At 38.7% G+C, this 66,912-nt stretch overlaps 1 protein-coding gene and 1 long non-coding RNA gene across 2 annotated transcripts; both read left to right on the forward strand.

The window, feature by feature from the left end:
- Positions 1-25,842: 25,842 nt before the first annotated feature.
- On the forward strand, positions 25,843-26,220 carry LOC114308720 (Cystatin/monellin superfamily protein). Its single transcript, XM_028254386.2, has one exon. It carries the CDS (start codon positions 25,843-25,845, stop codon positions 26,218-26,220), a length of 378 nt encoding a protein of 125 aa, XP_028110187.1.
- A 24,586-nt stretch (positions 26,221-50,806) lies between these two features.
- LOC145798944 (uncharacterized) lies at positions 50,807-53,921 on the forward strand. The gene is made up of 2 exons (XR_014340869.1): positions 50,807-51,837; positions 53,677-53,921. It is a non-coding gene; the product is annotated as an uncharacterized LOC145798944 (long non-coding RNA).
- The last annotated feature ends 12,991 nt before the right edge of the window (positions 53,922-66,912 follow it).

Below are 66,912 nucleotides of genomic sequence, written 5' to 3' on the forward strand. Positions count from 1 at the left end.
GCGTATATCATCTATACAGAAAATTAAATCGATCCAATAATCATAACATATTTAATTTATCTTGTTTGTTGTCCCAAAAATGGATAACAATTTTATTTTTAAAATAGACCATTCGTTTTTTTTCATATAACAAAAATAATTAATTAAATAAGTTATGATTATCAGATTAGTCTAGTTTTTCATATGGATGATATACCTGAAGTGTTCAAAAATATAAATGATTTGGATAATTAAAACATCACAGGTACGAACAGCAACCCGTCTAAATTATGTAAATAGATGAAATTCACCCCCTAATAATAAATAGTATTTCTCTTTTGGTTGGCCTTGGGACAATTTTTTTTTTAAGAGAAAGGTTGTTTTAACACCGGATTTATTTTACTATTTTATTTGAAATTTTATTTGTATTCATATAATAAAAATAATGTATTGAGACGACTATATTTAAAAATAATGAAACTTACTATGTGTGGGGACATATTTTTAGGATTGTCTACGTGGCTAAGATGATTGGCCAAGGTGTCACGTGAACGAGTCATGTTGTCGAGATTATTGTGATATTGTCAAGATATGGTACGATAATATCAGAATCTGAGATTGTCGAATAGAGGACAAAAGTCCTAGATAAGTTGAGGCGCTCAGTTTAGATAAAGATAAGGCTCTTAAGTGGGATTATTCTTATCTAATTGAGAGTTCGGAATAACTATTGTGCTTGAGTCCTATATTTTTAGGGGACAAGGGCACTAGTGACTATAAAAGTAAGGCACTTCTGTGGAATTAAGATATGTTTTTACTTATGCACTGTTACGTGAGCTGATAGTTTTGAGAGATAAGTTATTAACTTGATTGTCGGAGTGTCCTCGGATGAATGAGCTGCTGTGGTATTTCCCATTCTCTTGTGTGTAGGTATACGACTTAATTTCTTATGTCACGTGCTCTCTAACTAAGTTCCTTAAATCTCAGCAGAGAAATCTGATTCAATGTGAAGTCAAAAATTGGCACCCACACTATACCATTAAAAAAAAAAAAAAACTTGAACAGTAGGTGAAAATTTCGAACTTCCCATCTATAAATAAATTGTTGGTGAATATTATTGAAAATCACTAAAATAAAAATATATTAAAATTACAATGAATATAAAACTTTTGTAACAAACAAATCGAGATGTGGCCCAAAAATCTCACTTTTTTTTTTAAGGAGGTTCAAACTCTTTGGGGTTAGGGAAAGCCCACAAACTTTTGTAACAAACAAATCGAGATGTGGCCCAAAAATCTCACTTTTTTTTTAAGGAGGTTCAAACTCTTTGGGGTTAGGGAAAGCCCACAAACTAGTGGAGCAAAATTTAACATCTGACTTGTGTACTTTAGAATACGACAATCCAACTGTTCATCGTATGATTTACACCAATTCGGCACAAATCGTTGAGGCCCAACCTCCACCAAATAAAAACGCTTTTACTTCGGCCAAAATCTCGAGTGTCAAGTGTTGGAAGTAATATCGGGATGGATAAGGTAATATTCGATAGAGTTTTAGAACTATGAATTGAGAATTAAGGTTTTATTTTGAGTTTATGAATTCTGAAATTATAATTTGAGTGTGAAAAATTTATTTGGTTATAAGTTTTGAAAAGAGTTTTAAATTGAGTTTGAATTGAATGATGTGCTATATGATATTTGATACAAAAATTTACAACTCATAACCAAACATACAACTCAAAATTCTATTCAAAGCTCATAATACACACAAATAATAGCGGAGTCAGAAAATTAAGTTAGAGGAAACACTTATTAATTATAATTTTTTATTTAAAAAAAATCATGATCAACATTAAAATAATAATAATTTTATGAGTTAAATTTAAGTATAAGAAATTAAAAATCATTATTAATAGGAACAAATTAAAATTCTATAATAGTATGTAATAGTTTGGTGCGGGATGGCGATATAAGTTTGTAATTTTAGCACACAAAATTATGGATCAAAATTCTTAATTTTAGAAAATAAAAACAAATCATTTATAGCAATACCATCTTTGGCTAAGGATTTATTGTATTGTTCAATACGTGACAGAATAAGGGCAATATGAGAAAACAATTTAAATCTTCAATCGTAGTCGCACATATGGTAATTAGTATTGGTTATTGTAGATCTGTGTAGCATTAGATCAGCAAAGAGATGCAAGATGACGTGGCTTTAACGATTACTTATATATTTAAATTCAAAATCAGGAGGGAAGCCTAACTGCAGATATGGCATAGTGGAACTAACTGTGAGGAAACATGATCAGCGATCATGGAGGAATGGTTCGACGGTTAGAAATTCATTTCGACGGTTGTCATTGAGAAGTATAAATAGCAGAGAAGGCCCTAGAAAAAACCCCAAGCTCAGATCCAAAAAATCTGTTTTATCTACTTTATTTTCCTTCCAGTTTTTACATTTCTTGTTCTTTACATTTCTGCACTTCAAATTCATGCACTGCACTTCGTTCATAGGAGTAGTTTCAAGTAGTTTGTTGCTATAAACCTCTACGACGCTAATTTGGATCATTGTAAGTCTTTCATTTTACTTAATGAAATGCTACAATTATTATTCATTTAATCGTTGTTTGCTTAATTCTCCTAAACAAAGCCACCAGTAAAAGTCATCTTCATTGAGGCTGAAAGAACTAAAACACAATCGTCTGATAATTGGTTGGCAATTAATATTCTGTAAGGTCTGATTGATCCTTGCTGGCACGCTCAAAATTACAATAATAACCTTCGAAAGCCAAAAAAGCCAACATATATTTTTGGCACGCCCAGTGGGACTAATTAAAATGGCTAGACGTAAGAGACAAAGAGAAAATGAACGCTTGGAAGAAGGCGTAGAAGGAAAGGTAGAAATACCTAATCTAGAGGATAATATGATAACACATCCTGTGGAAATACCTGTTTTATCAGAACCTATGGTCGAACAGACCAGCACTTCGGAGCAAGTACCACATGTTCAAAATATTGAACGAAGCCAAGGAATTGGATCATCCACTGTTCCATCTACTCAGTCAATGAACCCATGGGGAGGCCTAGTAGATGCCATGGGACAGCAGTTAATGAACACAATGTAAAGATGGGCAACATCCTTTTTGGATCGAATGAATACTCATCAACCAACTAACGCAAGGCACATAGAGGAAATTTCAAATGTCCCTCAGCAAAGATTGGCTAGAGATAAACAGCCTATGTAGAGTAATGGACATACTAATGATCAAACTAGTAACCAAAACTATGAAAGACCATCACCTCAGTCTTGGTATGAGCCTCTTTCGAGGCCTGTGACAAATCAAAATGCCTCATTACTTAATAATGAAACCATGCAAATTGGTGGATCCGGGCCAACACAACAAAATTACATAAGGATGCTTCCAAATCCCATGTTTGAAGCCATACGTGGCAAAGGGGGTTCACTAATCCTATGTTCGAATTTGTAACCGGGAGGTTGGAAGGGTTTCCTACGACTGGAAGAGGGACAACACCTCTTCCAGCACCTTTCGTAGGTCCTCTCGCAGGACAGGCTCAAAGGGGTCATCCATACCCTCAATAGCAGCAGCACCACAGGGACAACCAGTCCCAAATATACCGCCATATGGACCAAGAGGACCTCAGGCACAAGGTTGTGCACCAAATCCTGTGTTTGTTCCTCCAGTAGTGGTTCAATAAGCACAAAATATGGTTCCTAAGGACCAAATTGCTAACATTGTTAGAGAGATATGTGGACCGATGGCTCGGGGGGTTCAAACTCCTAGGTACAGGAAACCATATCCAGAATGGGTAGATATGGTACATGAATACCCAAGAGGGTTTAGGATACCAGCCTTTGCTCTTTTTTATGGGAATGGAAACCAGTCAACAGTGGAGCGTATTGCCAGGTTCGCTGCTCAATGTGGCGAATCTAGTAATAATGATTACATGAAGTTAAGACTGCTCCCAAATTCTTTAATTGGGGCAGCCTTTGTATGGTATATTAACTTTACACCTGGCTCTATCCAAACTTGGCAACAAATGGAGGAGGCATTTCATGCCCAATTCTTCCAGACGGAGCTAGAAGTTTCCAAAGGCTTGATGAGAAGGCTACTCAATTTATTTCCAGATTCAAAAGAGCACAAAACAAATGTAGGATCATTCTACCAAAGCCTGAATTCGTGAGATTGGCTCAAAATGGTTTAGAGTTTAGGCTTCAAAAGAAGTTTGACTCAATTGAGTTTAAAGACTTAGTGTAACTAACCTATAAGGTATCTAGGTACGAAGCATTACTAGAGGAAGAACAAGATCGAAGTAATGCATCATACAAGACGTATTATAGAGATCCTAATTATGAGATTGATGTAACAGAGATTGTAGGGAAAGAACCTGTGATCTGTGAGGCATTAATTCATAAAGACGCAACAATTGACCAGCAGTTTAAAAAGAAAGACCTTCATAGGAAATACTCTTTCGATTTAACAAAGGCAGATAACATTTTTGATCATTTGTTTGCGGCAAACTTCCTGAAGTTACCAAAAGAAGTCAAAATTCCGTCTCCAGAGGAACTTAAAGGAAAAATGTATTGTAAATGGCATAATTCTTGGTTTCACTCAACTAAAAACTATATTATTTTTTGAGACAGGATCCGAGAGCAAATTCGAAAGGGGAGTTTAAAATTCTCAGCTAAAGCAGAAAAGGCCATGGGGATTGACACTAATCCATTCCCAGAAATTAGAGAAGTAGCTGCCAATGTCATTATGCCAGACTTCCAGAACTTATCCTTGAAATAATTAGAAGAGGTCAATGTAAAAATGCATGTTGCTGGCCAAACTACTGTCAAGAAAGATGCTAGAAGTTCACCAGTTGTTGGACAGGGCTTTGCAGACCAAAGAGGAGACTCTGATGAGGAGGCATTGGATGATGATTCTTTAGAGGCAGCAGTCATGCAAAGAATGTGTCCTAGGTACAGGTTGAGCTACAAGTGGTTGAAAGGGCTTCCGATTGATAAGAAGCAGCATTACAAGGATGTGCAGAGGCATCCTAAACCAGCCAGTGCCTATAACAAAAGGCCATATCCAACTAGCACTAGGCAGCAACCATTCATGGCTGAGCCAATAGCCAATAGAATGCACTCCAAGGGGAAGAGACCTCTACATGAATTCAGACCACCTAACTATTACAGAATAGAGGGCAATCATCCTGAGAGGAGACTTGAAGTGGGCTCAAGTCATGGGATCAAAGCCAGAAATTGGCCCCCTAGACCAGCCTCACACAAAAAGGAAAGTGGCCACCTCCATGGAAGGCCTGAATTCGGCCCAAAGTAGGGGATCAGGGCCAAGCAGTGGCCTTCACAGCCAGCTTCGAAACTGACTTCGAAGGAAGAAAGAGACAGTTCGACAACTGGGCTAGTGGGTTCATGGGTACCTGGAGTTCCAGATTGGTTTGTCATGCAGAGCAAACCTAGGGAAATGTCTACCCAAAGAAATATTGTTGGAGACCAAGGTAAGATGGTTAAACCTCGTTTGGTGGCTCCAAATAATTGGGTGTTACTAAAGCATCCAAAAACAAATGAATCAAATATGGTCCCAGTAATTTCTAGATCCCAAAGGAGCAAGATCCAGTGAAGGTACACTTAGTACCAGAGGGATCTGAAAGAAAGTGGAGAAAGCTCTTCATTGGTCCAGTCAAAGGGCCAGACAGAGGGAAAGAAAAGTCCAAAGTCAGGTCATAGTCCAAACTCCACTCCTCAAGACAAAATGAGTTACAGCAGAGAACAGTTGGCTAAAGTTCACTCCGAACTAAAAGCCAGAGAAAGATCCAGTTTAACAGGATTGGAAAGGGCTTTGATGGAAATTGATAGTGAGATAGAGGGAGAAGTTGGTCTAGGCCAAAGGAAGGAGATGGTTGAGAAGGAAATATTCGAAGCCTTGATGGCTGAACAGACATTTTTGGTCGAAAAACCAGCAGAAACAGACCATTCGAAGGAGGTTATTAGTAATGAAGTGCCAGAATGTAGCATGGAAGATGTTTTTGAAGTAATTGAACAAGTTGGCCAGGAAAATAAGCAGGTACAGCCAGTCGTCCAATTTGGCTCGTTTCCTCCTGTGTTAGTGAATATGGTGCATATACTACCACAGGAGTTTCAAGCTGAAAATGAAAACCAAGGTCAGGAGATTGACCCAATTCCAGTTTCTAGTGAAGACTCACAAGTAAGTATGGTGGAAAACGAATCCGAAGTTGCTACACCAATGGAAACTAGAGACGAGAGTGAGGAATAGGTTTTTTGAGTATCCCACAACATCCATGACACAACATGTCAAACCCTTGTATATCAAGACCTTCTTCGCTGGATACAGATGAACCGGGTATTGGTGGATAATGGGGCAGCAGTAAATCTGCTTCCGAAATCTTCTTTGAAGAAACTAGGAAAGAGGAACCCCAGATTAATCCCAACCAGCACAACCATTGCTGGTTTCCCTGGGGACAAATAGATGGCCTAGGGTATTTTGCCCATCAACTTGAGTGTAGGAACCAGGGACTGCATGACGACATTCTTTGTTATCGACAACAATGCTAAGTATAATGCTTTGCTTAGAAGGGATTGGATTCACACCAACAAATGTGTGCCTTCCTCTCTACATCAGAAGATCATGATGGCTTTCTGCAATAGAGAAACAGAGGAGATCAATGCAGACCCTCAACCCTTTATAGCTTGTGCAGATTTTGCAGAGGCCAAATTGTATATTGAAAGAGTGACACCACTCAGTATACTAAGAAAACTTGATGGATCAGTCGAAGTGACGGCTGATGAGGAATTAGCACACCTGAAGCACTTAGTCCAGGAAAGTGCTAATAAAGAGTTTGTCGCCAAGGATGACAATGATACCTGGTTGTAGGCAAAAAGATGGAACCCAGAAAGCTAGATCTTTGGCTTTAATTAAATTCTTGGTATTGGACATAAGATCAATAGTTCAGAAAGTGCAAGAGCAAGAGACAGAAGCCATGGTAATTGGCTGTAAGCAGGAGCAGCAGCAGGTCAGGTTTTTGGCCTTTTATAAATACTGTGCTTTGCACATTGAAACAAAAGTCCAAGAGATACAGGAAGAAGAAGCCTTATGGACAGACTTTGTCTATGAGGAGGAGGGTAAAGATGTTGAATCAAAGAAACTGGGAGCAGTACAAAGCAAGGTGATTGCTTCGAAGACAGAAGAAATCAAAAAAGAAGCATCAGTGAGTTCTCAGGTACAAGACCCTTTGGAAGAAATTAACTTAGGGGAAGGTTCTACACAGCAACCCACCTGCATTAGTGCTTGGTTAAGTGTTCTTAACAGGGACCAGTTGTTGGTAGTCTTGAAGAGATATAAAGATTATTTTGCATGGTCCTACAATGAACTACCAGGGTTGGACAGGTCATTAGTGGAACATAAGCTCCCCATGAAGCCTAATTTCAAGCCATACAAACAAAAACCAAGAAGAATGAGTCCTGAAGTGATTCAGAAGGTCAAAGAGGAAATTCTTAGGCTCCTTAAGACAGGCTTTATTAGGACAGCCAGATATGTTAAATGGCTATCCAATATTGTGCCTGTAATTAAGAAGAATGGTAAAATGAGAGTATGCATCGATTTCAGAAACCTGAATTTAGCAACTCCGAAAGATGAGTACACTATGTCCATAGTAGATTTGTTGGTGGATAGTTCAGCAAGGCACAAGATTTTATCAATGATGGATGGGCACTCTGGTTATAACCAAATCTGCATTGCAGAAGAGGATATCCACAAGACAGCATTCAGATGTCCTGGGAACATTGGTACCTTCGAATGGGTTAAAATGTCATTTGGTCTGAAGCATGCTGGGGCTACTATGACAACTCTCACCTTTGATTAAGTGTTAAACTGTGATTGAGCATGATAAGTAATTGATTAGAATGAAATCCTAATCTGTTTGTATGAGTGTGTTGCTTTAGTTGCATTTCTATCTGTTTGTCGTTAAATGATCTGTTCGTGTTTTAATTACGAATTACAAATTGAAGGCCTTATCGGCGACCGAATCAGAAATCGATTAGTGTTATATGCTAATTATGATTTATGTGATTTTATGGTAGATTTAATTAATATTCAATTTGGAATAATTAAATTAGAATTATTAATGTTAAATTAAGTGAGCCTAGTTAATTACAAGAGTGCCATTGAGTGGGCCACCTTTAGAGTCATTGTTTGGGGCTTAATTCTTATACTTGTTGCATCATCTTCTCATCCATCTTCCAAACCAAAATTGAGAGAGAGAGGGAGAGTAGGAAAAAACTTTTGATTCATCAAGATTTGGCTTGGAGAATTAAAGGAATTAAAGAAGGTTTGCAAAATTGAGCTAGCATACTTGGAATTCAAGACCTAAGGTAGGAAATAAACCCTCTTGAACATGAATTTAAGTTGTTTCTTGCATGGTTCATGAAAATATTGGAGATTAGAGTCAAGTTATAGCCTAAAGAGTTGAATTGAGTAGCAATGTGTGCATGCACGTACATATTCTTGAATTTTGAGATTGTTTTCATGAGAATTTCCATATGCATGTCCATATTTTGGTTGTAGTCCATGAATTCACCATGTTTTAGAGTTCAATCTTGCATTTGACCATATTTTGGAGCATTGGAATTCATAAGAACTCATGCATGTTATGATCTTCCATAGTTCATGAAAGTTTCTTTGAAATTGGTGTTCAATTGGTTTACCTTTGGGCTTGATTTTACAAAATGATCTTCAAAACATGTTGAAGTATGAGTTTCCAAGTGTTTTCCAGAAAATTGGTCCAAAAGGTTGAGTTTTGATAAGTTTAATTCTTGGTTTGAGCTTTGGAAGCAAATCTGGAAAACCCAGATTTTGGCTTCCACGCTCGAGCGAAGGATTCCACGCTCAAGTGACCACTTTTGCGTTCAGGGCTTCGCTCAAGCGACGGAATGCTTTCTTGAGCGTAGATTGCAAGTTGTCACGTTTTTGTGGACGCAGAAGCACGCTCGAGCGACGAGACCTGCGCTCGAGCGAAGGACTGTGTCTCACGCTCGAGCGAGCATCGAGCAGAGAATTTCAACAACCAGTACTTTTTGCATTTTTATAGACCGTTCAAGAAAAGGAGTCTACGCTCGAGCAACCCCTCTGTTTTTGTAAGCTCGCTTGAGCGAAGAAAGCCACGCTCGATCGAGACCCCTGTTTTTAGCAAATTTTGAAAAGTGTTTTAAAGCACATTTTTGCATCCTCATTCCATCCTAGGCATTCTTAGGCCAAGTTTAAGGCATCTTAATGAGGATAATGTTATAGAACCACACCGAGTCAAGTTAAGGGGCTAAGTTATTAATCCCAAGTGTGTAACTTAGTGTGTGTTCGTTCTGTAACTGTATAGGGTTGGCACCCGAGGACGTTAACTAGCCTGTCTTTAGCCCAGTGCTCTGTGAGTAACAATGTTGTAAAGATCGACTGTACCGCTTTCTAAAGTAACATCGTTTACTGAATGAATGTTTGTCCTGTTTTATGAACTGTACTCGTGGCATCCATAGCAACTTACTGTTACTGTTTCTGTTACAGAGATCTCTGTCAGTTCCAATGTTTAGAACTACTACTGTTTACTGTTATGATGGCCATCAACTGACTGTTCGGTCTATTAAGACCTACTGTACTGTTTTGCTATTGGACGTACCACGTATGACTGTTATGAATTCTAAATGACTGATATGGCATGAAATATAAGCCACTGATTGAATAACTGATTTACTGATACAAATGACTGTTTTAATTAATGAAAGGACATTCATTCTTAACCCCTTTACACATATGTTATTCACTGGGCTTTAGCTCACTGTTTATATTTATATGTAGGTGTCCAGGCACCGAACCGAAGCTAGGAGCATCAAGTTAAGCTCTTGTTTTGTCAAGCAAACCATCGCGCCTCATTTTAAGGTTCCGAGTCCGTTCAAGCTAAGGCTGTTTTGGGGTGTTTCAGATTCACCCTTTTGTCTCTGTTTTGTACCAACTGAATAAGTTTTGGCTATACAGTTATGGTGAAGAGACTTGGTCCCTAACCTGGATGTTTGTGTATATGATGTATGTACATATGTTTTGGTTATGAATGTGGCTTATTCATAAAAGTCTTTTTGTATTTAGATTTTCACAGCTCATTGGACATCTTTTTATTTACTGTTTGGCTTCCGCCAGCCCCTGTACTCTGTATTACTGTCTTTACTGTTAAGCAGGCCTTCGGTAATCACGGATTACTGGCCGGTTGCGATGCTAAACCCATAGGGCGGGTTTGGGTTTAGCATCGCAACCGGCTAGTAATCTGTGATTACCGAAGGCCTGCTTGACAGTAATGACAGTAATATAGAGTAAGGGTCTGACGGAAGCCAAAATAGTAATAAAAGATGTCCAATGAGCTGTGACAGTCTGTATGCCAAAAAGACTTTTCCGAACATATTCACATTCATAAGTAAAACATATATACATACAACATATACAGACATTCAGGTTAGGAACCAAATCCCTACCATGACAGTACAGTGCAAGTCTTAACATTTATTACAGAATAGAGGCAAAAGGGGAAATCTAAAACATCCCAAAACAGCCCTGACTTGGTAGCACTTGGGACCTCGTAGTGAGGCACATTGGTTGGCTAGACAAAGAGGGAGTTTAACCCAACGCTCCTAGCTCCAATCCGGTGCCTGGACACCTATATATATATATATATATATAAACAGTGAGCTAAAGCCTAGTGAATAACAGTTATGCAAAGAGGTTAAGAATGAATGTCATTTCAGTCAATAAGCAGTCATATCAGTTATGTAGAAACCATAGCAATTATATGTTGTACATCCAATAGCAAAACAGTACAGTAGGTCTTAATAGACCGAACAGTCAGTTGATGGCTATCATAACAGTAAACAGTAGTGGTTCCAAACATGGGAACCGACAGAGATCTCTGTGACAGTAGTAGTAACAGTACAGTAACGGTAAATTGCTATGGATGCCACGAATACAGTTCACAAATAGGACAAACGTTCATCGAGTAAGAAATATCATTTCAGAAAGCAGTACAGTTGATTATTCAGAAATTATTCATGATTGAACATATCTTTACAACATTGTTACTCACAGAGCACTGGGCTAATAGCTGCTAGTGAGCGTCCTCGGATGCCAACCGTACACAGTTACAGAATGAATACACACTAAGTTACACACTTGGGAATCAATGACTTAGTCCTTATCTTGACTCGGTGTGGTTCTACATCAATAACCTCATTAAGATGCCTTAAACATGGCCTAGGAATGCCTAGGGTGGAATGAGGATGCAAAGATGCACTTTAAAACACTTTTCAAAACTTGCTGAAACAGGGGTCCACGCTCGAACGTGACTTTCTACGCTCGAGCGGACATGCAGACAAAGGAGCTCTGCTCGAGCGTAAATTTCCCCGCTCGAGCGGACTGAAAACTCAAACAAAAGTACTGGATGCACAAAAATCACGCTCGATGGGCGCTCGACCTCCGCTCGAGCGTGAGACACAAGTCCTCACTCGAGCGTGCATTCTCTCGCTCGAGCGGATTGTAAAACACAAGAACTTCTGGGTGCACACTCGAGCGGAAGTGCACGTCTCAGAGGGTACGCTCGAGCATGAAGTCCTACGCTCGAGCGTGGGTCCAAAATCTAGAATTTTCAGATTGAACCTCTAAGCTCAAATTCAACATTTAAAGCATCAAATTCGATTCCTTTGGGCCAATTTTCTGGAAAACACTTTAAAACACATAATATGACATGTTTCAAAGATCAATTTGCAAAATCAAAACCCAAAGGTAGTTCAATTAAACACAAATCCAAACAAAACTTCATGAACATAATGTATATGTGACATGCAAGTGTTCAATTGAAATCAAGGCTTCAAATACTTGATCAAATGAGTCAATTCACTAAAAAACATGATGAATTCATGGACCATAGCTAGGATATAGACATGCATGTAAGAATCTCCATGAAAACAACCTCAAAACTCACCAATGTGTACATGCATACACGATTCAAGCTTCAATTCAACAATTTAAAACCAATTCTAGACTTAGATCACTAATGTTTCATGGACCATGCAAGATACAACTAGAATTCAAGTTCAAGAAGATGATTCTCCTACCTTAGGTCTTCAATTTCAAGTCTAGGAGCTCAAATATGCAATGAGTTCCTCAAATCTTCTAAGTCTCTAAGCCAAGTTCTTGATGAGCTAAGTTTTCTCCTACTCTCTCACTCTCTCTCCTACGGCTATGGCCAAGAAGATGGAGAATAATGTAACAAAATGATACAAATTCAAGTCTCAGGAGGTCTAATGACGTGGCCCACTAATGTGGCAAAAAGGTAAATAATGCAACTAATGTAATTTAACATTATTAATCTAATTTAATTGTTCCAAATCAAATTTTAATTAAACCAACCATAAAATCATATAAATTCTAATTAGCATGAAATACCAATCAATTTCTGATTCGGCCGCCGATAAGGCCTTCAATTTACAGTTTGAAACTTAAAAACATGAACAGATCATTCAATGACTAACAGATAGAAATGCACTAAAACAACATACACACACAATCAGTTCAGAATTTTAGTCTAACTAGTTACTTATTATGTTCAATCATAGTTTAGCAGTTATCAGTGGCGAGGGTTGTCACAGCTACATACCAAAGGGCTATAAACACTATCTTTCATGATCTCATTGGAAGATATTTAGAGTGTTACATCGATGACATTGTAGTGAAGTCCCAATCCATGGAGAACACATTCGTCTTACTTGGAAGCAACTTTTGAAAGAATGAGAAAGTTCAAGTTGAAACTTAATCCTCTCAAATGTGTTTTTGGCGTATCAGTTGGAAACTTCTTGGGCTATGTAGTACACAAGAAGGGAATACAGATTGATCAGAACAAAGCCAAAGCTATCATTGAAGTCAGACCTCCCTTAAGTAAGAAAGAATTACAAAAATTCCTTGAGCAGGTTAATTTTCTTCGAAGATTTATTTCTAATACTGCAGGGAAAACTAAAGTATTTTCTTCCTTATTAAGGTTGAGAGATGAAAAGGAATTTGTGTGGACAGCAGAGCATCAAACTGCTTTCGAAGGAATCAAAGCCTACTTGGCCAACCCTCCAGTGTTGATGTCACCAAAGGGTGATAAGCCCTTGAAATTGTATATAGCTGCAGCAGAAGATTCGCTGGGAGTTTTTTTAGCCCAAGACAATGAAGAAGGAAAAGAACAAGCAGTTTATTACCTTAGTTGGTTTCTAAATTCTTGTGAATGTAAATATTTAGCTGTGGAAAAGCTGTGCCTTGTATTGTATTTTGCTGCAATGAAATTAAGCTACTATCTTTTGCCTACAACTGTCTTGATAATTGCAACCACAGATTTGGTTAAACATATGCTATCTAGACCTATGTTGAGAGGAATAATTGGCAAATAGATACTAGCTTTATCAGAATTTCATCTAGAATATGTTCCCCAAAAGATAGTAAAAGAACAAGTTTTAGCTAATTTATTGGTAGACCATCCATGTCAAACAGAAAGCCAAGAGATAATGGAACTTGGTATGGTTAGTGTTAAACCATGGCAAATGTGGTTCGATGGATCAAAAGCCAATGGTCTAACTGGAATTGGTGTGGTGATTAAGTCACCACAAGGGGTAGAAACCACATATGGTTTCAGAATGGATGAAATTATTTGTTCCAATAATCAAGCTGAATATGAAGCTTTAATAATGGGACTGGAAATACTTATTGGATTAAAAGCTCATGCAGTTGATATATTTGGAGATTCTCAATTGGTGGTTAACTAGTGGCTCAAAAAGCTTCAAATTTCAAGAGAATGGATAACACTCAAAAGAACATAAGCCAAACAACATATCAAAAGATAATACTACCTTTGAATAGAAAGAATATGGTCTTAGAAGTCAATCATAATGACTTACAAGAACAAGATTGGGGGCATCCAATAATGTAGTATCTAGTTGGCCCATCTTCGAAAGCCAGAAAAAAAAATCAAATTGCAATCTATGCAATACATAATGTATGGTAATGCTCTCTACAAAAGGGGGGCAGATAGGTTATTATTGGAATGTTTAGGTCCAAAGGAAGCATTGACAGCCATGGCTGAGGTTCACGAAGGCATCTGTGGTGCTCATCAGCCTAGTGTAAAGATGAGATGGCTGTTTCAAAGACATTCTTACTATTGGCCAACCATCCTTAAATATTGCATAGAATATGCTAGAGCTGTCAGGCATGCCAAAAGCATGGCACAATAAGACATGTACCCATAACTGATCTGCATGCGGTTGTGAAACCTTGGCCGTTTAGAGGATGAGCTATGGATATAATAGGGAAAATACATCCACCCTCTTCGAAGCATCATTGTTTTATCTTAGTGGCCACAGATTACTTCACTAAGTGGGTCGAAGCTAAACCATATAAGGCTGTAGACCAGATCGAAGTTATTGGATTAATTAAAGATCTGATCCACATATTTGGCATCCCACAGACTATAACTGTTGATAATGGGACTATATATTATGAGAAAATGATTAAATCTTTTGTGGCAGAGTTTAGAATTAGTCTTGTTAATTCTACCCCCTATTATGCACAAGCCAATGGTAAGGCAGAATCATCCAATAAGTCTTTGAAGAAAGGAATACAGAAAGTTATGGAAGACAATCCCAGGGATTGACATAACTTGCTATTGGATGTATTATGGGCTTATAGGACTTTTCCAAGGTCAAGTATAGGAATCACACCTTATGCTTTAGTATATGGCCATGATGCAGTGCTACCTTTGGAAATTAATGTTAAGTCCTTGAGGGTGAGATGCCAGGATCAGTTAAATCTTGAGCAGTACCATCAGAGTATGTGCTTGGAATTAGAAAGTTTGGATGAAGCTAGAATTTTGGCATTAAATAACATTCTTTTCTAAAAAAAGAAAGCAGCCAAAAACTATAATAAGAAGGTCAAGCACATTAGCTTTGATGAAATTGATTTGGTATGGAAGACAATACTCCCAATAGAGATTAAAAGCCACAAGTTTGGCAAATGGTCACCTAACTGGGAAGGACCATATCAAGTTCATAGAGTATTGCCTTTGGGAGCATATCATTTGAAAAAATTGAATGGATATGTACATCCCAAGAAGATTAATAGCAGATATTTGAAGCCTTATTATCCAACCGTGTGGGAAAAACAAGGAATAAAATAAGTGCTAAATGAAAAGAACATGAAAACACTCAAACGATAAATTAGGATTTTGTTACCCAAAAAGATTAATAATACCCCAATAAAATTAACTACTAGTATAACAAATTATTAACAAACACAATGATGAACTTAGCAGTAAATGATCAAGCAAAATAACAATGAAGTATAACTAACATACAGGGTAAATCAAATGATTAACACATGAATATTAGATAGCTATAGCAGTAGTAGGAAAGTAAAGAGATTAGGGAAGAGGAGACAAACAAATTTATAGTGGTTCGGCTTCAACTAAGCCTACATCTACTCCTCAAGCTTCACTTGAGATTTTCCACTATCTTCTAGTTTCACAGGAGTGTTAGCAACCTCTTTACAAAATGGAGCAATCCTCCACGGATTTTACATAGACTTCACAAGCCCAAACCCTTGCAAATCTTAGGTGATTTACAATCACTCTCAAGATTTCAAGAACACAGTGTTTGCAACACTTTTACAAGATGAAATGATATTTTTACTTTCAAAGAAAGCTTACAATAAATGTCTCTCAAAGATAGATATATAAAATGAAGTTTTGACTTTTCTGTAAATCTCACATAGGAAAGATGAGCTTAATGCTATAAGGCTCAGAGTATAATTTTTGGAAATTGATGTGAGTGATTATAGATTAAAGAATATTTTCAAGTTTTTTTGTAACTTGTTTACATTAGAGGCTTTAGTATATATAATGAAAATTATAGTCGTTTATAGCCGTTGTATTCATTTGAATTTATAGCCGTTTATAGCCGTTGTAGTCATTTGAATTTATAGCCGTTTATAGCCGTTGTAGTCATTTGAATTTATAGCCGTTTATAGCCGTTGTACTTCCATCATTACCAATTTGAATATCTTCCACTCCATCATTACAAATTTGAATATCTTCCACTTGAACCTTTTGAACCTTTTGGCCTTTTGAACCTTTATAGCCATTGTACTTCCATCATTACTAATTTGAATATCTTCCATTTGAACCCTTTTGAACCTTTTGGCCTGCTGCTATGCTAGGCTATTTGAACCTTTGTTTTGGGCTGTTTGAACTCCTAATTTAATCAAATATTAAATACATTCTAACAACATTTAGGATATGGGTTTAAGTGAGAAATAATGGGACAAAATAAATTTTGATTCTATTTTTCTCTTTCAAATAAATCATCAAAATAAATTTTGATTATATTTTTCTCTTTCAAATAAATCATCAAAATAAATTTTGATTAAAATATAATTAAATAAATCATCAAAATAAATTTTGACTTCTATTTTTCTCTTTCAAATAAATTAAAACATAATTAAATAAATCATCAAAATAAACAAGTCAAACAGATTTTATTTCATAATGAGTTGAATACATGTAGCCATAGATTGGCCCAAAAGTCAGTACAATGTTTCAGTTGTTCTTTTACAATAGACTCTCTACTCGTAAAAGATGGGAACAATTGAATGACTGTAGCCATCTCCTGCTTTCGATCAGCCAGCTCTTGATTAGTGATTTGCAGCTTGGTGGCAGTTCGATCTAAAGCTTGGTTGACTGCTGATAACTCTTCTTCAAGCTGAGCTTTCTTCTCCAATAGTTGAGCTCGAAATTGGGAGACAGAAGAATGTTGCTCTTTCAGTTCTAACACTTCAGCATGTATTTTGGAAACAAAACTCTGGTCTCTTAGCAATTTCTCTTCTGCAGCCTTGGCAACATGGCAGATGTTGATATAAAAGTCAATGGTGGCTGCCGCTCGAGATAAATGACTTGAAATGGTCATGCTAGATTGCTCAACAACTTTGCAGCATTGGAGGAAGCCATTCTTGATGATAGGCCTTGTAAAGCTTCGAAGGGGATCCTCGAGAAGGATATTAGCAATTCCAAACAATTGTCCAAGTCCAATGAAGGCAAGAAAGTTCTACTGGAGGAGGAAGAGCTCTCAAAGATTTCTAAGAGAGAATCAACTAGGACTAATGGCTCAGTTTCATTGTTAGCTGTTGAAGTGGTGGAAGACACGTCAAAAAGGCTAGCTAGCCTAGCTTCAAAAATATCCACTTCTTTTGTTGACATGGTTGGCACAGAAAGGGTGCTGATATGAGGAAGAGATGGCTGCATAGGGATAGGATGAAAAGATGAAGTATCCCTACCTGTATTTATAGTCTTAGCTACCAGTAGGTCAAGAGAAGAGGGACTGGAGCTAGGTAGAGATAATGGACAAGGAATTGGTGAGCCACCAGTGTCTTCTCTACGGGAATCAGCTATCACTGGAGATGAAGTAATAACTGAAGTGATAGTTGGAATTTCCTCAGAAGAAGAAGGAACAACAAGGCTTAAAAGGAGAGCAAATTGAGTAGAGTTGAAATATAGGTGAAGAAAGTATGGAGTCAAGCCAAAGGATAGGGATGCAGGAATATTTTGCCTCAAGAAAGGTATGAAAAACATAGGACCAGGGAGTGGGAGTATTGTTTGAATTGGCTCCACATTTTGAGGTTGTTTAACTTCAGATGGAACTGAAAGAATCCTTATTGAAGGAGAAGGCAAAGTAGTTGTTGCTGCAAAAGAATAAATACAAAAAAAATGTTAAGTCTCAGTATCAAGAATTTGAGGTAGGAAAGTGGAGACACGAAAGGAAATTACTGGTTTCAGAGGTGATGGCAATGATAGGAGAACTACGAAGGGAATAATGCTCAGCAGTGTGTTGCCTTCTTGCAGTTTTTCTTTGGATTGTACCAGCAGCAGCTGTTTCATCCCTTAGTAGTTGCTGCTGTCGCTTTTTTTCAACCCTCTGGAAAACAATTATTTCTTTAGAGTGTTCCGTCTCTACTGCTTTGACACCTGCCTCATAAGCAAGATCTTCGACCAAGTCAGAAAGAGAGACGGTTATCTTCTTTCTCTTTTTTCTCTGCAGTGGTATTTCCAACTCTTTCTCTGTCTCTTTCTCTTCAATCTGGGACTCAGACTCCTCAAGAGTGAGTACTAGTTTTCTTTTCTTTTTCTACTGATGTTTATCCTTAAGAATAGCCAGGGCTTCAGCTCTCTTGGGAGATTCTTCTTGTGGAGACCCTACACCAAGTAGTATGAATATGAAGAAAACAAACAGAAAATACTGAAAGAAAAGAAACTTAAAAATACATACCCTTTTTCGAAGCAGCTTTAGTAACTCTGGAAGGAGGGAGTGAGACTGCAAGAGTAGTCTTGGTAGCTGTAGAAGGAGAGGGGATGGTCCTAGTTTCTTTTAGTTTAGTCTTAGAAGGCACACTTAGCCCTATTAGTAAATCATGAGGATGTATTGCTAGATACACCTCCATATTAACTGTCCACCAATTTTGAAATCTTTTTAAAGCTGAGCCAGAGGGGAAGAATGGAGTAAATTTAAACTCACTCAAGTTTTTCAACAGTTTAAATGTTGCCTCATCTAGTTTAGATTTGGACACTCTTAGGTCTCTGGCTGTGAGATGGATATTCGAGAGACTGCAGAGTGGAATGGGAATTCATTGGGTAAGCCCAAATTGCTTGGCAAATTGGGAGAGGCAGTATACCTCAGATATGCATTTATAAGCTCGAGGGTTTAAAGTACCAATAAAAAGTTTCCTCGGCAACAAAATAGAAGCCCACATATCTTTATGCGATGGGATGGAACACTCTCTATCAGCTAAGAATGTTTTTAGCCAAGTTGGTCCTTTATTGGCATCGAAGGGGTAAAAGAAAGTGGCAGCTGAGGAAACAGGAAGCTGATGAAAAAAGGTAAGATAGTAGGCAAAAGAAGCAGGATAAAGGGCAATTCTAGCATGCTTTTCTCCATAAGTGCTAGGGTCTTGAACTAAGAACTTCAAGCACTTAGGATGCAGATTAGTGAAGTATGCAAAGAGCCAGAGTTGAAGCACCCAGAGGGGACTCCTTGGTTGATATCAAGAGGTCTTTCACAAAATTGGGAGCAGGTTCTATAGATATGGCCTAAAAGATAAGGGGCCAAGGCTATTCGTTTCTTCAAAACAAGAGCCTTTGCAAGTGGGGCAAACTCAAACATGATTCGTTGAGACGATGTACAAAAGAAAAATTTACACAACCAATATAAAATAAAGGAGAAGAGTTCTCGATCACTCACAAGGCCCTCATTTTTATTTTTAGCCTTTACAAAGTCACTGAAAGAAGAATTCAAAGGTGGAAGAGAAAATTTAACCGAAAGGTTTGGATAGCTGAGTGTAAAAGGAGTATCGAGTGGTGAAAGCCCTGAGAGATGACAGATATCAAGAACGGTGGGGCCCATCACACCACACCGAAACTGAAAAAAGTTAAAGGCTATATTCTAGAAGCAAAGAGCAGCAGGAATCAAAAAAAGGTATTCAGGAATGATAAGCCTGGAAAGACGAAGGGCGTCGAGAATACAGAGCTCTTGTAGGTCCCATTCTTTTGCAAGCACGACCCTATCATACCATTCCTCCCACTCAGCCCTCAATGTTGGCCAGCAACGATGAGGTTGGTTCATTCTCCAATTTCTCCAGTCAAGCCCCCCTTCATAGAGAAGAAAATGGTCCTCCAAGCGAGGGTACAAAGCAGGAAGTTGGGCAGGAAACTCTCGAAAGATAGGACCTAGGACATATTCTTGTTTTTCGCTATAGCGAGGAACAAAGAGGCGTCCGTCTATGGCACTCGATCTATCAACTTTAAATTTAGCAATTTTTTTCTCAATACATCTTTTTAAAGCCATTGTTGGGCTTATACGTTCGCCAGTTGGTACTTTCAAAGAAAAAGACTCCATTGGTAATGAGCAGCAAGAAAGAGAGGGTCGGTAGAGATGAAGGGTTTGTGTGTTAGGCAAATGGGTGAATTCAAAGCACAAAAGAAAAAGGGTCTTTAAACCTTTGTGTCTGAAAAATATACCTAATCATTTTATGTAGGCGAAATTCATAAAGAAGTACTAAAGGTACGGATGTGAAAGGTACGGATGCGAAAAGTTTCTCTCGATATTGATAGTTATGAAGGGAAACGTATCTCAAATATTGATGTCAACTTCGAAATGAAATATTTGGCTTCGAAGCCATGTTTTGGCGCCAAAATCAAATAACAAACGGCTTCGAACTCAGGAAGTCGACTTCGAAGCACATTTTACACCTAAGGGTGCAGGAATGCTCATGTATTTGTTTACTTCAAAAGGATTAAAGACCTGTTTTTAGGTCTTTTAATAAGAGTAAAAATTCTTCGAAGCAAAATTTGAAATACCTTACGATTAGAAATTGTTTGTTCTAAGTTTCAAACCAATAGTTGGCTTGATAGTATATAGAAGGAATCACTTTTTTTTTAGAATAAAAAGTGCAGCCCTTAAAACAGGTTTTCATATTTTGGAAAATATAGACTGTTTGTTCGAAGCAAAATTAGTTGATTTAAAACTACTTGTATTAACCATATGTTGGGAAATTGGATATGATCAAACCAAGTTTCGAAGGGCAAAATTGGTGAATTCGAAACTCTGATTCTGAAAGGAAACCTAAGGCAAAAGTTGTCAATTACACTCTATATGTTGGAAAAGTTCAAATTGGGTTTCTAGTATTTCATTGGGTATGATTGAATCCAGTTTCGAAGAATGAAATCGTTGAATTCGAAGCCCTAAGTTTGTTTGTTTTAGACAAATGAGGTAAAATCAAACCATGCCAAATAATAAAAAAAACATCTTGGCTTTATTTAGACAAAAGCAAGCAATTGCATCAGAAGCCTTCCTTGGCGACATATTCAAGTTTATAAAAATAAGAAATAGAATAAATGACAAGGTCATGGAACTTGTTCCAACTATGATCAATGAACCTCTATTCCTTTTTTATTCTATCTTCTATCTTCTTCAGGCTAGACTGTTGAAGTTGATATGCTCTTACTTGATAAAAAAAGTTTTTCGGCCTTTATTTCAAACTCTGTTTCTTTCAACCCTTGTTCCATCTCATCCATGTCCAAATCATCCCAGTATGCAGAGTCTTTATTCTTGAAATCGTCAAATTCGTCGATGAGGCTCTTTGCTTCATACCAGGTATGAATTCGACGGGCTGAAATTTGGTTCAAAGATTGAGTGGTGGCCACAGAAATGTGATGCCAATGAAGAAGCAGCGAGAGTTGGTCTAAAAACATCTGAAGTTCTGCTTGGGCAATGGGGTTAAGGATATGACCCCGGGTCATAACATCACAAGCCCATCAAAAGTTCTTGAGGTGAACATCATCCTCAAGAACATTGAAGGGTAAGTGAGAAAAGGCCACAAGTAAAAGTTAGGCTTGCTGTTGCTGATATTTAGTAGGTAGAGATGGAGGGTGATAGGAGGGGAGAAACTGGTCCTCAAAGAGAGTATTTCTCAATTCCTCCATCCAGTAGGGGTTTTGCAGAAGAGGTGGTGCAAGAGCTTCCATGTCGAAAGAAGGAGGAGATTGGGGGTTGTTGACAATATCAAGCCAGTTAGAAGAGCAAAGTTTTGCCTTCTGGGCTAAGAATGACGGGCTATACCCTTGAGCTTCTTCTGGACGACGGACAACTTGTACTATCTTCGTAGGCATGGAAGATGTGTACCATGCTACGAGTAAGTTGTCTTCCAGATGGCGTCGGCGGTCAATAGGTACATATGGGTAAACCACTGAACTCCGAGCAAAGGGAGGAAAAGTTAAAGGATCAACAAATTCGATGAAATGATGGTTGATTCACTCTCTTAACTCGGACTCCTCAGGTTCTGGCCAGCTTCTCCAACCAGAAGCCCCAGAAGAAAAAGAAGAAGCTGCAGCCTCATCTCACGCAGAAGGTTTTGGGTCAGGGGAAGAACTTCCAATATCCATGTTTGCAAAAATTTGAGTTAAAGAATTGTGGACAATAGGTTCGTAATCTAAAGGTTGATAGTTTGCAAAAACTTCCACGACTTGAATATAGGAAGGTGGATAAAGGTGGCTAATCAATGCATGAAGATTCTTTCGAGGACGAACAACATTATCAAACAACTCTTCATATGCTTGATCGAGGTAAGAAAATGTCTGCTTGGCCATGAGAGCTGAACTAGTCTTTTTGGATATTGAGATAGTGGGAATGTTCAAGGGATAGAGGAGAATTTAATGCAAATGTTCATTGATGAATGACGGTTGCATTTCTGAAAATGTAAAGCCCGTGCACGTTCTAAGACATAGATAAAATACCTTGATCCACTAATATCACTAAGTATTGGGTGGTGTATTAGTGCGGAGGGTAATGTTGGCTACATATTTTGTATAGGCCAATCATAGTTCAACACGTGGCAGGATGAGGGCAATACGGGAAGACAATTCAAATCTTCAATCGTAGTCACACACATGGTAATTAGTATTGGTTATTGTAGATCTGCGTAGCACTAGATCGGAAAAGAGATGCAAGATGTCGTGGCTTTAACGGTTACTCATATATTTAAATTCAAAATCAGGAGGGAAGCCTAACTGCAGATATGGCATAGTGGAGCTAATTGTGAGAAAACATAATCAGCGATCATGGAGGGTTGGTTTGACGGTTAGAAATTCATTTCGACGGTTGTCATTGAAAAATATAAATAGCAGAGAAGGCCCCAGAAAAAGCCCCAGACTCAGATCCAAAAAACCAATTTTATATATTTTATTTTCCTTCCAGTTTTTATATTTCTTGTTCTTTACATGTCTGCACTTCAAATTCTTGCACTGTATTTCGTTCATAGGAGTAGTTTCAAGTAGTTTGTTGTTGTAAACCTCTATGAGGTTGATTTGGATCATTGCAAGTTTTTCATTTTACTTAATGAAATGCTACAATTATTATTCATTTAATAACAAAACCACCAGTAAAAGTCCTCTTCATTGAGACTGAAAGAACTAAAACACAATCGTCTAATAATTGGTTGGCAATTAATATTCTGTAAGGGCTGATTGATCCTTGTTGGCACGTTTAAAATTACAATAATAACATTCGAAAGCCAAAAAAGCCAATAGATACAATTTACATCCAGCGTAGCTAGCTAGCAAACACTAGGGCGTAGTAGGTGACGATTAGAGTCTGGAGATTTGTTTCTTTTTAGGTTTTAGATTCGAATCTTTTAATCAGTAAGTGCATAGCTTGGGACCACAGTCCACATCGCGTAAGTCTTGTTTCGAAAGGCTTGTTCGAGTTGTAAGGACTTAAACTGATGCACGTAAACTAGTCCAAATACCTTACTTAAAAAAGCAAAAAAAAAAAAAAAAAAGAGTATATAGCTAGGTAGCAATCTCAAATTGAGAGATTTACATTTGACTCATGAATCCAACTTTTTGGTGCAATGTTTGTCATTTTTTCAATTCATTTACTTCACATGTTTAAACAGTAAATGATTGAGAAATACCAATCATATATTACAATTTGATATTATAATATCGAAAATACATTATACCCCCACTGGGGGTCGACCCCCAAGTGAGGTGGAGGCCTGTGATTGTGGCGAAAAAAACTGTTTTTTTTTTTTTTTTTTTTTTTTGGACTGTCAATCAGTGGGGGTGCGCCATCTCACTGGGGATGCGACCCCCACTGGGGGTATAAGGCACTGCCCTTATAATATAATAATCAAAATAAAAAAATAAAGAATATATTATTTATACAAAAATTTGTGCACAGAAACTCTCCTGGGTCCCTAATGAGTCCACGTGTGTAGCCCCACTTTCATATAAGAAAAATGCTTGGGAGCACTAATTAGCGCTCCCACTAATTAGGTGACAGTGGGTCCCGCCATTAATGATGTGATGTTTTGGTCTTGGAGTTGTGTTTTTTTTTTTTTTTTTTTTACTTTTTTAATGCATTAGTGCTATTAGTGGTGATGTTTTTAGTGGGATGAATCATTGTTGTTCATATAAGCATGTCTGTACATAATTTTTTTTTTACATATAATATTGTTGAAATAAAATAATATGATTTTAGACCAACCACTTCATTAACAAGTTATTTTGAAAAGTGACAATTTTACTATATTTTATTTTTTATTTTTTACGAAAATCTATGAAAGAAATAAAGAGAAAAAATTATATCTTTTTATAGTAATTTTAATTTTCTAGCTATTTTGAGTTATTCCCAAAACAACTGGTAGTAACTTTTACATGTACATGATTTTTTTTTCTTTTTACTTTTTAAACGCAAAAAGAGAAAGCTCTTGATATTGGTTGATGATGAGATTTAACCTAATTTAAAAGAATGGATCCTACTAATAAGATAACAATTTCACAACAAAAATCTTAAAATTTTAAGATAAGAGTACAATATCTTTTAAAGAAAGGCGTGCCCAAACACCCAACCCAAACTTCGAGGATTCTATTTATTAAGGACTGTCAATTTTTGAGTACATTCTATTCAATTATTTAAAATTTTATATAACTCTCAACACCCTACTATTTTTTTTTTCTAAATTACGCTCAAGGTAAACTCAAATAATAAATAATAAAAAAATTAAAAAAACAAAAACCAAAGGCAGACTCTATAATCAAAGATACCATCGACAAGCTTCTCGTCCTTCACTTCGGTCGATCTTTCGATCCCCTTTATCTCCGGCTCAATGAAATCATACGTCTAGGGTTTTCCTTTCTCTCTTCTCTGTTGTTTAATTTTTTTTTTATGAAATAAATAATGGCTTATATGTTGATGGAAGACCTAATTTGAACCGCAAACGCACCTAATAAAAAAAAAAAGACTCAATTTTGTTTATATATCAAAATTCTCATCTAATCATGAAGCAAAATATAGTTTGATTTTAACATTGTTAAAATGAATGATCACTTGTATACTTTGCATAGCATATTGCCTTGCCTTTATTTTTTTATATCTCTTTCTTCTCTTGTTGTTTGCTAGTCCAATTTGTTGATTACTATGTATTTGACAAAATACTTGAATGGGAAACGCTCTAATACCTTGTTTGGCTTACCTCTTTTATTGATTTTTTTTCTATATTTTTTTACAAATATTATACTTTTTAGGTGTATATGCATATAATAGTGAGTTTTAGTAAGGTGAATTGGAATTTTGAAGGGAAGAAGAAGAGAAAAAAAAATAATTTTGATCTCTTGAAAAAGAAGATACAGGGATTTAAATAAAAATAATTGATTAGGGTGTATAATAAGAAAAAAAAAAATATTTTAAAATTTAATATGTATTATTCGTATTAGTAAATTTAGTATTAAAATATAATATAAATTCAAATTTATGAATTCAAATTAAATATACTAACGTATATTTTGAATTCAAATAGAATTGTCACATAAGAAGGAGGATAAAAGCCACTGGATCACCAGTCCCGGCGGTGGTCACATGTACATAGTTTGAGTTAACAATTTCTCAATAATAATTAGTGCAATTGTGTCAATAATAATGTGATATATATTGATTGTTTTCTCTACACCAAGCCACACGTTACTGACTTTTTTGAGAGTAGAACGACCGTTACAGGTTTCTCTGAAATTTTCACAAAAACCAGGGGGTAATTTAGACAATTCAAGTTTCAACCGACAAGTCTCTTATCAGCACGAAACGCTCCATCTATAAATTCTATCCAAACCCAATCCTCCAAATCCCAACCTTCCCAGAGACTTCTACACACAAAAATTCAAAATCCAAACAATGACTCTCAAATCCCAATCTCAAGCAACCCTCTTCATCTTCGCTCTCTTCGTCATCACATTTGTTCTCACCGATGTCTCCGCCGCGCAAGGCGGCCGGAAGCCCTTGCTCGGCGGGTGGACTCCGATCCAGAACGTGAGTTCGCCGGAGGTCCAAGAGGTGGCGCGATTTGCTGTTTCGGAGCACAACAAGGAGGCCAACACCAACTTGAAGTTGCAGAAGGTGGTTTCCGGCGAGACCCAGGTGGTTTCCGGCACGAATTACAAGCTAGTGATTGCGGCAGCGGACGGCGGCGGCGGTGCCGGGAATTACGAGGCGGTTGTTTGGGTAAAGCCTTGGGAGAACTATAAGAATCTCACATCGTTTAAAAAGTTGTGAGACTTCTCGTTAATGTAAAATAATAAAAAAATAAATTTTAATAAAAGAAAAAAAATATATGTATTTTTTATGTTTATTTTTTATAATGTTACTTTTTAAAAATATTTTCTTATCATATTTTATATACCGTTGGGCTTCTTTCATATTCATTTTTCAATTTGAGAGAATTTGAATGTTCATGGGCTATCTTGATCCGTTTTGATAATTTAAATTGTTTATTTTATATAATTTTCAATGTATATGATTTATGAAATCGATTTTCTCCCTCCACACTTCCAATAATATGACAAATAATACCAATCAATTAACTCTTTTCAAATTAAAAAGTTATTGGTTGGTCTTGGGACACCGCACATGTTGTATCAACATGATTATCATTGGTGGAAGAGGTAGGACCTATAAATTTGTGTTAAGTGATTGAAAAATATAAGAAGTATGGTAAATTATAATTGGTGAGAGGTATACTCATGTGACATCCCGGAAAAACCAATAATTTTTTTCTTCAAACTTTCTTTCTCCGTTCAAAATTATTTATCACATCATTAGGGAGTGTTTGGGGGGAGATTAGGAGATGTAATATTATTTTTTTCATTTTATTATGTTTGTTTTTTTTTTAATTTAAAAATAGATAATATATTTTTAAAAATATATTTATTATTTATATTTTAAAAAATAAATGTAATAAAATAAAAAGATTATTATTATTAAATGAAATTAATTTTTTAAATTATTTAATTATGGTGATTTTTGCTACGTGAGCTGTATGTCAAATGAAGAATGTTAAGAGATACAATTTTTTTTTACCAAACATTCTTGTGAGATCTACATGTGAGTCTAGCCTTTTTTTTACCAAACATTTTTACCAAACAGTCGCAATGTCTAGCCTTTTTTATGCCAAATTGCTGTGAAAAAAACTATGGGCAATAATGCATTAATTATGGTAATTATTGCTATGTGAGCCAAATGCCAAATTGATGGGATAACAACTATGCAATTGAAAAATATTTGACACGATTAAAAAAGAAAGTAGGTAATAGGCCTTAATAATTGGATTTAATTTTCATCAAATTCTATTGAAAATAAATTTTAAAAAAATTGTCGCTAAAAATAATTTTTTTGTGTCAAATTTTTTTTTGTCGCTAAAAATTGATAATTAGTGACTTTTTTTTTGTTATAATTTTTATAAATTATCACCAAAATTTACCATTAGTGACTTTTTTTATGAATTTTTTTTCTTCATAAGACCTATTAGATAATAAGTCTACTTATTAGGACCTACACGTAACTAAGTCTACTTATTAATAGGTCTACTTATTAAGACCTATACGTAACTATCCCTAAAAAGTATTCATAAATTGATTCATAATAATGTGATATGATAATAGATCTCAATAATGATAGAGACCACTAAAAAATTTCATCACTAATAGCTCTAATGAGTTGGAAAATGTAAAAAATAAAAAAAAAAATAAAAAACACAAGAGACAACAATCACATCAAAGGGAGAGCCACCTCATTAGTGCTCTCATAGTGCTCCCTTCTTAGTACTCCTAAGCATTAATCTAATAGATCTAATTTTTATGTCACCTCATAGTAGATAAATTTGTGAATATAAAAGTATGAATTTCTAACATTACTCATATCAATTAATACATAAGATTTGTAATCCTTGAGGAATATCCCATTCCCATAGGATGAGATGACCCTCCACCTGTTATTTGTATTATGAATTTAGATAAAAGTTTAAAATAAAAAATATAAATTATAAAATTATATTTATTTCAAATTTTACTCATTTTTTTTAAATCTCTATTTTTTTAAAAAAAAAAAAAAAACAATTCTACTTAAATTTAAGAGGAATACAGTGACGCAATGAAAATCTCTTTTATTCGATTATTTGAGTACAATTAAAAAGGAGAATGTGATTCTTAATGTGGTTCTCAATGTGAAACAAGATTATCACACTAGCATAAATCCTATTTCTTATGCTCATGAGAATCTCACATTTTTAAATAGGGTTGTAAATTAGTAGAACTGTTCGTAACATATTCGAGCTCAACTTGACAGAGCTCATTGGAATTCAATTCGTTATTTATTTATTTATTTATTTTTATATTTAAGTTCGAGTTCGTTAAAATTTTAATAACTAAATCTAAACATATTAAAACTCTACTCGTTAGATGGGTCATAATATTTATTACTTATATATTAAGTAATGTAAAAATATATACAAAAAATAAGATAAATATGTTATTTATATATTTAAATATATATATATATATATATAAATAATAGCTAACTATAAATAATACATTTATATAAAGTGGTGGCAGATATTATTATTTTGGTAAAATATTATCTTTTTTTAAATTTATATATATATATATATATATATTGTGTATATAATTATATAACTAAAGTTTCAATTGTAACTTTAATTTCATATGTAAATATGAATTTCTAATTTTTTTTTAGTTCGTTAAGGTTCATGAACAGGTTCGAGATTTGTTAAATTTTTATTGAGTTCGACCTCGAGTTCGAACTTATTAAAATTTAAATAAACAAATACATACATACTAAAACTCGGCTCGGCTCGACTCGTTTGCAACCCTATTCCTAAAGAAACATGACTTATTTCAGAGTAAATTGATTCACAAAATTTAAAATTATATCATATTTGTAGAGGATTCATAATCAAACTCAGCGCTAGAATTACATTCACACAAGAATATGAGAATAAATTTGTTCACACACTACATACTTTTAGAGGGTGTGAACAATACATAAATTCTGATTATGTAAAATCTCAAGTTTCATATTTAAAAGAGAAAAGTTAGGGATCATGAAATTTTTTTCATAAAAATAATCATGAAAGATTTATGATCATTAGATTACCTTGATTAGTGTGTGGTGCTTTATTTTAAGTGTAATCCAAAATTCACAAAACTTTTATGATTATTTTCATAAAAGGTTTTTCATGATACCTAACATTGCTGTATTTAAAAAGGCAAAAAATTAAAATATAAAAAATATATTAAAAAAAACATCATGAAAGAAAATAATATAAGAAATATAAAGGTGAAAAATTAATCTAATTACCAAATTTAACACTGTTAATATATCAATACATAAATTCTGATAGTGTAAAATCTCCAGTTTCATATTTAAAAATGTAAAAATTAAAATATATAAAAAATATATAAAAACATCATGAAAGAAAGTAATATAAAAAATATAAAGGTAAAACATCACGTGATTGTCACGTGACTATAAGACCCAAACACATCTTCACATTTTATTTTGAAATTTTCCCCCCTCAAACATGTATGTCTTCGTTCTAACGGTAATAGCTACTGACCCTCCACTTTGATGCCTGACCCCCACTCTGACGCCGGCGACCACTCCTTCTCTTCACTCCGACACCGATAGCTCGTTCCCTTTACTCGGGAATCTCTTTGTCTCTCTTTCCCTCTCATCCGACGATTAAGAGGTAAATTTCCCGACTGTCTCTTTGTTGAAGCCCTGACTCTCTCTGTGTCTCTTTCCCTCTCATCCCTCTCATCCGACAGGTATATCTGTGTATATATATCTATCTGTGAAGCCCTGACTCTCTCTATGTTTATCTGTATATATATCTATCTATCTATGTATATCTGCGTAAATTTCCCGAATGTTTGGATTTAGTAGTTTTGACAATCTGATAAAGGAATTGAAAAATTAAAGTTTGGCCTTTTGATTTGGGACTTGAATTTGGCCTTTTCATTTCGGAATTGTGGCCTTTTCATTTGGAGTCTTACATTACCATAAACCTGTTTGATGAAATTCCTCAACGAAATGTAAAATTATGAAGACCTAAAAAAGCTACTATCCTTGATTTGAAATTATGAAAACCTGTTCATAAACTTGAAAAACCTATTCCAACGAAATGTTTCATAAACCTGTATCTATCTATCTATCCTTGATTTGAAAACCTGAAAAAGCTAGAATAAGCAATTATGAAAACCTAAAAATTTACCTGTTAACCTGTACATGAAAACCTATTAACCCGAAATCAAGCAATTTACCTGTATCAATCTGTTAGCCCGAAATCTATCAAAAACCTGTTAACCTGTATCTATCTATCTATCCATCAAACCTAAAAACCTGAAAAAGCAAGGAACCAAAAAAGTATCTATCTATCTATTAACAAGTAATTTACCTGAAAAATCATTAGTTTTTCAGATTTTTCGTTTTTTTTCAGGTTAACAGATAGACAGATAGTAAAACTTGAAAAATCATTATCTATCTATTAACAGGTTTTTCAGATTTTTCAGTAAAACCTATTAACAGGTAATTTACCTGAAAACCTGAAAAACCTAAAAACCTGAAAACCTAAAAAAATCACCTAAAAACCTGTATCTATCTATCTATCTATCTTCTAAAATGAAACAGGTTTTACTTAATCATTTTGAAGACTAATGTGTCCCATATTTTTTACGCAAATCCCTTTCTTTCTTTTTTTTAAAGTAAGATTGACACATGAAAACAAAGAAAATGTGTCGACATCTTGAGAGACAAAAATGAGATCAAATGCAGGGAAAACACCTGAGAAGAAATGCAAAATAAATTTGAAACATGGTTGCCAGACGTGAAGAAAAAGCTAACTGAAGTATATAGTCATACTTACAACAAAAAAAAGGCTTAGGAGCAGGAAATATCAGGCATCGAGATGGTGAAAACACAAGCCGTCCATACCAGCCCTTAACATTAAACCCTAAAATTTGACATATGGTCATTCCCATCAAACAATTATCTATCAAGGCCACTGTGGTCGTAGGCAAGGCAGAATCATTGTGGTAGTAAGTAGAACCTACACAAGGTGAATTCATATAAGAACCACATTAACAAAAGAAAGAGATAAAAAACACAATTCCTGGTAATGTAGGAAAATTCAAATAACCATATGTAATGATATTAAATAATGAAACATAAATCACAAACAAGACACACCTTTTGACAAAGAAGCTCTGGCAAAAGAAATCTCTGACAAAAACTCCACTTGCCTTTGATGAATGAAAACCTCAGATGTTATAGTAGACACCCGGAGTGCCTTCGTAGTTGTAGGGTCCCCTGATTTTGACTGTGGCATATCAGAACAATAACTTGTTGAATCAAGGATGAAACCATCAACTTCTAGTGCCTGAAAATCCATCAGCTTCACTTTATCTCTCTTAGAAATTTCAGAAATTGCCCCCAACTTTTGAGGATGTTCAGAACTGGTCACTACATGTGACACAACATCCATCCCTTGTTGGCTGAAATCCCCATCCTTAACTAAGTCACTACTTGAGGGGCTAGTGTCATGACAGTTGGTCAATGTAGACTAAGAAATAACACTTCTATCTGAATGACTGCTAGTAGCATCCAATGATTGAATGAAGTCACAAGCACCCTGTCCCTGTAAGAATTTAAATAGCATTATGAACCACGAATAGCTTTTGAAGATTTATTTATCCAAGGAGATAAATTTCAGAAGTGCAAAAATAAATGAATAGTTAATATCACAAACCCATCACTCGAACTTGAAACCCATCACTTGAACTCTATCTCTCAGCAGCAGCAGCGTGACAATCTGAGAATGGCAGCTCCACTACCGTCACGACCCAAACCTGCCCCTATAGGTTTAGCATCGTAACCGGCCAGTAATCCTTGGATTACCGAAGGCCTTTGAACAGATTAACAAAATTAAGGGACTAGCGGAAGCCAATACATGAATATAGTTGTCTAGTGAGCTGTGTAGACTTACATGAAATAGAATATTTAAAACTTCATATACATAACCAAAAAAAAATCATTTTCTCATTATACCCACACACCTAGCAAAGCATCTCAAGTACAGCCAATAAAACAAAGAACTCTCATATGCAGAAACAGTAGAACTTTAACACATGACACTTCAGGAACCTCCATGTGAGGCACAGTGGTTGGCTGACAACAGGACACAGGTCCAGACAAAAGCCCTCAGGCTCGATCTCTAGAATGCCCATCTATACATATATATACACACAGTGAGCTAAAACCCAGTGAATAACATCAATATAAAGAGGTTAGTGAACGAAATCCGAACATGTCATAAGCATAAAATAGATCATAGCATAAACATTCTTGTATCTGAACATAGTAATGGTACATTCCATAGAACACATCACATAACGTCTTCCGACTAGAGTAATCGGTTCCGGATACCGATTAAACACATATCACCACAATGAAGTGGCTAACGAGATCTCGTAATCACATGTATGTCATGGACCTGCATTTACATGCCGTTCCCCATGACTTGGGACTATCTATGGATGCCATAATAGATTTCAATCATAGGACATTTGTTCACGTAAACAATATCATTTCAGAAATCATAACTTGACATATCACATTTGGAACATAATTCATATCAACATATCTTTACAGAAATGTTACTCACAGTGGTTTTCGCAAACTGTCCATCAATCTCCAGACACAAAAGCACATAACACCAACATATCTTATCATTACACATTCACATGGCCAACACAGCTTAACTTACATAGGTTTCTTGCATAACACATTGATTCAAACACACATTGGTAATCTCTTAACATAGTGCATTCTTTCTTAGTGTGCTTCTATTCCAAAGCTTCACTACTATGGCTTAATTAAGGCTTAGGAATGCCTAACATGCAATGAGGATGCCAAAACATGAGTTGGAACACTTAGTAAATTTTCTAAAAATAAGGTCCCCGCTCGAGCGGACATGCAAACATGAGAGGGGTCGCTTGAGCGAGACTTCCTTCGCTCGCGCGGTCTGCAAACTTGGAAAAAGTACCAGTTGGTCTCAATCTACCCTCAAGCCACCACTTCCACGCTCGAGCGGAACAACAATATATAAAGGGTTCGCTCGAGCGTGACTTTGGTCGCTCGAGCGGAGAGCTCATACCTGCAAAAATACTGAGAGCTCGCATTCTCAGCTCGAGCGCAGGTTTCCTCGCTCGAGTGGACTATGAAATTCTGGGTTTCCAAAAACAGAGTTTTGAACTTCAAAATGCAATTCAATGGCTACACTCATGCATAGCTTGATCAAAACACTTGAAAAACTTTACTAAAACACAAATATATGATCATTTTCAAACCTTTAGTTCGAAACTCATGGATTTAGCAAATTTGAACTTAAAAGCTCATGCATGAAAAATTTTCAAACTATTTTCTTGATTTCTCCAAAACATGCAAATGGTTGGTATGAATCCATGAATTTCCAAAACATTATGCAAGATATGAACTCACATGCTTGCAATGACTTCAAAACTCTAACTCAAAATGATAGAACCAAAAGGTTAATCTCCAAGGATGCACATGCAAGACATCTACAAGCCCAAAGACCCACTTTTCTTGCTAATCTCATGAAAATGGTTCAAAAATGTGTTGAAATCATGATGCATGGAAGTTAGCTGCAGAAAATATGCTCAAGACTCTTACCTAGGTGTAGACGCGCCCTCGGGCCTCAGGCTACAGTTCGGACTCAATTGGTGTCACGGTCCTGTATCTAATCTCGCAGAGTGCGATACAAGACCGATGAATCATCAAAGAGTCCAAATCTGGCAAATCGTTTTTGAAAACATATTTTTTTTAAAAGAAATGCCAAATATGAACTGCTTCGCCAGATACAAAGTCACCACCTAAATATTTTATTTTGGAAAATTTAGGAAACCCTAACTCGGTGCCAAAGGCCACGTGTCCGTCATTACCAAAGTTGCCTCGGCTCGGGAGCTTGGGTACGATTGGGGAAGGTTAGCTATGAGCACCCCTTCTCGCCCGATCCGAAGATCGGCCTCTATTAACCATGATATCCTTTTTTGAAAACGTTATGTGTTCTTATTCCGGTTATTAGCCTAGAATTACTACGTTATACGCACAGCAAACAAGTATAGACCAAATCGCCTAAACTGGAACAAAACATTTCATGCCTATTTTGAAAATGGTTTGCTACTCGCAAGTAGGGCTAAAAGGTAGATTTCCCACCCTCGAGTGGGCTTTTAAAAAAAAGATGATTTTGCCACTATCTGGTGGGCTTAAAACTCACAGTTTTAATGCATTATTCCAATTTAGGTAATTCGACCTCCACCCACAGGCACTCAAGTAGTTTATATCACATAAGCAGCTACCCTCATGGTAATCATGTTATTATGGCAACACTCACACGCATGCGGTATGCTAAAGCGTAAATGCTTACCTAGTATTCTGAGCCAAAACAAAAGCTAGTTAGTAATGAATGCATGATCCTAGCTCATGTTAAGATGGCTAATGCAAAACATACAAGATGCAACTACAATAGGCTCGGCTATTCTAAGATGGCATGTGATGATGCTACAACTAACATGTATTCAACTTCGGAATTGAAATACAAATGCAGTTAGTATGATGCGCTGAGCCCAGTGCATGTAACACAAATGTATGGATGCACGCATGCTATCATACTGTATGCTAATTGAAACATGCCCTAGACTAACCATCAAAAGCTAGTAAATAAAAGGGAAGAAAGACGTGGGATTGGGAGACATACACACACTCACGCACACTTATTACACAATTGCCCTCACTCGGAGGGTCCGAATAAATATTACGAACCAGCTAATTAATTAACTCTCAAGCTAAATAATTAATTACAAAAATTTCTAATTAATTAACAAATTAAATGCGAAAGAAAGGTGGCCGCAGCCCCGCCTCGGGATGCGTGGATGATGCATACTTGACTCGCCTTGCTCGGAAACCCGTGCCATGCCACTGTTGCCTCTATTTACACTGCTCTGCTCCTCTGAGGACTGCCAAAGTCCAAGAGTATGCTCTTTGGATGCTGGGGGATACCACCGACCAAGTAGAAACGCCATCGGCCGGAGGGGATGATCACCGACCATTGAATAAGCTATCGGCCAAACATGTTTTGCCGGTCGGCACCCAACACTGCTGGCCGGCCAATTCTTCCTGCTAAAACCTGCAACTGACAGCAGCAAAGGGCAAGCAGTGTATGGCATGGAATTTTCAAACAAATGTGAGCATGGACACACTCCCTATCATGCAAGGGACTCAAGGGAGCATGACCCTCGACCCCCGGGCCATCAATTATGCATTTCGATGCATGATGGCCTAAGAGGCCAAGTTTGCAATTCAATGTGAATGAATGCAACAAAAGAGATGAGTGCCAACACCCTATCATATTGAAGTCAAGGGCATTGGCTATCGAGGGTTGAGATGTGTTTCGTCACTTGGAGTACGAACACTCCTCACCCCTCAAGTTTTGTTTGACACCCCAAACCAAACAATGCAATGTATGTATACAAACTTGGCTCAAAGATGCAACATGAGGCTAGGATGCACAGCATGCCAAATGTGATGCAAGCTAAACATGCAAAGGTACAATGCTAGGCATGTAAGATGCAATGCAATGCAATCAAACATGTAAGCTAAGGCATGAAATGCAACTAGCTAATAATATGCAAGCATGCGAGTATGATACAATGCAAACATGAAACCAATGCAACATGATCATGCAATGGTGGACCTAAGACACAAAGGGCAGACCTCAACCCACTCCCAAAACAGTGAAAAAAGATGCCTAAAATGATGAACAAATACTCATGTAAGCATACACATCAATAGGCCCAAGATTAAGGCATAACCAAGGAGTATTCTACCACCACTACCCGAAGCCAACATGGCATGAACTATACAACCAAAAACAGAGTTTAGATGCATTGAAATAAGTCCTAAAACCCTCTGATATGGCAGCCCCGAAGGCTTAAACACTTAGGCATGCACAATGCTCATTTCAAGGCACAACAAAACAACTCTTCAAGGCATGAAAGGAATGATAAATGCAGTCATATGAGCATGGGTTATGGACTGAAATAGCATGGGAAACGACTCCAAATCACTGAAATAACCCAACTCAAGCATGCTCATGACTCACACCCTCAAGGCTTACAAGCCAAAATGCAAAGAGGCTATACCAAGCATGGCAAATATGATCAAAGCAGCACCCAACAGGCCTTAAACATGGCAAAATATGACCAAGGACTTCACAAAGCAAGGCCAAAATATGAGAGCATGGTGGTCTAATGGTATGATGCACTTTTAGACAGCATGGAGGAATGTAAAGCAAGTATAATATGCATGTAAGGGACCACAAATCCGACCAAAAACAGAGGCAATATATGACATAAACAACACCCAAAACATCTGATATGGAACCAAAAACAAACCAAACATGCATGTTACCCTTATGAGCCAAAACATGAACAAAATGAGAGACCAAGGGAGAGAGGTGTCCCTCCCCTATGCAAGACCTCAAACCTCCTTCTTCACCACTAAAAATCCACTGGATTTCAATGGTGAGAAGGCTAATACACCAAAGAAATCAAGACTTAATAAAGGAAGCACAAAAATGGGCCAAACAAGGCCTAAGAGGGGGAGGACGACCCCCAATGCCAAAACAACCTTAATGAGATATCTTAAGCATGCCAATACAAGACCTTTTTCAGTTATACACAAAGTCTAAAACAATGAGCAAGATAGGAAAAAGTCTAGTGCAAGATTGGGGAATCTAAAGTAAAAGAGTTACCCTTGAAGAACCCTTGATGATCAGCAAGTGCAGCCTTCTTCTTTTGATCAAAACCAGTCCAAAACCTCAAGAACAAACCCTGAAAGCCTCTCAAATTTGAAGTATGGTGTAGTAGTGTGTGTTTGTGTGCAAAACTAAGAACAAACACACACTTTAGGCCCTCAAACACACACAAAATGAAGAGAGAGAGGGAGATATAGAGAGAGAGGATGATATATATCAGATATATATGTGTATAGCTCTGGTTTTTTGCTGAACCAAACAAAGGAGGAGGAGGGGCTCTTATATAGGCAAGCTAATTGGCCAAAGCTTCTAAGGGAAGTTTCTCAAAAGGGTCAAGGCTTACAAGGGAAGCCAAGCTAAGGGTGCAAGGCTTCCTAAGGAAGCTAGAACAGCTGGCAAGCTTCTTGAGGAAGCTTTGACAAAGGGTCAAGCTTCCTCAAGAAGCTTTGACCAAAAGGGTGCAAAAAGGGCAAAACAGCCACATGTATGCCCCGGGGCAAGTTTGGTGCATTCCAGTTGGCACAGCTGGCATGCACCATGCCTGAAAAAGGTAAAAAGGGGCTACCGGCCAGAAAAGGAGGTCACCGGCCAAAAAGATGGCCGGCCGGCCATACTGAGTGCCGACCGGCTAATGGTATAATTCACTAATGGCCGGTAGCCTCAAAACATGGCCGGTGGCCTCAAACCAAGGCCGGTGGGTGTCAGGGGTAGCTAACAAGCTACTTTCTACCCTCAGAAGCAAAAAACACAAGTGTTTGGTGCAAAACCAAACACAGAACAGTCGAGTTGAGAGATCCTGAGGCAAGGCGCGTAGCCGAGACCTCCGGGAACTCAAAACGAGACACAAACATGAGTAATCGCCGAGCGTTCGAACGGTGACATCCAAGTCTTGAGGACAGTCAAAAATGGGGTGTCTACAGTTGCCCCTCTTTGACAGAACTTGAAAGTCATGACAATGACGGGAGTGGTTGTCAAAGCCCAGAGACGACCCATTTTTGACCAGGCCGAAGACTTAGACATGGCATACAAGCTATAGATAAAGATATGTGCCCGAGGGCAGGGGCAGAATGCAAAACAATGCACAAAGCCGAGCATAACTTATGATCATGCAAAGAAAGCTGTGACGAAGCATGACATGCGACAGTTTTAAGCTAGCATACACCAAACTACACTACAATGCAGAAAAGATGAAAGAGAATTATGCAATTCTCGATACATCTCACTCGGAGAATACAGTACCTGTGCAGTTCGTCTGGTTGCACCAGCCTCAAATGAACCGTGCATACAATATCATGCCTGCAAAGAAAGCAAACTTAACAGGTACAATATTGTTAGCAACATGCCTAATAATGTAATCGAAAGTGCGTGACAACGCAAGTCGAGTGGGGTGTATAACAATGTTATGAAGGCACAAACACATGTAAGTAAAGAACACGTGACAACGTGCACAATGTGTATGAAGAAACTTGAACACATGTAAGTAAAGCATGCGGTCTACGCAAGCAATGTGTATAGAAAGGAACTTGAAATTAAACACATGTAAGTAAAGCATGCGGTCTACGCAAGCAATGTGTATAAAAAGGGACTTGAACACATGTAAGTAAAGCATACGGTCTACGCAAGCAATGTGTATAAAAAGGAACTTGAACACATGTAAGTAAAGCATGCGGGTATGCACGTAATGTGTATAAAAAGGAACTTGAACACATGTAAGTAAAGCAATGCACGTATGCACGCAATGTGTATAAAAAGGAACTTGAACACATGTAAGTAAAGCATGCGGTCTATGCAAGCAATGTGTATGAAAAGGAACTTGAACACATGTAAGTAAAGCAATGCACGTATGCACGCAATGTGTATAAAAAAAAATTTGAACACATGTAAGTAAAGCAATGCACGTATGCACGCAATGTGTATAAAAAGGAACTTGAAATTGAACACATGTAAGTAAAGCAATGCACGCATGCACGTAATGTGTATAAAAAGGAACTTGAACACATGTAAGTAAAGCAATGCACGTATGCACACAATGTGTATAAAAAGGAACTTGAAATTGAACACATGTAAGAAAAGCAATGCACGCATGCACACAATGTGTATAGAAACTTGAAATTGAACACATGTAAGTAAAGCAATGCACGTATGCACGCAATGTGTATAAAAAGGAACTTGAACACATATAAGTAAAGCATGCGGTCTACACAAGCAATGTGTATAAAAAGGGACTTGAACACATGTAAGTAAAGCATGCGGTCTACGCAAGCAATGTGTATAAAAAGGAACTTGAACACATGTAAGTAAAGCGATGCACGTATGCACGCAATGTGTATAAAAACTTGAAATCGAACACATGTAAGTAAAGCAATGCACGTATGCACGCAATGTGTATAGAAACTTGAAATTGAACACATGTAAGTAAAGCAATGCACGTATGCACGCAATGTGTATAGAAATTTGAAGTATGGTAAAGGTAAGCTATCCAAGATGTCGAAATATAAAGTACTGCAATATATTATCATTGAAATGATTTGTGGATTTCACAAGATACACAAAGGATACGGGAGGGGATGCTCCTCGCATGCATAGAGTATTGCTCATAGCAAACACAATTTGAGGTCAACTCGGAGGTCTACAGACGTTTCAAAAGGTGTACTTCCTTGCACTGCCTTGAGAAACTTGAGGTGCCACACCAAACAATGGATCCCAACAAAGGCGCGAGAGATGTATTGACCTCAAGGGATGGGTTACCGGTATCAACTCTGATACTTTGCTGCCCCACTCTCTTTTTGCTTTACTTTCCTTTTTACTAGTAGTCTAAGCACATTGCACTGCCTCAGGCAGGTTTTACTTTTTCTCAAAACTACATACTTCTCCAAAACATGTGATGGGAATGAGACTGCTATTTTGTTCAAAAAGGTGTTACATTTGTACATTCTATGCATTGCATCGCATGGCATCACATAACAATGTGAATGAGATTCGTTTGAAAATAGAGTGTTCGTATCGTAATAATCAAGTAGTGAACCCATTTACAACTCGATAAGCAAAACAGAGAGACTGGATATAACCAACCAAGCGTGAGTACAACTCGATAAGCAAATTAAAGACTTGAAGAGAGTGACATACAACTCAATAAGCAAATGTACAACAACTCGATAAGCAAATAGGCGTGACTCCGTAAGAATCGATCACCGGAGGGCATTGGAGGTGGTGGAATTCCCCAATCCTCAGCATAAACAGCTCAGAGAACAAAGAGGAAGACCACCGGCCAGAGATAAAGGCCATCGGCCGAGAGAAATGGCCATTGGCCAGAAACTTTGATCAATCGGCCAAAAGTGGTGGCCGGTCGGTACTATATTTGGCCAGCCGGCCATGGATTGTCAGAATCAGCAGAATGCTGACATCTGTCCTTCACTCAACCTTATCTTCTACAAAAAGGCCTCAGCTTCGTGGTTCTTACCAATTCAACACCAATTTGCCCCAAATGGAAGCGCTTCTTGCCCAAAATCTCACAACTTGGATTAACAACTTGGATGGTTCGGAAAAACTGAATTTCTGGGGTTTCGGCATAAACGCATTATTCACTCTAGGTCGTACCCCGTTACATCTCCCGTTTCTCCATACGGCGGCAAGGTTTTGGAATTCGGTGACACATGTCTTTAGCTTTAGCGGGCAAGAGGTGTGTCCTGCCTTTGAAGATTTTCGAGTTTTACTGGAATCTGAGCATGACGAGGAGATCCTGCCCCATCTTAATTTTGGCCATGCCCAAACCTTAGGGCAAATGTGTGGACTCACTATGCGTGACGCTCGGTCTCTGATTTATGACGGAATGCTAGACATTCCCAGCTTGATCTATCGCTTTTCTGATGCGGGTAACCGCAGCGACCATCATTGGCAAGGTTTTCGGCAACACGCCCTCTGTTTGTGCATACTATCTCACTTTTTGCTTGCCCTGGGCTTTAGCAGATCTAGCATTCGTCTGATTGAAGTTGCTCAAGGCTTGAAAGAAGGAAAGAGCTGCATTGCCCTGACATTGGCCGAGACGCTAATGGGCTTGGATGCTTTCTATCGTCGAGAGACGACCAGATTCGCGGGAAGTCCACTACTGCTGCAGGTAATGTTTCCCACCCTTTCTCATATACGTATTGCTCACATCACTCGGCCCTCAGGCTCGGTTTTTCCCACAAAACTCTTTTCTTACTTTTCTCTCATCGTACATCTCTCTATTCTTTATTCTCTCATTTTTTATCCCTCCCCAAGTATGGTTGATGGATAAATTGCAAGTTGTGGACTCTTGCCCAGCCTACTCAGCTCGCGGTTACTTCTTCCGACAACGACTAGTCGATGCCCTTGATGAGGGATGGTGGTTCGACTGGATGTGCAATTTGTCTGCGGATTGCATTACTTGGCGCTGTCCTTGGCTCAATCTCCCAACAATGAGCTATAGCATGTCCCGACAGATTGGGATTCAGTTGATTGGCTTTACTCACTGTGTGTTCTATTTCCCATTTCGGTTCCGACGCCAGTTCGGCCATGACCAGATTTGCCCCGCAGAGGGGATAGAATATCCTGCTGCCTTTCCGTTTCGAGGTGCGCAGCTTGTTTGGCAGGCCACAGCGTGGAGGACAAAAGAACTCCTGGCCCCTGCTCCTACTTTCAGTTGTACTTTGTCTGATGAGTGCATAGATTGGCTTAATGAGGAGGCACAGATCGGGCCTAGCTTGGCACCGGGGCTTCGACCAGCTCTGGGAAGGGGCGCAGGAACACCTGAGTTGACTATGCCCCGGATTTATTACTTTATTAGTACTTTCAAGTTTTCCTTATGAATGTAATAAAAAAGCAACTTCAATTTGTATGCAAGAGCAGAAGGACTCTATAGTGAAATCAATGTACTTGAAGGTTGTGGTACTGAAAATTTCCCGTTTTGGTCCAGAGATGGTCTTAGTTGTAAAAAGATTTATTTGAACAAAGTCAACTTTTATGAAAACTTTTCAAAACTATTTTCGATATGGATCAGAACTGGACATGCCTGAAATCTGTCACTGAGATGCACAACCCCGGATCCCTGCAACTGGAAAGTTGTCCATAGTCTGAATAGTATCGCAGCACTATACAGCAATGGAAAGTTGCCCCTAGTCTGAAGAGCACTGCACCGGAGATCATAACCGAACTCTTGAATGCTGAATAGACAAAGATGGCCGAGATGATCAAATAGACATAGTTGATCGGGGAAGTGTTTATGCCTGAACTTCAGGATAAAGCTGCCTACGTATCCCAAAGATGGGAATCAAGCCTTACGTAGTTCAGGCTCGGGTTCATCGAGTATTTTCACTCTCCTTTTGCGCTCTAACTTTTGCTAAGACTGCCCTTTGCGGATTTTCAACCTTGCGAGCTCAGTTTTTATATTTTCTAATTTTCCGTGCCCTAACTTTTGCCTAGGTCGCCCTTTCGGGTTTTCGGCCTAGCAAGCCTCTCAAGGGTAATATTTCTTCAATTTGTCCATGTTGATCGGTTGGGAGAACTCTAGGCCATCTAGGTCCATCAGAACGACAGCTCCACCTGACCAAATAGACTTAATGGTGTAGGGACCAGTCCAATTGGGTCTGAACTTGCCCCTTGAGTCATGGATGGGAGCTCGGTTATCCTTAAGTACCAAATCTCCTTCTTTCAGATTCCTGGACTTAACCTTCTTGTTGAAAGCCCGGGCAATTCTGCGCTGATAACCTTGAACATGGTACAATGCTTTCAGTCTTCTCTCATCAAAGAGCATGAGTTCCTCGAATCTGCTCTGCTGCCAATCTGCTTCGGCTATTTGACACTCAGCCAATACTCGCAATGACGGAACCTGAATTTCGATAGGTAGAACGGCCTCCATCCCATAGACTAATGAATATGGAGTTGCCCCAGTAGAAGTTCTAATTGAAGTCTGGTAGCCCCACAGAGCAAACGGCAACTTATCTGGCCAGTCCCGGTAAGTTTCCACCATCTTCTACAGTATGTGCTTGATGTTCTTGTTGGCGGCCTCAACTGCTCCGTTGGTCTGCGGAGGGTATGTGGACGACTTATGGAAAGCCACATTGTATTTCTTTAACAAATCAATCACCTCCTTCTTGAAATGGGAACCATTATCTGAAATAATCTCGTTTGGGACCCCATAGCGGCAGATGATGTTGTTTTTGATGAATTTCGCAATATGTGAAGCCTTCAACACCGCATAAGATTGGGCTTCGACCCACTTCGTAAAGTAATCTATCGTGACCAGGATGAACTCGTGCCCATTCGACCCCTTCGGAGTAACAGCCCCGATCACATCGATTCCCCAAACTGAAAATGGCCATGGCGAAGTCATATTGTACAGCTTCAACGGCAGAATGTTCATGCGATTTGCATGGATCTAGCATTTGTGGCATTGCCAAACAAAGCCGATACAATCCTCCTCCATGGTGGACCAATAGTAACCTTGTCTGGTGATCTTCCGCGCTAGCATTACCCCGTTCATATGCGCTCCACATTCTCCTCCATGGACGGCCTCCATTAGGCACTTCGATTCCTCAGTTTCTACACATAACTTATGCATTCCTAGATGACCTATCTTATACAGCTTACCCCCGCAGATGATAAACTGAACGACCATTCTTCTGATTGCCCTTTTATCCTTGGCGTTTGCCTCCAGTGGATACATTTCCTTCTCTAAGAAGTTCCAAATGTCGTGATACCAGGGGTTTTCGTCTTGAACCTCATCTATGGCGGCGATTGACTCGTAGGCTGGCGCAAATTTCTGGTCAATGATGACTGGACGCATCCGGACTCCGGACGGGATGTCTATCATGGAAGATAGAGTTGCTAAAGAATCTACGAACCTGTTGTTCTCTCTTAGTAGATGAGCAAAATTTAGCTTCTCAAACCGAGGACTTAACAAGTCCAAGGTCCGGTGATACATCATCATCTTTTCTTCTTTGACTTTCCAGTCTCCTTTGCTTGAGACACAACAAGGTTTGAGTCCCCGATGACGTCCAACCGTCTTGCCCCTAGTTCCAGGGCTACTTCTAGACCGGCAATGCATGCCTCATATTCTGCTTCGTTGTTCGAGACTTTGAATACGAGTTTGAATGCTAGAGTGATATGGGAGTTGTCGGGTGCTATTAGCAACACCCCTATCTCATACCCGTACTGGTTGGACGCTCCGTCAAAATAAATCGTCCAAAACTCGTCGTCGATATGCAAAATGGCCTCATCTGGGAACGAGTACTCAACTGCTTCACCCCCTTCCACTGGATGGTCGGCTAAGAACTCTGCCACTGCTCTTCCCTTGACTGACTTGCGTGTCACATATTTCAGATCGAATTCGGAAAGTAACAGCAACCAACGAGCTAGCCTACCCGTAAGTGCCGGTTTCTCGAAAAGATATTTGATGGGATCAAGTCGTGAAACCAACATTACGGAGTGAGCTAACAGGTAATGCCGCAACTTCCTGGTAGCCCATACCAAAGCTAAGCAAGCCTTCTCTAATGGTGTGTAGCGAGTCTCATACTCTAGCATCTTCTTACTCAGATAGTAGATGGCTCTCTCCACTTTGTCCTCTGATTCTTGCGCGAGCATGCAGCCCATTGTGGTCTCGGTTACCGAAAGATACAATATCAACGGTCTCCCCAGCTCTGGTGGTGACAACACGGGCGAGTTCTGTAAGTATTCCTTGATCTGTTCAAAAGCAGCTTGGCATCGGCCGTCCCATTGGAATTTCTTTCCTTTCTTCAGGAGACCAAAAAGTGGTTCACAAGTCAAGGTTAATTTTGAGATAAACCGTCTTATGAATTGTACTTTACCCAGAAAGCCTCACACCTCCTTTTCAGTCCTTGGTGGGGGCATTTCTAAGATGGCCTTGATTTTGGAAGGGTCAACTTCGATACCTCTCTGTGTAATAAGAAACCCCATCATTTTCCCTGCTGTAACACCAAACGTACACTTCTGAGGATTCAAACGCAACCGGAATTCTCTAATACTTTGAAATAACTTTTGCAAGGCGCTGTAGTGGCCCTCTCTTTCTTTGGACTTGACAATCATGTCGTTCACGTACACCTCAACCTCTTTGTGGATCATGTCATGCAATATTGTGGTCGCGGCCCGTTGATATGTAGCTCCAACATTCTTCAACCCAAACAGCATCACTCTGTAGCAGTATGTCCCCCACGGGGTGGTGAAGGCAGTCTTTTTCCGATCTTCTGGTGCCATCACTATCTGATTGTAGCCTGAGAAGCCATCCATAAACGAAAGCAAAGCATGCCCTGCCGTGAAATCCACCAACTCATCAATATGTGGCAAGGGGAAGTCGTCCTTTGGACTACCTCTGTTCAAATCCCTGAAATCCACGCATATTCGGATCTTGCCATCCTTCTTTGGCACTGGAACGATGTTAGCCAACCAAGTTGGGTATTCGGATACCATCAGGAAGCCTGCGTCGATTTGCTTGGTGACCTCTTCCTTAATCTTGATGGCCTAGTCAGGGCGAATTCTTCTGAGTTTTTGCTTGACGGGTCGGGCCTCGGGGTCAAGAGGGATCCGGTGCTGTACAATCTCAGGATCGATTCCAGGCATGTCTTCGTAGGACCACGCGAAAACATTTTTGAAATCTTTTAATAAAGCGTCTAAGCGCTCGCGTTCCTCCGAAGACAACGTGGACTCGATCTGGACCAGCCGCAGGTCCTTCTCAGTACCAATATTCACAGTAGTGATTTCATCAACTAAAGGTTTAACAAATCTTTCCTGCTCTTGATCAATTAATCGTTGCAAAACCGGAGGAATTTCTCTCTCGTCGTTTTCGTCAAAATTTTGAAAGTCTTGATTTAAGCAATATATCAAAGGCACAGAAAAGTACTCGAAAACCACATCCACATTATTCTCATTAAGTACTTCCAAACCGTCCGATTCTTCTGTTACAACAGACTTAAAGGAGAAAGAAAAAGACGACCCGGACAGGACTGTGGCATCCGGGTTATCACCCCCAGGAATACCGGACTCAGACTCAGTCGAGCTGGAACCTGATTCCGACTCACAAGACTCGGTGGAATCAGATTCCGGCTCACTACCTGACCTGGTGTTGCTGGACAAAAATCCCTCTTCATATTGCCAAACGAGAGAGGGTGCGATGGATGCATCCAAAATAGTTGATGGTAGGCCCGCAGCCGTTTCATTCCCGATCATGGACACCGAGAAGTTATCCCCCAAGCACTTCTGTTTGATCGGAGGATCTGAAAGTAGACATGCCAGTGCTACCCCCATTTCAAGTTCGGTGTCCTCAGACTCCATTTCCCCATTATGCTCAGCCTCAACTGTCGGGTCTGTCTGCTCTTCGGCAACATCATCCCCAGGTAATTGTAGGTCAAAAAAAATCTCGAACCCCGGTACGCGCTTCCTTTCCGCGTTCAGCCACGGCTCCGAAAAACCACAGAATGAAAAATCTTCCCCCTCCTGGACGAAGCGTCCGTTTAGGGAACCCTGGATGGGCCGGTGCATCAACTCAAAAGGCTTCCCCATCTGTTTCGCTCTGGCTCTTCCAGCCATTTCCTTTCCTTTCCTTTCCTTACCCAATCCACCTTGGTGGGCAGATAACCCAAGCCAAAGGTATGAGGGTTATGTGGCACTTCGGCCAATGCTGCAACGCCCTTCCGACCGCTCCTTCCTAACCCCATCCCGGGGATGTGTTGGAGTTTGTTCATGAGGTATACCGCTTGAGCACTGACATATATCCCCTCGTTAGCAGCCATGATGTTTTGTACAACCCGAGCCTCAGCAAGGGTGAAACCTGATATAAACACGTCCTCCATGCCGTGCTCAATTTCTAAGACTGGTGTAGATACCTCTGGAGGTGAGTGGATCGATGAATTTTCGAAAACAATGGCTACTCCCTTTTCATAGGGGTATTTCACTATCTGATGCAGAGTGGACGAGACGGCCTTCACTCGATGCAGCCACGGCTGCCCCAAAAGCAGATTGAAAGTGGCGGGAACCTCTAGGATGTGAAAGTCAATTTCATGCTGCCTTGGCCCAATCTTGGTTTGAATTTTTGCTGTCCCCATGACTTCTCTGCTTGTGTTGTCGTAAGCCTGAATCACCGGGGCTGTCGGCACAAAGTCCGCGGTCTTCAAACCAATTGCATAGGCAGTCCTTGCTGGATATACATTGATGGCGGACCCTGTGTCGACAAGCACCACGGGTGTCCATTTGTTTCTGCACTCCACGGAGATATAGAGTGGCTTGTTGTGGTTCGCCCCCTCAGGTGGCAGTTCTTTGTCAAAAAAGGTCAACATCGGGGTAGCTCCTCCCGGAAAAACTAAGCCCACCAGCTGCTCGGGCGTGGTGTCTATAGAAAGCTTAGCCTTGTCCATGGCCGATAAGACAGCTTGTCGATGTACTCGCGATGCCATAAGCAGTCCCCAGATGGAGATGTCTACTTGTATCTTCTTTAACTGCTTCACTACAGCCTCTTCTTCGATTTGTTTCTCTTTCTGTCTCTCAGCTTCCTTATCTTTCCCAGATGCCTCCGGCTGGTCTAGGTGCGGGGGCTTGAAATACCGTCCGCTTCTAGTCATATGATCGACTTCTCCAAGGTATCAGGTGTCATCGGGTTGGTTGTTTCCCCAATCTTCGTCTGTATGGGCAAGACATAAATCCTCATCTTCCCACCACATTCCATCAACAGCCGACAAACACCTGTCCGGTTTTGGTATGACTATTCTCGTACTCGCGGTACCTTCCACCCCTATGCTCGCAGCATTCTCTGTTCCTGCGCACACAACAGTTTCAGTCCTCACATGGGCCTTTGCCTTTCTGATTCTCGTGGGATCTTCAAATCTTTCCTGTTCCGACCGTATCAACACAGTTGGTTGCTCAATAATTCCTGCATTCAGAATGCTCCAATCCAGAGCGAAATTCTTAACACCGGCGCTCCTCGGCGATGTATTCTGTTCTCCGACTCTCTCGACTATCACTGACATTCGTGCCCCTACCAGACCCTGTCCTAGTTGGAACTCTTCCACCATATCCGGTTGATCATCCAACCACCCAGTAGCCTTTGCTGATTCCTCATAATCAAACCAATTGACTGCTGCGCCCCCTGGATCTTGGTCACTATAAAACTGGAGATTGGCAAGGTCCTCTTCCACAGCCCTTAAATCATCTGTTCCATGTCCCAGACTATCCCCTTGGATCACACACAGTTCTCCCCCTGTTGGCAATTCCACATCTGGCCTATCCTGGCCTATTGATGAAATGTAGTCACCCGGACTATATGTCTTCTCAACACGACTCCCAGATTCTGCAGACTCTGACTCAACAACCTTCTTCTCCTTTGGAATCTCCTCTCTCCTGGTCTCGATAGTCACCACCGTTGGCTTAGGTTGGGTCATGGAGATGTCCATCATGCACAAGTCGGTGCAGTCGGGAAGGAATACCTCCGGCTTAGGCAGGTGGGAAGGAGTGATATAGATGCTAGGATCGTAAGGCACGACCCCGATTTGGATGAAGTTGATCCTTTTAGGCGGTGGAGCTTGGTTATGTGTGGGGAGAGGGTTTGTTGTAACATTGGGTTTCTCGGGAGGCAGAATCACCCCGTTATCGATGAGATCTTGAATCTCATGACGTAATCGGAAGCACAGATCGGTGTCATGACCATGCTGTTGGTGAAATGCGCAATATTTGGCTGGGTTGTGGGTAGGGGGAAGTCTTTCTGGTAAGGGCCGCGGTTCTAGGGGCTTAAAATGCCCTTTTTTGATTAAAACCCCTAGAGCTTTGGATAGGGGCATATATAGTGGAGCGAAGGTTCTTGTGTTTTTGGATGGGGATTTGGCTATTTGGGTATGCCTTCCGGATGCACTGGAGAATGGCGTAGCTGCCATGGTTCTTGGAGGGGGGTTGGTGGTGACCATGCTCACTTCGGAGGCTCTTGTAGTTGTAGTACCGCTCGGGCCTGCATTAGTGTTGCGGTTGAAAGTTCTTCGGGGTTGCTTCCGGTCATTATCAATTAAGCCTTGCTTTAAGGCATCCTCAATCTACACCCCCATTTCATGTAGATCAGAAAAGATAGGGAAGGGGAGTACAATCATCTTTTGCATCAACTTCGGCTGAAGATTGTGCACAATTATCCGAATCTGGTCTTTGTCTGTGGGCCTTAAGGTCATCATCGAAGCCTTGGCCCTCCATCTAGTCACGAATTTTGAGAAACTCTCTTTAGGCTCTTGCCTTGTTGTCTCGAGATCACGGGTTGTAATCTCGAATTGTGTATTGTATGAGTATTGCGTAATGAAGGCCTCAGCCATCTCGTCCCAGTTTCTCTTAACATCATCTTCTAATTTGGCATACCATATGGCCGTCACACCCGACAGGGTTTAGCCGAACAGAGACAGCTTCTGAAGTCTACTGAGGCCCATTGACCTTAAGATGTCAGAAAACAATCTCAGGTGCACCATGGGGTCCCCGGACCCATCAAATCGATCAATGTGTGGCATTTTGAATTTGTCAGGCAGCGTCACAGCTGCGTCGGTATATCCGTCTTCGATGTCAGGGATGGTCTTGACTCCTTAGGATCTCTTGAACAGCTTTTCGAGCTTGCTCAACTTCAATGCTGTGGGGTCTGTCTTGAACTCAAAGGGAGAGTCCGGTAGGTTGGTGGGTGTTTTGGATAACTGGGGTTGAATTTGGGGTAGGATCGGGGGTAGAGGTGGTCTCGTGGGAATGTCCGTATCATTCTGAACATTAGCTGTCTCCCCGGGGGTTGGAATTCCTGGCGGGGGAGGAACTTGCTGCGAAGCAGATGCTCCGGTTTGCTGCTGTAACCTTACGATTAACTCTGTTTGTTCATTCATAACCGTGGCCTGCTACTTGGCGAACTCTGCCTGTCGGACAGCATCCTGCTGCATCGTTTTCATACTCTCTTGGAGCTAGCGCACCATCTCTTCTAAATTGGCCATACTGTTCTGCTCTGACTGAATTATCAGTATATGTTCCCTTTCTGTGGGAGAAGCAGAATCCTGATCCCTATTGTACACAGGTGGGGTAGATAAAGCCCTCTGTACTGACTGTTGAACTGATGCCCTTTGCCTAGCTGTCCTCCGTCTAGTAACCGAGGGTAGAGAGTGGTACACTGGTTGTCCGTCTACCAGATCCTCAGATCGATGGAGTCGAGGACCTCTAATCCAGAGTGCTTGGGGAATATCTACTGGGTCAGAAGCAATTGTGCTCGACTACCTAGTAAAAAGATAAATAAAGCGTATAAATAAACAGACAATTGGACAGCGTAACAACATAAAATAAACACAACACACAACTAGGTATCACAACAAACTGCCAACAAGCTGAATGTACTGTTCCTTAATCACTGATTATTGTTTCTAAATTGTTACCCCTAAGTCTGAATCTGATACCCGTAGATGACTGATTCCCAAAAACACTGATGCCCGCAGGCCTGACTGTGAAACCCCGTATTTTTATATAATAAAAATAATATGTATATTTTTAATTTTCTTAAATAATTATTCACAATATTTTGAATTTAATAGTCTGTATATTTTTATACTGAAAATTTATTCAAAACAAAATAAAATAAAATATTTTTGACTTTATATTATTACTCAATATTAATTTCTGAACCGTATGATATTTTTATTATATTTTTCTTTACATTTTTTTTGTAGTCAAATTACACTGAAACCATATAATTGCTGTACTAAAACCCAATCAAAAACCATGGGTTGCTACCCCAGGTTTTTCTTGCATTCCACCTGCAATGTGGTGGACATGCAGATGCTATATACACCAGGTGTTGCATTCTTCTTTTTAATTTCTATCTTCTTTTACTCTTTCTCATTCTTCCCATAAATTGAGTCTAATGTTTCCTTATATTTCTTCATCTTTTGCTTCACTTCCAGCTTCATCTTTCTCTCTCTCTCCGTCGGTTCTCTCTCTTTCTCTCCATCTCTCATTCTCAAAACTCTCTTTCTCCTTTATCTATGTTTTTCCTCCTTCCCCAACCTCCATAGCCATGGCCTCAACCCACACTATCGCCAACCCGCGAATTTCACCACCATTGGCGCACCGTCGGACCGGCACCACCACCATCACCTATTTCTATTATCATCTAGAACCACCATCCACAAAGTGTTGTAGGTGAAGAAAGAGAAGAAGAAAGAAGATGGAGGAGAAAGAAGCAAAGTTAGAGAAATTTATTTTGAATTTCAAAAGTTGGTTTTCGGCTTACTTTCGGCATGCCAAAACCATCCATTCCGGGAAGAATTGAGGAAAATGGATCATGTAAGATGAAGTACGGAGTAAGTTGAAGAGATTGGCGAAAGAATGAAGTAAAACCGTTAAGAATTAAGAAAGTTATGGAGTCCGAAAGATGGTTCGAAGAAATGTCCGAGACGGTAGGAAAATAATCTTATTTTTGGTCAAATTTTGGAGGTCCGACGGCATGCAAAAAGAGACGGAACGAGGCGTGTGAGTAGTGAACCAAAAACTAGGCCGTGAGGTGAATCCAATGACAGAAAAATAAGATAAAACGGAGTTACGATGAAGAAGATACAAGTATTTGAACTGGGGACATTGAAACCAATTTTCTGGGTCTCTTCTGTTCGTGCATGCTACGGCTTTGGAGAAGATGAGCTTAAATTTTATCCTGTGTTTCTCGGCCCATGCTGCTACGATGCACCCTAGTACCTCTAGGTTAATCGAGTGGTCCTATGACTTTGGGGATGACCACCCTTAGGTTTTTCGACGTGTAGAATCCATTTTTGGGGTTAGATCTTGCAAAATTTGAGTCTAAGATGATGATCAACAACTAAATGTTCTAAGAGAATCCAATGGCAGATCAACGGTGAGATCGCGTCCGATTGATGTGAAATTTGAGCAAGACGATCATGGAGCCAGGACAATCATATCTTACGATCAGAATCATAAATCAAATTCGGACGATAAATCGTTAACAACCTAACATAGTAAGTAAACTCTTATAACCGTCTAATTCTTTTTAATTGTTAAATATTTAGATTTGTGTTCATATGTTAACATAGCTAAAACTTTAGATAAAATTTTGTTTATAGTTGTATGTGAATTTGTGATTGGTATGTTATTTGAAGGTCATTTCTTTATTAGTAGCCTTAAAATCATGATATAATCTTGGATTTAGACTTGCATGTGTAATTTGTGCCATTAAAGAGATGATTAAAGATTTTATTTGGTTTGATTATATAACTCTTCAATCTGCTAGAAACTTGTACGAATTTTTAGACAATTTTATGCTCAAAATTTTGAAATGATTTCTTCTACAAAGTTGTTGAGAATGATGTCTAGTTCACCCAGGAATTTTCTTAACAATTATTGAGCTTGGTACGAATTTATACAAATTTATAATTAAATCTGCTACTGTAAGACAGATTTTAGTATATGTTTAAAAGCTTATTAAAAATTCCATATTAATCCAAATCTGGAAATTTCTAACTAAAATATGAAATTTGAGAAGTCTAATTTCATACTAAATTTTGAGATTGTGGGTTTGATTTATAAATTTAAGTATGGAATTAATTTAAGAAAATGTGATAAATCTGTGTCATAAAATTTCTTAGAATTTTACAGAATTATTTATAACTTATCTTTGGGAATTTATTCCTGAAAATTGACCCAAACATATTTATTGAATATTCTGTACATTTCCACGAATTTTAGAACTGCATAAATAATTTATTTATAATTTTTATTACCTAAGGTATAACCTGAAAATTTCCTGACAGGTTTAAGATCATGACTTTAATTATTTATTCGGATAAAAATCAGTTATTGTGTTGGTCCAATTCATCAAATATAGTAAATTAGTAATCCATGTATGGGTGTATTGTGATTTATTTAATATTGTGGTAGTCTAATCTTGTAAATTAAAGATCCATGCATGTGTGTGGCTTTGGTTTATTTTCTCTGTATCTAAATTATTATTTCATACCATGGTTTAAATAAATTGTTTATTTAAATGCTGTACATTTATTTATTATTGTGTGACATGTGCAATATTTTATGTTGGGAATTTTAATGAGTTGATATAACATCAATTGTGATTAAAATTTAAAATTATTTGTGAGTACTATCAAAATTAACTGAAATGATTAACGGCATATACAAAGTTAACAATTGACGGTTAATACCAGTTGTTCAGAGTGAGTCTGGGTTTTAAAGAGTATACGAAATTAAGGGTTGACGGTTAATACCGGTTATTCAGGGTGAGTCCTGATTTTAAAGAGTGTATGAAATCAAGGGATTGACGGTTAATACCGGTTGTTCAGGGTGAGCCCTGGTTTTGAGAATTCTCACGTAAATTGTGTTGCGAAACTCTAAGATGGCACGGGACTTATTTGAACCCTTTTCGGTATTTGGTTTTGGAATAAGGGTGGATGTGCTGGTGGCACACAGGGAGGTTACGTACCCCTGGCAGACCGTTTCCTTGGGGCAGACCACGGATGCCACTACTTGGGTATATCACTCCGGACGTGGGCATCCCTGGTAGTTACGGTTGGTAACACTTGAATATTTGACCAAGGGAGGGTTTCAAATTAACCGTTGCCATGCTTAGTGGTTGGTAAGTTAAATCTCTTTGGTGAGATTTCGAGTGTCACCTAATTTATTAAAATTATTTTAATGGTTGTAATTTATGCTTACAATTATATTGTTACCTCGTGTTTATAATCTCATTATTTTTCTCTTAAAAAGAATGGTAGGTTGGTTATGTTTTCTTACTGTGTTGCAAAACTCATGGCATATATTTTTGTTGCCCTGGCGTTTTATGCCAGGTCTTGGCGAGAAAATAACTGAAGCTGAAATGGAGTCGACGCTAACGTAGAGCCTTGGCTGACCTGAAACCCCGAGTAGAGCCGAATAAATAATATTATTTTATATAATAGCTATTAAGGACTTTATAATTTCATTTGATGTTGTATTTGGATAATTTTAAGCTTTTATCTATTGTTATTTGGACGTTTGGTTATGTACGAGAGTTGGATTACCCTATTAAGATGTCAAATTTTTAGTTTATTAAGTCATTTTGTTTATTTAATTTCCCTTGATGTTCGAAAAATTTGGGGCGTCACACTGACACTCAGACTTGTGAACTGATATGTGTGTTCCCTGCATAGGTACACTCTAAAAACACGTAGCAAGTAAAAGAGAGCCAAAACACCCCTAAGTTGGGGTAGGGTTTCCCTGTCCTACTTTTGTCAGGAGCTAGGGTTTCACTATGCACGCAGCAGTTTTCTAACAACCTAACATCGGGTAAGTAACCTGTCCTAGTTTGGAATAGTCACTATGGATTTCGATATGTACTAGGTCGAATCGTCGAAAAGGGTGCCCCGGTAAAATCGGGGTTTGTGTTCCCATACTGTCAGAGCCCACAACCGGTCAGCCTTATGGCATGCTTTGGCAAAGTCAAGCCTCCGGCAAACCGTTCAGGAATGGCAGATGGCAAACACGGTGTCCTAGGCGCACCAATGCACACGCAATGCAAAGAGACACATAAATGAAATCAAAACAGGATATCACGAGTTCAAGTCAAGCTCTCTAAATCCCCAACAGAGTCGCCAGAAACTGTAGACGCGCCCTCAGGCCTTAGGCTACAGTTCGGACTCAATTGGTGTCACGGTCCTGTATCTAATCTCGTAGAGTGCGATGCAAGACCGATGAATCATCAAAGAGTCCAAATCTGGCAAATCATTTTTTAAAACAGATTTTTTTTTAAAGAAGTGCCAAACACGGACTGCTTCGCCAGATATAGAGTCGCCACCTAAATATTTTATTTTGGGAAATTTGGGAAACCCTGACTTGGTGCCAAAGGCCACGTGTCCGTCATCACCAAAGTTGCCTTAGCTCGGGAGCTTGGGTACGATTGGGGAAGGTCAGCTATGAGCACCCCCTCTCGCCCGATCCGAAGATCGGCCTCTACTAACCATGATATCCTTTTTTGAAAACGTTATGTGTTCTTATTCTGGTTATTAGCCTAGAATTACTACGTTATACGCACAACAAACAAGTATAGACCAAATCGCCTAAACTGGAACAAAACATTTCATGCCTATTTTGAAAATGGTTTGCTACTCACAAGTAGGCTAAAAGGTAGATTTCGCCACCCTCGAGTGGGCTTTTAAAAAAAAGATGATTTTGCCACTATTTGGTGGGCTTAAAACTCATAGTTTTAATGCATTATTCCAATTTAGGTAATTCGACCTCCACCCACAGGCACTCAAGCAGTTTATATCACATAAGCAGCTAGCCTCATAGTAATCATGTTATTATGGCAACACTCACACGCATGCGGTATGCTAAAGCGTAAATGCTTACTTAGTACTCCGAGCCAAAACAAAAGCTAGTTAGTAATGAATGCATGATCCTAGCTCATGTTAAGATGGCTAATGCAAAACATACAAGATGCAACTACAATAGGCTCGGCTATTCTAAGATGGCATGTGATGATGCTACAACTAACATGTATTCAACTTCGGAATTGAAATACAAATGCAGTTAGTATGATGCGCCGAACCCGGTGCATGTAACACAAATGTATGGATGCACGCATGCTATCATACTGTATGCTAATTGAAACATGCCCTAGACTAACCATCAAAAGCTAGTAAATAAAAGGGAAGAAAGACGTGGGATTGGGAGACATACACACACTCACGCACACTTATTACACAATTGCCCTCACTCGGAGGGTTTGAATAAATATTACGAACCACCTAATTAATTAACTCTCAAGCTAAATAATTAATTACAAAAAATTCTAATTAATTAACAAATTAAATGCGGAAGAAAGGTGGCCGCAGCCCCGCCTCGGGATGCGTGGATGATGCATACTTGACTCGCCTTGCTCGGAAACCCGTGCCATGCCACTGTTGCCTCTGTTTACACTGCTCTGCTCCTCTGATGACTGCCAAAGTCCAAGAGTATGCTCTTTGGATGCTGGGGGATACCACCGACCAAGTAGAAACGCCATCGGCCGGAGGGGATGATCACCGACCACTGAATAAGCTATCGGCCAAACATGTTTTGCCGATCGGCACCCAACACTGCTGGCTGGCCAATTCTTCCTACTGAAACCTGCAGCTGACAGCAGCAAAGGGCAAGTAGTGTATGGCATGGAATTTTCAAACAAATGTGAGCATGGACACACTCCCTATCATGCAAGGGACTCAAGGGAGCATGACCCTCGACCCCCGGGCCATCAATTATGCATTTCGACGCATGATGGCCTAAGAGGCCAAGTTTGCAATTCAATGTGAATGAATGCAACAAAAGAGATAAGTGCCAACACCCTATCATATTGTAGTCAAGGGCATTGGCTATCGAGGGTTGAGATGTGTTTCGTCACTTGGAGTACGAACACTCATCACCCCTCAAGTTTGGTTTGACACCCCAAACCAAACAATGCAATGTATGTATACAAACTTGGCTCAAAGATGCAACATGAGGCTAGGATGCAAAACATGCCAAATGTGATGCAAGCTAAACATGCAAAGGTACAATGCTAGGCATGTAAGATGCAATGCAATGCAATCAAACATGTAAGATAAGGCATGAAATGCAACTAGCTAATAATATGCAAGCATGCGAGTATGATACAATGCAAACATGAAACCAATGCAACATGATCATGCAATGGTGGACCTAAGACACAGAGGGCAGACCTCAACCCACTCCCAAAACAGTGACAAAAGATGCCTAAAATGATGAACAAATACTCATGTAAGCATACACACCAATAGGCCCAAGATTAAGGCATAACCAAAGAGTATTCTACCACCACTACCCCAAGCCCACATGGCATGAGCTATACAACCAAAAATAGAGTTTAGATGCATTGAAATAAGTCCTAAAACCCTCTGATATGGCAGACCCGAAGGCTTAAACACTTACGCATGCACAATGCTCATTTCAAGGCACAACAAAACAACTCTTCAAGGCATGAAAGGGATGATAAATGCAGTCATACGAGCATGGGTTATGGACTGAAATAGCATGGGAAACGACTCCAAATCACTGAAATAACCCAACTCAAGCATGCTCATGACTCACACCCTCAAGGCTTACAAGCCAAAATGCAAAGAGGCTATACCAAGCATGGCAAATATGATCAAAACAGCACCCAACAAGCCTTAAACATGGCAAAATATGACCAAGGACTTCACAAAGCAAGGCCAAAATATGAGAGCATGGTGGTCTAATGGTATGATGCACTTTTAGACAACATGGAGGAATGTAAAGCAAGTATAATATGCATGTAAGGGTGGTCTAATGGTATGATGCACTTTTAGACAACATGGAGGAATGTAAAGCAAGTATAATATGCATGTAAGGGACCACAAATCCGACCAAAAACAGAGGCAATATATAACATAAACAACACCCAAAACATCTGATATGGAACCAAAAACAAACCAAACATGCATGTTACCTTTATGAGCCAAAACATGAACAAAATGAGAGACCAAGGGAGAGGGGTGTCCCTCCCCTATACAAGACCTCAAACCTCCTTCTTCACCACTGAAAATCCACTAGATTTCAGTGGTGAGAAGGCTAATACACCAAAGAAATCAAGACTTAATAAAGGAAGCACAAAAAGGGGCCAAACAAGGCCTAAGAGAGGGAGGACGACCCCCAATGCCAAAACAACCTTAATGAGATATCTTAAGCATGCCAATACAAGACTTTTTTCAGTTATACACAAAGTCTAAAACAATGAGCAAGATAGGCAAAAGTCTAGTGCAAGATTGGGGAATCTAAAGTAAAAGAGTTACCCTTGAAGAACCCTTGATGAACAGCAAGTGCAGCCTTCTTCTTTTGATCAAAACCAGTCCAAAACCTCAAGAACAAACCCTCAAAGCCTCTAAAATTCGAAGTATGGTGTAGTAGTGTGTGTTTGTGTGCAAAACTAAGAACAAACACACACTTTAGGCCCTCAAACACACACAAAATAAAGAGAGAGAGGGAGATATAGAGAGAGAGGATGATATATATCAGATATAAATGTGTATAGCTCTGGTTTTTTGCTGAACCAAACAAAGGAGGAGGAGGGGCTCTTATATAGGCAAGCTAATTGGCCAAAGCTTCTAAGGGAAGCTTCTCAAAAGGGTCAAGGCTTACAAGGGAAGCCAAGCTAAGGGTGCAAGGCTTCCTGAGGAAGCTAGAACAGCTGACAAGCTTCTTGAGGAAGCTTTGACAAAAGGTCAAGCTTCCTCAAGAAGCTTTGACCAAAAGGGTGCAAAAAGGGCAAAACAGCCACATGTATGCCCCGGGGCAAGTTTGGTGCATTCCAGTTGGCACAGCTGGCATGCACCATGCCTGAAAAAGGTAAAAAGGGGCTACCGGCCAGAAAAGGAGGTCACTGGCCAAAAAGATAGTCGGCCGGCCATACTGAGTGTCGACCGGCCAATGGTATAATTCACCAATGGCCGGTAGCCTCAAAACATGGCCGGTGGCCTCAAACCAAGGTCGGTGGGTGTCAGGGGTAGCTAACAAGCAACTTTCTACCCTCAGAAGCAAAAAACACAAGTGTTTGGTGCAAAACCAAACACAGAACAGTCGAGTTGAAAGATCCTGAGACAAGGCGCGTAGCCGAGACCTCTGGGAACTCAAAACGAGACACAAACATGAGTAATCACCGAGTGTTCGAGTGGTGACATCCAAGTCTTGAGGACGGTCAAAAATGGGGTGTCTACACTGGGGCTTTGATTTCAAACAATAAGAGATGGACTTCCCTTAGCTCTCTTCTTCCCCTTCAAACGACACAAATGTAGAGCTTTCTCTCTCTAGAGTGTGCTAACTCTCTCTCTCTCTCTCTCTGTCTAAGGTGAACTCTCTGCTCAAAGAAGTAGAAAGAACAAGAAGAATGTTGCTTACATTCCTTCACGTTTCAGCAGATATACACAACACTCACACACTCTCACATCGAATGAATAACACGTGCACACGCATGTACTACTTCAACACACCCACAAGAATTTATCCTCTACACTCAACACCATCACATGCCTTGACACATCATACACTTAATCACATCTTGAATCATGAATAGGAGTAGATTAGGCATAAATCATGCATCATCTTATTAAACACAAGTAACCTTAACTAATCATGGTTAGCACCTAACTCAATTAACCGCAAGCTGTTCTAATTAAGGCTTAATTCAATCACATGTGATTTTACTGAACTGAACCAATTTTTTTTATCAAAATTTCTCATATGCTTTCAAATATTCCAATTAGTCACTTCATGTACTCAAATTCGGTTTCTGAAAGCATTTAGGCTATTAATCTCGGGTTCAGAGTAAAAATCATAACAGATAATTCTAAGAATAACAGATAGAAAGCCAAATAGCAAATAAAGTACACAATTAGCACATAATTCCCTTTTAAACACTTGTTAACATTCTAAATTACGGGTTAGTAATTAATTATGGATCGGGGTTGTTACAGTCTCCTCACCCTTAGGAAGCTTGGTCCTCCAAACTCGAGTTATCTTATATCAAAAGAAATGATGTCCATCAAATATATAACTTCAACTCTTTATAAAACAGAAGCATAACTATATTCATAAACATATTCATGACCCAATCTCGACATTAACTCCTTACCAGAAACAGAATCAGAAATCATATACAGAGATTAGAGTTCATATCAAACAGAGTCTTATGCACATTCAGACTTTAATTAGAAACAGATTCATTTTCAAGTCACATACAGAAGTCGGAGTTCATGCTTAATCTTACATAGCACATTCGTTAGCGCTACCAAACACTTAAAATCATCAAGGGTCATACTTGTCAGTTCCATAAAGGAACCTCCGGATCCGGGTAATAGAGAATGAACATGCTGAGGGCCATGATGAAGCCTCTGGTACGGGTAACAGATGGCAGACATAATAAGTTCCATAATGGGACCTCCGATACCAGGTAACAGCTAACAGATATCACATGATGCTAAGGATGCCACGAATACATGTCAGAAATTGGACAATCATTCATTGTACAGAACATATCATTTCAGAAAACAAATCTTATTTCATCATACAGAAAATAAATAAAGTTAAACATAGTTTTACTATGTTATTACTTACATTACGTATATCAAGTACTTATCGGAGGTCATAGATTCACACTCTTTCCATTTTCCTAAGTAATTTCCCCCGCCAAGTTACAAAGATTTGATTTATTCATTTCCGAGTCATTCATCCGGTCTTTATTCAATTCAGTTTTCATCACAGTTAGTCCAGGTCATTCAGAAGTTATCAGTATACTAAACAAATTAATATATAAACCCTATAGCAGTAAACGTAATGCTGAAGTAATCATTCTCATACTGATCATGAGCCTCGGTTTTCACAGATTCAATCGTATCATATGCTGCTACGGAAGTAGTCAATCATAGAACATGTTGATTTCATGTATTTCCAAATAGTCAGGGTCTACAATCAAACTGATCTGCTATCAACAAGTCCCACATCATTAATTTCGAAGTACCGTAACACAAAAGTGATCATTCTCTTATTCAAACAAGTTCATGTAATAATAGTAATACCGAAGCAATTAATCATGTGGCATACATACAGTACTTCCACGTTCTCAGAGCATAAATTACCAGATCTCATAATCCTACTCACGTGTGCTCCCAATCAGTTATAGGCATATGGTTAAAGGCTATTTATAATCACATAGTCTGCTATTGACGGTTCACATTCTTCCTAAGTGTTCTAGATTGATTCAAGTTCTCAGTCGATTAGTTCCCGTAATAACACAGTTTGATCATTCAGTCATAAGTAATTCACAATCCCCCATAACAAAATCAAATCAGATGATAGTTCTCCATTTAGGTAAAGGTCTCCTTAGATCAAATCAAATGAAAGTCATATCAGATCACGTCAGATGAAAGTTCCACCCAGTCACATCAAACAAAAGTTCAAAGCGTGAGTCATCAAACAGAAGTTCTCTCAGGTAAACAAAGGTTTCGTCAAGCCATAGTCCTATTAGATTAGATCAGGTAAAAGTTCTATCCTCATCATCTTCAAACAAAGTACATTTAGTTCTATAGTTCATACTCCGTTCGTTTAGGTGCTTAGTCAATAGTTTCACAATTGTTCTAAGTTTATCAGTTCTCAAATTCACATCGAAGTCGCGTATCATAATAGTTCATATCAAAGTGTTTCAGGTCATATACAATGTGTTCCTCCCAATAAGTTTACAGGTAAATGCACAGGCATGCAGTTGTTCATATCGAGAGGTAAGCATCATAGTCAACATGGCAGCTTCCCAAATAAGTCTTTCATATAGGCATACGGTATACAGCAGCGTATCATATAAAGTTTTTTGGTGGCACACAATAGCAAGTTGTCATGTAGGAGTCCCAAATTGGTCATACAGTCACTAAAGCATAGGCTCGCTGGTCTGGTCAAATAGTCTTATCAATTTCCAACAATCACAATTCACAGTTTAGAGTTTATCGTTTGAGGTCTCTACTTAGTCACACAATCCCAGAGTCATAGTCCCAACGGTCAAGTTATCAAACAAATAACATATCAATCATTCTGAGCAAAGGTATAATCGTATATGTGTATGTCCAGAGTCTAATAACATTCACAAGCATAGGCATGCATATATACAAGTCCAAACATTTTTCATAGCATAGGTAATTGTTAAACATAAGAATTCAAAGTGTCGTACATTTAGTTCATATCAGGCAGTAGGTTTCAAAACGTTTATTAACCACAGTTCGGCCCCATCTAGTCTAATAGCATTACAAGTAAGGACACATATACATGCAGGTACGAGTCTAGAATCAATTATCATTTAGGCATTCATTTGTAAATTCATAAGCAAGAGCTCATTCCTCCATACTGACATAGGTTCTCAATTTCAGAAGTTCCACACGTGACTAATTCATGTATACGATTTGAGATCATGGGCCTAATCATTCAATGATTTTAATCAATATATAACAGGTCAGTTCAAGTCATGGTCATACGGGTTTCCCAAATCACTTTTCACACATACATTTACACATAAATAAGGTAATATTTGCGTCAGTTGTTTCGGTATTTCGAGCATTTCCTGGAACTAGGGTGTAAACCCTTCCTTGCCTCTAGGTACAGGAACAAAACCAGTCGTATTAACATTAGGCTTATTGTTGTTCAGCTGAGCTCGTAAGCAAGATTTAGCCAAGTGCCCTTTCTGACCACATCTAAAACAAGCCCCTGATAGGCAGCGACAAATGCCCCAATGTTGTTTCCTACATTCTTTACAAATAGGTATACCATTGTTCACATTGTTTCCCCGACTTTCTTTGTTCAAAGTTATTGCCCTAGATTTTTCAGTTGCAGAGGTCATCGAATTACTAGTCATTTCAAATTTCTGTTTCTTTTGTCTCGTTCTTTCTGATTCAGTTGATGATGTTGATTTTGATATTTTCAAGGCTGCTATGTTTGCCTCGGACATTAAGGCCCTATCAAGAACGTCCACGTACTTTGGCAATTTTAAAACGCCAACTCGGTCATATACATCTAGGTCCAGCCCACCTTCAAATTTTCTGGCCTTTTTGTAGTCAGTGTCTATCATATGGGGTGCATACCGGGCTAATTTAGTAAATTTTGCTTCATATTCGGCCACAGTCATATCACCTTGCTTAAGTTGTTCAAACTCAAATATTTTTTCTATCTCGGATGCATTGGGGAAAATATTTTTCAAAGAAAATTTCTTTAAATTTATTCCATGTCACACCTTCATTATCATTCCGTACTAACATCCACCATCTCCTAGCTTCTTCCTTGAGTGTGAATGTTGCCAACAAAACTTTCTGTGCCTCAGTACACGGAAATACTTCACACATTTTCTCAGTTTCTAAAACCCAAGCCTCGGCTTTTAACAGTTCAATACCCCCTGAAATTCCGGTGGTTTCATCTTATTATATTTCTGTGTCATTGTTATCATATCATAATTAGTTGGTTCAGGTACAAGTATTTGTCTTTGTTATTGTTGTCTCAAAGATTCGGTTAAGGTTTCGACCATTCTTTCTAACCGGCTAATTCTAGCATCAGAAGATTCAGATTTGTCTACATTCCTTGTCCTTTCCATTGTCTACACACAAACAGGGTGATTATTAATATTGGTATAGTCCTTACTGGCTTCATGTTCCATTTTCATTTCAAATCAAACAGTCCGTCATTTTATTTCAACTCAAATAAATTCACGTAGGTTACGTAGTCTTTCACGTTCATATGGTCATGTTCACAAGAATTACACATTCGACACTACATGTTATTCCACATAACTCATAGATTCATTTCTTTTCATTTTCAATTCAGATATGTTAATAATAGTTCATACACTTAAACATGATAATGCAATGCCCCTATTTCATTTCTAGGACATCTTATAGCTCATATGGACTCATGTGTGCGGTATAACTCGTGCTCTGATACCACTTTGTCACGACCCAAACCTGCCCCTATAGGTTTAGCATCGTAACTAGCCAGTAATCCTTGGATTACCGAAGGCCTCTGAACAGATTAACAAAATTAAGGGGCTAGCGGAAGCCAATACATGAATATAGTTATCCAGTGAGCTGTGTAAACTTACATGAAACAGAATATTTAAAACTTCCTATACATAACCAAAAAAAAATCATTTTCTCATTATACCTACACACTTAGCAAAGCATCTCAAGTACAGCCAATAAAACAAAGAACTCTCATATGCAGAAACAGTAGAATTTTAACACATAACACTTCAAGAACCTCCATGTAAGGCACAATAGTTGGCTGACAGCAAGACACACGTCCAGACAAAAGCCCTCAGGCTCGATCTCCAGAATGCCCACCTATACATATATGTACACACAGTGAGCTAAAACCCAGTGAATAACATCAATGTAAATAGGTTAGTGAACGAAATCCGAACATGTCTTAAGCATAAAACAGATCATAGCATAAACATTCTTGTATCTTAACATAGTAATGGTACATCCCATAGAACACATCACATAACGTCTTCCGACTAGAGTAATCGGTTCCGAATACCGATTAAACACATATCACCACAATGAAGTGGCTAACGAGATCTCGTAAACACATGTATGTCATGGAACCGCATTTACATGCCGTTCCCCATGACTTGGGACTATCTATGGATGCCATAATAGATTTCAATCATAGGGCATTCGTTCACGTAAACAATATCATTTCAGAAATCATAACTTCACATATTACATTTGGAACATAATTTATATCAACATATCGTTACAGAAATGTTACTCACAGTGGTTCTCGCAAACGGTCAATCAATGTCCAGACGTTGACCTACAGACACAAAAGCACATAACACCAACATATCTTGTCATTACACATTCACATGGCCAACACAGTTTAACTTACATAGGTTTCTTGCTTAACACATTGATTCAAACACACATTGGTAATCTCTTAACTTTGTACATTCTTTCTTAGTGTGTTTCTATTCCAAAGCTCCACTACTATGGCTTAATTAAGGCTTAGGAATGCCTAAGATGCAATGAGGATGCCAAAACATAAGTTTGAACACTTAGTAAATTTTCTAAAAATAAGGTCCCCGCTCGAGCGTAGATTTCTTTGCTCGAGCGGACATGTAAACATGAGAGGGGTCGCTCGAGCGAGACTTCTTTCGCTCGAGCGGTCTGTAAACTTGGAAAAAGTACTGGTTGGTCTCAATCTACGCTCGAGCCACCACTCCCACGCTCGAGCAGATCAACAATATACAAAGGGTTCGCTCGAGCGTGACTTTGGTCGCTCGAGCGGAGAGCTCATGCCTGCAAAAATACTGAGAGCTCGCATTCTCCGCTCGAGCGCAGGTTTCCTCGCTCGAACGGACTGTGAAATTCTGGGTTTCCAAAAATAGAGTTTTGAACTTCAAAATGCAATTCAATGGCTACACTCATGCATAGCTTGATCAAAACACTTGAAAAACTTTACTAAAACACAAATATATGATCATTTTCAAACCTTTAGTTCGAAACTCATGGATTTAGCAAATTTGAACTTAAAAGCTTATGCATGAAAGATTTTCAAACTATTTTCTTGATTTCTCCAAAACATGCAAATGGTTGGTATGAATCCATGAATTTCCAAAACATTATGCAAGATATGAACTCACATGCTTGCAATGACTTCAAAACTCTAACTTAAAATGATGGAACCAAAAGGTTAATCCCCAAGGATGCACATGCAAGACATCTACAAGCCCAAAGACCCACTTCTTTTGCTAATCTCATGAAAATGGTTCAAAGATGTGTTGAAATCATGATGCATGGAAGTTAGTTGCAGAAAATATGCTCAAGACTCTTACCTAGAGCTTTGATTTCAAACAATAAGAGATGGACTTCCCTTAGCTCTCTTCTTTCCCTTCAAACCACACAAATGTAGAGCTTTCTCTCTCTAGAGTGAGCTAACCCTCTCTCTCTCTCTCTCTTTCTCTCTCTCTCTGTCTAAGGTGAACTCTCTGCTCAAAGAAGTAGAAAGAACAAGAAGAATGTTGCCTACATTTCTTCACGTTTCAGCAGATATACACAACACTCACACACTCCCACATTCGAATGAATAGCACGTGGACACACATGCACTACTCCAACACACCCACAAGAATTTATCCTCTACACTCAACACCATTACATGCCTTGACACATCATACACTTAATCACATCTTGAATCACGAATAGGAGTAGATTAGGCATAAATCATGCATCATCTTATTAAACACAAGTAACCTTAACTAATCATGGTTACCACCTAACTCAATTAACCGCAAGCCGTTCTAATTAAGGCTTAATTCAATCACATGTGATTTTACTAAACTGAACCAATTTTTTTATCAAAATTTCTCATATGTTTTCAAATATTCCAATTAGTCATTTCATGTACTCAAATTCGGTTTCTAAAAGCATTTAGGCTATCAATCTCGGGTTCAGAGTAGAAATCATAATAGATAATTCTATGAATAACAAATAGAAAGCCAAATAGCACATAAAGTACACAATTAGCACATAATTCCCTTTTAAACACTTGTTAACATTATAAATTACGGGTTAGTAATTAGTTATGGATCGGGGTTGTTACAACTACCTCTCTGTGAACTATTTTTTATTAACTTTAGGACTAGTACTATGATAAATGTATTCCTTTGATTGGATGAAGTGTGCCTGGTTTGAAACTTTCTTGTTGGTTTTTAACTTAACTTACTACAATAGTTTATTACCCTTCATAACTTGCTATTTGTCCTCTTTTGTAGATGTCAAGTTCTAGTGTCAGTGACAGTAGCTCAGATCGGTTGACATACGTCAACAGAAATTGTCGTACATGTAATAAAAAGGCCACCATTTTAATATCGCAAACCGATCGAAACATAAACAAGTTATTATACTCTTGTAATGATTGTGGTTTTGTCGGATGGTGTTTACCTACGAATCCAGAATATAGAGGTCATCAAATTCCAAGAGACGAAGTGCCAACTGTCGGCGAACAAGTTATGACCGAACAACTTTGAGCTATGACCGAACAACAAATAGAGATGACGGAACAACTTCAAATTCAAAACGCAAAGATGCAAAAGTTGATATGTATATTGCCCGTGTTGCTTGTAATTGGTGCCTTTAAACTTATGAATATGTAATAACATATATATACATATATGTAAGTTAGAAGTAGAAGTAGATGTCAATGTACAAGTTCAAAGTAGACTGAATACTTTTGTGATGTTTTCGAGGAAGTTATGCTTTGTTGTGTATTGAAACCTAATTATTGTACCTCTTTTGTGGTGAGTGGAATAGAAAATGGCTTGTTCAAACTTGTACACTTTCTTCAATACTCATTGAATCGACATTGTTAAATACAGGAAACTGTTGGATACAAGGTAACTATTGTTGAATACAGGTAAATTATTGAATATACATGGTTGAATACAGCGAAACTATTTAATATACATTGTTGAATACAGGGAAACCATTGAATATACATTGTTAAAT

This window comes from Camellia sinensis, chromosome 9 (assembly GCF_055761805.1).
Source record: "Camellia sinensis isolate YWXY chromosome 9, ASM5576180v1, whole genome shotgun sequence".
NCBI lineage: Eukaryota > Viridiplantae > Streptophyta > Magnoliopsida > Ericales > Theaceae > Camellia > Camellia sinensis.

What these genes read in the sequence shown, in the direction of transcription:
- LOC114308720 (XM_028254386.2), top strand. Translation starts at nt 25,843, where the DNA reads ATGACTCTCAAATCCCAATCTCAAGCAACCCTCTTCATCTTCGCTCTC.